The sequence below is a fragment of the Protomyctophum parallelum genome (assembly GCF_964188405.1).
Source record: "Protomyctophum parallelum genome assembly, chromosome: 14".
Taxonomy (NCBI): Eukaryota; Metazoa; Chordata; class Actinopteri; order Myctophiformes; family Myctophidae; genus Protomyctophum; species Protomyctophum parallelum.
The window spans coordinates 48,155,976-48,228,064 of NC_139709.1; the positions used below are offsets into that span (position 1 = coordinate 48,155,976).

General features: G+C 43.8%; 4 protein-coding genes across 5 annotated transcripts; 2 read left to right on the top strand and 2 right to left on the bottom strand.

Annotated features, from left to right (window-relative positions):
- The first annotated feature begins 1,165 nt into the window (after positions 1-1,165).
- wdr33 (WD repeat domain 33) lies at positions 1,166-30,160 on the top strand. Its single transcript, XM_083782847.1, has 22 exons — positions 1,166-1,367; positions 6,143-6,368; positions 6,609-6,677; positions 7,026-7,130; positions 7,465-7,560; positions 8,219-8,370; positions 11,699-11,796; positions 15,351-15,477; positions 17,311-17,465; positions 18,038-18,116; positions 19,002-19,112; positions 19,526-19,620; positions 20,255-20,341; positions 21,254-21,390; positions 21,858-22,016; positions 22,412-23,212; positions 23,809-23,866; positions 24,176-24,340; positions 24,563-24,629; positions 26,763-26,977; positions 27,621-27,824; positions 28,133-30,160. Exons 2-22 carry the CDS (start codon positions 6,165-6,167, stop codon positions 28,282-28,284), a joined length of 3,336 nt encoding a protein of 1,111 aa, XP_083638973.1. The 5' UTR covers positions 1,166-1,367; positions 6,143-6,164; the 3' UTR covers positions 28,285-30,160.
- Positions 30,161-34,300: 4,140 nt separating this feature from the next.
- On the bottom strand, positions 34,301-35,552 carry sft2d3 (SFT2 domain containing 3). The gene has a single exon (XM_083781575.1). The coding sequence runs from the start codon at positions 35,515-35,517 to the stop codon at positions 34,855-34,857; it is 663 nt and encodes a 220-aa protein (XP_083637701.1). The 5' UTR covers positions 35,518-35,552; the 3' UTR covers positions 34,301-34,854.
- A 2,078-nt stretch (positions 35,553-37,630) lies between these two features.
- On the top strand, positions 37,631-42,961 carry LOC310870383 (dual specificity protein phosphatase 18). Of its 2 annotated transcripts, none has more exons than XM_083781574.1 (2): positions 37,631-37,693; positions 40,369-42,961. In XM_083781574.1, the coding sequence occupies exon 2, from the start codon at positions 40,374-40,376 to the stop codon at positions 41,037-41,039; it is 666 nt and encodes a 221-aa protein (XP_083637700.1). In that variant the 5' UTR covers positions 37,631-37,693; positions 40,369-40,373; the 3' UTR covers positions 41,040-42,961. The 2 variants fall into 2 exon arrangements, with proteins under 2 accessions (XP_083637700.1, XP_083637699.1); XM_083781573.1 differs by lacking the exon at positions 37,631-37,693 and adding an exon at positions 38,808-38,909.
- Positions 42,962-46,794: 3,833 nt separating this feature from the next.
- Positions 46,795-67,830, bottom strand: LOC310870382 (erythroferrone). Its single transcript, XM_083781572.1, has 8 exons — positions 66,854-67,830; positions 65,846-65,962; positions 59,014-59,128; positions 56,360-56,487; positions 56,089-56,200; positions 51,002-51,083; positions 49,575-49,653; positions 46,795-47,218 (listed from the first exon to the last, which is right to left on the bottom strand). Exons 1-8 carry the CDS (start codon positions 67,007-67,009, stop codon positions 47,120-47,122), a joined length of 888 nt encoding a protein of 295 aa, XP_083637698.1. The 5' UTR covers positions 67,010-67,830; the 3' UTR covers positions 46,795-47,119.
- Between the last annotated feature and the right edge of the window lie 4,259 nt (positions 67,831-72,089).

The window sequence follows — 72,089 nt, forward strand, 5'->3', positions numbered from 1 at the left end:
AAAGCATATTGTTTTGAAGCCATTTTTGGACCAGATTGAAATCGGACTGTAGGAGGTGTTGGATTTGGTGGGTGTTTTTGTCAGAAACGTAGATAACAGTGTCATCGGCATAGAGTTGGACTTGACAGTGGGAACAGATATCAGGTAGGTCATTTATAAATATAGAGAAGAGGAGTGGTCCCAGTATAGACCCCTGTGGAACGCCTTTTTCCACAAGTGAAAAGTCTGATTTAGAGCCTTGAAGTGCTACACACTGACGCCTGTTGTGGAGATAGGAATTAAACCATAGGAGAGCGTTTCTATTTAAACCAACAGAGAAGAGTTTGTCAAGAAGGAGGTAGTGGTCAACCATGTCGAATGCTTTGGAAAGATCAATGAATATTGCACCAGTGAGATGGCTTTTGTCAAAGGACAGAAGTACGTCGCTTGTGAATTTTAAGGTAGCTGTGGTTGTGGAGAAGTGTGGTCTGAATCCCGATTGAAGGGGAGATAAAATGTTGCCACGGTTAATGTAAGCTGATAGCTGTTTGTAGATAAGTTTTTCGAGGACTTTCGAAATAGTGCTAGTATTTGAAGAAATACCAACCAGTTCATAAATACCTTTATGAACTGGTTGGTGTATAAGGCTATTTTTTGTTTATTATAGTTTATTTCTCATATTATTACTTAACATTATTTGTTGATGATTGTGATTGTTTTTATTTTTATTCGATGCAATTGTGAACAATAGCCAAGTAAGATACATATCCATTGGCCAATCATATGGTTCACTGGTTCACTATTCACTAACCCTTGTTATCTTTGTATGCTTAATATTTTTTCTTCATTGCAATAAATAAAGAAAACAATCTTCACGTAAGGCATGATGTCTGGCTTCCGCACATGACACTATGATTCTTTATCTGCTTCAAATGGTTCTCTACTTCTCTCTATACTCATGGTGTAGACTCTATACCTATCTATTGAGTTGTGCTTGAAATGTACTGTAATTCTCCAATATGTTAATAAATAAATACCGTACTGCAATAAATCAATCAAAACCCCTTAAGAAAACTACATTTCCTGTAGTTGGCGTCATGACGTCACGCTCTCTCACTGTTGCCAGACGTACGGTAAAAAAAAGAGCAAAAAACATAAAGTCCCATAATGCATTGCGCTTAGAAAAAGAAGCAGCATCGAGGAGGAAGCGTCGACATGGAGTCCGTAGCGTCGGGTGGCTAGAAGTGGCAAATAAATTATACACTGACTTTTATGGTTGTTCTTAAAAAAAACTATATATATATATATTCGAATGTTTGTTTAAAAAAAAGGACGTATCTCGCTAGTTATTAGCTTGATAGCTAAAACTCTGCATTGGAATATTGTTGGTGAGTTGTAATCTTAGCAGCGCGTTGTTGTTGTAAATGACACTTCTTCCACCGGGGCCGCCATTTAAACTGAACAAAAATACATCCATGGAACCGACCAGGGTTCTACAGGCCCGGGTTACTGCGGATTTAAGCGGCTCACACGGGGTCCCCGGTCCGTCCACGGTGTCGTTGGGTTCGGTTAAATGTGTTTCCCCCCCAATCCTGGATTAGCTTCATGCTAGTGCTAGCGTGCTAGCTACACACACACACACGGGGGGCTAAACATGTTAGCATCAGCGACAACATGGTGGTGAAGGAGAAACGTTAAATATAACTCCGAGACTGTACAAATGGAACATTTGGTATCATTTCTCACAGTCACGGACCAGTTGTATTTATGCCATGTAAACCATAGCCCTATGGGACACATTCGATTTACACGTATTTGGGTTCTGTTTATTTATTGAGCTGCAACCCGTAACGTTTACAACCTACATCTACACGGCATTCAAACTCCATGTGGAAAACCAAATTTGCAAGACGCATGAGCATTATGAGCTCCAGGTAGTACTAGTGTACGTGTCCGACTCCTATCAGAGTCTGGGCACCAGGGTTTGCATTGCTCAATGGAAGAGTATGGACACCACCTCCAAGTAACCACTGCAGAATAGATGTTCTAGTTATGATGTAATAACACACTTACTGCCATACAGATTGGCTGCAATAACGATGTATTCATTAAAACGCTACAGGTTGCAGCTTTAAATGCATTTAGGCCAAGGTGTTTAGATGCCACTTTTGTGCTGGAGCAAAAACAGCCAGACCGAACAGCCAAATGTTGCAGTGTCTGGGAACATACTGTAATACATACTGCACCGGTGTTGGCTTGAGGTAAATACTAGCCTAAATGACTGTCCACACCAAGCACAATTACTACAAATAATATCATTTTAAAGGTAATCCAAGTGCATGCAAACAGTGTTGAACAAAGTATTTATATTGCCAATGCTTGGAGTGGACAGCCCATTTTTCACTAGTCAACACACTGAACACAACACACAATGTAGTTTAGATATGGGAATTACTAGTTGGGTTACATTGATTACACAGCAACATTTAACACGAGTGGGTCCATTGAATTTTGTTAAATTCTTTCCCTTCCTAATCTGTTTAGGAAAGAATAATTTAACTTTTCCTGATATTGAAATTATATATTTAGTTTCCATCGTTTCTGGAACCAAGTGTTTCTCAAAGTCGTACTGTTTACTGCACCCTTTAAAGCGTGTCACTGTTTCATGTAACTGCTTTTTATGTCTTATTGCATTGTTGATTGAACTGTATGTTATGCTTTGTTGTGAAGGAATTGCCACTGTGTAATAATCAACAGTTCTTCTCTCAGGGGTGCTATGTGGCAGCTCAATACTTGGCATCAAAGACCACAGACTGCTACAGTAGAAATACTAGTAGTGCTTTATTTGGGGTGACGGCTTGCACTTTAACAGCTCGAACAAGTTAGTGCCAAGTTCAAGGGTAGCCAACAGTCAAATCCATTAAGCCAACTTTCAGTTTACCCCTTTTTACATTGTTGATAATTGTAAACAAGCAGCTATACTATGCAAAGTTGGATCCATGACATGAAAAGGTATCTCTCAGTCTCAACTTTACTTGTTTATAAAGATAGAAGTTGGTATACGTTTATCAGTATCACCACACATTTTCACAAATTTTACAAGCTGGTATTTATTAAATAAGTAAAATGGCCTCGAAGTATGTCTGACAACCTGCATAAGGAGCTCATCAGCCACAGTGAATGCAGGTGGCTGGTGGCTTCTGATTTCCCACCCTGGCGCCAACTACTGGTCCCACTCACCCTGACTTGTGGATTTAAAATATACATATTGAGTAAATATTATTTTGTATTACTTGAGACTGAGAGATCCTTATCATCGTCCCCAAATATTTAATCACATGTGATAACCTTTATGTTGGCTCACTTGGCTGTCACTTTTAACCGCTTAAGCCATTGAATATAGCTAGGTTTATAAGCTCGGCACAGTGTTCAGATGTGCCACATTGTGAACTTTTACTGTAGATGGGCTATTTTCACTTTTTAAAAGTTTTTTTCTTTTTTAGGCACCATCTTCCAAAATCACGATAGTGATTGAACAGATTCTAATTGAATTCGAGTCTTGCGTTTACTTTTTGTGAGGCAGTGTAACGTCTTACTGCACACTACAAACCTACTGGGCACATTTATGCTACAATGCTACAATTCTGATGTGTAAAAGTGGGTGGTTAAATGATAGGAACAAACACATCTCCATATTTTATTAGGACTAACAACAAAAATGTTTTCAAAGAAATCTATTCCATTTTATTTCTCCTTTTACAATACAGAATAGGATCGATTTGATAGTGTTTCAAACGGTACTTTTTAAGCACATTAATCGCGCCATCCCTATGATATTAAGTGATCAAGATATCTAAAGTACGTTTTGTAACTACAATGGTTTTATTTAGCATTCTAAATTAATCATGTACTTTAATCACTTACAACCTGGTGTAAAATTTGCGAATTAAATAGCAGATCTACAATCTTACTGTGCGTTACATAGTGGCACACATTGTGAGCTTGCAGAGCGGCTTTTCACTATTCATCGTACAATGAAGTATACTGTATAGGGCTTTTAACACAACATATTAATTAATTTGTTGTAACCTCGCCTGCTAAGTGTATGGGTCTTTTTAACGTGCTGTTCTTTTTACAAATCAAACATTGCTTCACATGGTCTCACCGACAAACGTGCACTATATCACTGCTGTTGAGCTTGTATCTCCCAATGTCAACTTTTTATTTTTATTCATGTTTTCTTCTGTAAATAATACTTCGTATGACAGTATCAAGCAAAAGTAGTGAATAGCCGATCTACAAGCTCCTGAAAAGTAAAATCCTTAGACATACAAGGTTTACACCTTACTGCGATAATGGTCTGGAACTAACATAAGCCCTGTTAAAAAATAATACAATTATCAAATGTCACACTGGCAGATACAAATATGCTTGTCAGGCATTTTCAACAGAAGCCAGTGAGATGATACAAAGAGACGTTTGTAGTACCTGCTACAAAAGCTACACAGCTACAAAAGAGCTTGTGTACTACTACTGTATCTTTTTTTTTAATTATGTGTGAACGCAACATTAATATTCATCTACAATGCCCAAAATAGAGGTACCAGGGTTAAATGCTCTCAAATTAGATGGCCTCCCTAAATAAAAATATGCTAAAAGTGGTACAGATGGTCAGTAAAGAAACCTTAGTTGAAATTCTGTTTCTGTATGAAAGGTGGTCTGATATAGTTTTAATCCCTATTGATGTAGTGTTAACGAATGCTCACAGGAGCCTGCTAAAAAGTACTTGCAAAATAGAATAGATCCAGATAAGAGTCTTCCATTACTAACCAATTACTAATCATCCAGAAATTGTATGTTTGGTCCAAATTTAAATGTGATTGTGTTTTTAATACTAAAGTAAGGCATCCCTCTAGGCTGATATGTTCCTTTTCATTTGTAGTTGTAGCTTTGATTTATGGATTTGCATTGTAGACTAGGTTATTTGAACCTCTCAAAAAGGAGCTGTCATATTTGTGATTAAAATAGGTAAAGCAGTACAGATGGTGACTCTTGCAATGTTGTTTAGCCTGTATATTTGATTCAGCTGATATCAAATGAAAGCAGTTCATTGTGGGTAATGTCATACTGTAAGCAGCCCCCATTTAGTACTGTGTGAAAACCGGATCTCTTGGCACAAACCTTTGTTTCGTAACAGTGTGTCTGCCATGCTAGGTTTCTCCTGAGAATTATTTGTTGGCCATATCGGTTCTGTGAACATCCTTTGAACAACACTAGGTGTGGCTCAGTTGATATCAGTGACAGTATCGGGCAGTACAAACAAGCATGTGAATATGGATGGCTGAACTTTAGCCTAAAACTTTGTTTACTATTTTATACACAGGAGGGGGGTTCTGTTAATAGTGATGTTGTGGAAGCAGAACAGTGAGCTTATCTTTTTCCCCTCTTAAACACAGTGGGACATTTGATACTTTGGGATAATTTGCAACAGTTTATAGGAAGACTTGGGTACTGCAAGGGTCCTGATGAAATCACATTTGACTCAATGTATTGAGGTTGCACTTTTTCAATGATTGTTTAATTTTTAACAAATTTTGTTCTAGAAGACCGAGGATGGGGATTTTATAACTTTACTATTGTCAGATCAATTCCCTCTGAGTTTGGGATTTTATTGTGATTTGTTTTGCATTTGTCGTCTTACATTCTCTAATTGTATGAATTGTTTGGAAATATGAATAGCAATAGCAAATAGTTTTATCATCGCAAAGCACTTTTTGGTTGTACCGTAAGGAAATTGAGTAAGTCAACCACTTTGTTTAAGCCTGTTCAGACCTTTTCGTAAGATGTTGACACGTGCCGATAATAGCCAATCTACAAGCTCACAACGCATCGTTTCAGCAGTTCCTTCTAAACTTGTAGGGTGTCTATTTTCGGCCTGTGACATCATATATGATGGAGCATAAATTAAGCATAGTCATCCTCTGGGACTTCTCAGCTTGAACTATTGATGTTGAACCAAAAAAAACAAGACAAATTTAACATTTGACTAGTCTTTGGACATATATACTTGTACTGCAGTGGACAAAATATTTCATTTTTATATCCCGTCCTATTATAATGTCACACTCTTTTCTAATCTAAATGGCTCTTCTGGTTGCCATAGGGGGATTCAGCAAGCGGTCACCATGGCGACAGACATCGGCTCCCCACCGCGGTTCTTCCACATGCCGCGGTTCCAGCACCAGGCTCCCCGGCAGCTCTTCTACAAGCGGCCTGACTTCGCTCAGCAGCAGGCCATGCAGCAGCTCACTTTCGATGGGAAACGCATGAGGAAGGCGGTCAACCGCAAGACCATTGACTACAACCCTTCTGTCCTCAGATACCTGCAGGTACTTTTCATGTGAAGTTTGCATTTGATAAATAAAACACTTGGACTTGACTTTTGAAAAATGTTTTACAATGAAACTTATTTTTAAATGGCTTATAAAATAAACCTGTACTTGACATTTTTGCAGCACAGTATAAGCAGGTTCAAATCAACGTCCAGTGGCCGTTGATTTAAACAGGCGTCAGCCAGGCATTCTGAACCCAGGTCTTGAGGTATTTGATTAATCCTTTGTACACCACAGAACCGGTTATGGCAGCGAGACCATCGAGATTTCCGTGCTATCCAGCCTGATGCAGCATGTTATAATGATGTGAGTACAGTGTTTGCATTACCGCAAACCAATATGAACTTTGTGCTGGTGGTCAATCTTTGAAAGGCATTCTATATTGCATCATTAGGGATTTAACACTAGCCTCATCCGAGTTCTGGTAATCAGCCACTGTGGTAGACTCCATAAACCTTTACTTTTCTCCTCTAGTATATCACATTCATGCTAGTTTGGGAAACTGGAAACAGTGGCAGAATAGCCTCAGAATTTGATTCGAGAAACCCTACTTACATTAAATGGAAAACACAAGATCCTAAAAAAATATGTTCTGGGAATTGTAGTCCTGTAGTGTTTGATGAAGCAGCCTAAAGTCTGTGTTTGTCCCTACAGTTGGTCCCGCCTGCTGGGATGCTCAACAACCCTATGAATGCCGTCACCACAAAGTTTGTCAGAACCTCCACCAACAAAGTCAAATGTCCTGTTTTTGTCATAAGGGTAGGTCTCTATATATTATGCTGATTGTTATGACTGTAATGGTGCTGTTGGCTTGAATCTAGACATCACCATCATTCAACTTGTTGACATGGCAAATAAATTATTGAATCTTGAATTGGGGAAATTGATCAGATTCCATATAGTAATTATCATTGACATCCTCTTTGTTACTCCTGCTCAAACTGCAAAGAGCCTGCAAAGTTATCTGGCCACGTGTCGTAGAGGCACACATTGCAGCGATCTGTAGGATTTACATCCCAAGGATCTGACCCTTCCAATCCCTATCTATTTTTTTTTCTTTTTCTCTGGTACCCTCCTCTTCATTCTCTCCCAGTGGACTCCCGAAGGTCGCCGTCTTGTCACTGGAGCGTCCAGTGGGGAGTTCACTCTATGGAACGGACTCACATTCAACTTTGAGACCATTTTACAGGTAAACATGCTGAAATTATAGGCTTCTTACATGGAACATTTGTGTAACATATTTGTGATTTAAATGAGTGATTGTTGTAGATTTCCGCTCTCATTTCAAACAGTCATATTAGTTCTTGAGAAGGCAAGTAGTGGCTCAATTGGTGTCCATTTTGCTATTATCGGCATGTAACAGGAGGACATATATAATATGTCCAGTATGCGAATCGGTATGCACATCGCATCATCTGGCAGAGAGCAGACATGCTTTATGCTGGTGGACGTTTTCAACTCCTGTTGAGGACAATCTCAGGGCACGGAATGCACTGGAATGTTCAATCAATGTGCAGTGTCTCTCCTCACAATGGAACCATATAAATTACGTTTCCTCTTTCTGAACATTAGTACCGGTAATGCACACCATTTGGATAATCTCAGAGTGGGGACTCTCGTTGACCGCTGAGGGGGGGGGGGGGGGTCTTGTAACTCTTGACAGTGTACAAATGGAACCAAAAGGACCCGTTAGGGTCCATTTGTATACTGTCAGAGTTAAGGAGGGTCCTTGTCATGTAAAGGTCCGAGAACCTAATGTCATTCCCTGATATTTGACGTGTACAGCTGGTACATGGTAGTGCAACTAGAACTCACTCTCTCTCCTCCTGTGCCCCTCTGTCCTCCAGGCCCATGACAGCCCCGTGCGGGCAATGACCTGGTCTCACAACGACACGTGGATGCTGACGGCAGACCACGGAGGATACGTCAAGTACTGGCAGTCCAACATGAACAACGTCAAGATGTTCCAGGCACACAAGGAAGCCATTAGAGAAGCCAGGTTTATACCCCATCTACCATTCTCTGTAGTTAAACCAAGTCTTATGTGGTTGTTATTATCACCCTCATTATTATTATTATTATTAATATTAATATTATTATTATTGCGCTCCTGCAGTGCCAAGGCCTAGCCACAGGGGGTCGTTGTTCTTGCGGTTCCTGTGGCTGTGTGTTCTTGTATTGCTGTTCATACTTGTGGCTGCTGAACCCGTTTGTCTCTTGATGAATTCTTTTTTCTCTACATAATTGCTGTGTACAGAAAAGGTTGATTTTCACGCTATTCTTGTTGAATAAAGTGATGTGTTCTTCCATTTCACATACGTTAAAAAATAACCACTGGTTTCCAGTTTTGTAGGCCCAGAGGCGTTGCAGTCTGACCAATAAAGTTGAGTGGAGGGGATGTGATATTGATCAATAAAGTATAGCCCAGAGTTTTTCTTAACACCCAATAAAGTTCAATAGAGTGATCTTTTAGCACCTACCAATAAAAATGGAGAGGATGGTTGCCACAATAAAGAAAAATAAAGTGAATATTACTGACTACTGAGGTATGGAAACGACTCCTCAGGGAGGCATTTTCCTTCACACATCCAGTAGAAACAGTTTGGAACATGTAGTAGTCACACTGTCTCAAAACAAACTATTCCTTTGGCCTCAATATTACATTCTGATATTCTACTGCTCCTAGACAGTAGACACCGGTTTTTAAATAAAGTTATCCTTTTTTTGTTCCTTTACAAAAAATGCTGAACATGTCTCTCGGTGTGAGAGCTGTTGGCTAGCTGACGTTGACAATCCGAAGTGTCGCACACAAACGTTTTGACCAGTCCTGTTCACACATTTCCGCTAACCCATTCCCCCACATGTTGTTTTTGGGGACACATATGGCCTTTATCGAATAATAAAAGTTGCCGTTGGTTTTGATTTCTGCCCTTCTTGAGGTGGTCATCTTTGGAGGGAATTTAGGGGTTGAATAAAGTTTGATTTAAGTTTATTAAAACACAAAACCACCCCAGTTAAGATCCTAATGTCCTCGCACACTGGCTCTCAATGACCCCACTCGCTTTGACTGTGACGAGATGCTTTACTTATTCATTAAACCTTCTTAAATTGCCATTTTATTAACCCCCCCCCCCCCCCCCCCCCCCCCCTCATAAGTGTAGAATAGATCATACCAGTAGATTATACATGTTTTGGCGTCCTAGTTATTCTGTGTGGGGTTGTTTGGAGAACTGTTGCTTTGATGCTGGTGAGAGGTTAGAATGTGCTTTGTATTGACTTCTGTTAGCGGTTCAGATGTAGCTTGTCTTTTACTCCGCATTGGATTTGTGCCGTCTTCGTGATCACCTGTCATTACGCTGAAAGGCCTGCAGATGGAGCCATCTGCCCTGCTGTTACTAATACAACTTCAGTCAAAAGTTATACTGCCCACTGTCATAATAAAATCATGTCATAAAGTTATAGTCGTTCAATCACATTCACAGTAGCCGTTACACCCTCTCGTTTCTCCAGGTTCACTGTGACCTTCAGTTTACCTGCCACAGTGGCTCCTTGTGGAACCACAGTCCAAACTGAATTGGATGTTTCTAGTAACAAACTGCCAGCATTATTTCTTGAGCAAACCTGTGCCATATATCACACGACTTTCATCCAACTGTGTTACACTACATAGAATCATAGATGGATAGTTGGAATACTGAACAAGTCTCTGTGCAGAATAGAGAACCGTGCTTTCAAGAGCTCTAGGGACCATGGCAAAATGTTACATCAACTGCTTTAAGCCCGATATAACTACGTTAGTCTGACGAATAGCAGAAAAATAATAGCAAATCTACAAGCTCACGTGTCACGGTGTGATGTGTAGCGAGCTTGCAGGTCTGTTCGCCAATTTTCTGATAATGTTGAAAAATTTATTTTATATTTGACATTTTATTCCTATAAATGATATGCCCAAGTTGGGGGATGCCAGGCCGAAAGTGATTTAATGCATGGGGAATGGTTAGAGTGCCATTCAAGTTATCACAACTTCACCAGTTCCTGTGTTGCTTTTGCATGACCTCTGCCGTTTGTCACTGTGCCATAAAATAGAAAAGTTGAATTATCCCACGTTGTGTAAATACCAGGTACATCTGTACTCTCAGCAAGCCGCCTTAAAATGAGATCATTATAAAGCTTTTCTGATAGTTCTTTGGTCTGTGTAGACTTTTATGTTGGTGTTGGCTTAATGGTTGATATCAGCGCTGTTGTGTGGAAACCTTGTATGTCCAAAGTGGTTACTTTTCAGGAAATGGAAAGAATACCCTGTGTTCAAATGGATCCAATATAGATATTATTTAGTCACACAAGCTCTTAATACTTTTAATTGGTTAAATATTAATAAAATCACATGCAGACGAGCACTTTCAAGTCCCTCCAATTTGGGCATATCGACTTTTTTCAACGATAGCTAAAATAGACAATTTCAAAGCTCATGCATCACATTGCGATGCGTTGTACGTTTGTAGATTAGTAATTACTTTTATGCCACACTCATGGCATTCATTTAGGAAAACAAACATGGAAGATGCAAGGTTTCTGCCCGACAGTGATGATATGAAATCTAAACGACGGTATTGTTATACCAGTGTTCTGTTGATGAACTCGCCACAGAGATTGTCTGTTGCTTTGCTACTTGGGTCAAGAATGGGTCTAGACTCGGGAGTTGCCAATTTTATACAAGCTCGCAGTATAGTTCAGTGTTATTTTTCGTAATGGCTGCAGCGGTGTGCCTTGTCTAGGACTGGACGACAGGAAAATGAGGAAATACATGGAGTGATGGTTGGGTGGTTTATTGAGCAACCTCAGTCGGTTTATATTTTGTATACCAAGAACTGTGAGTCAGGAATCTGCGATGGGACTTCCCTCCTCGCTCATATTCAAAGTTTTGGTAGAATCATTTCTTTATTTATGTCCGTCCATGAAGAATGATTTTGGTTAGTGTTTGGGATTTGTATTTTTGTGTTTTTTGGATGATATATTTTTGTGCGATTAAAAACTGTTTACAGACACATTTTTACCAATATTCATCAGAGTGGACAGAGCTCTGTAGTTAGGCTTTGATGAGTTCAGACCGGGCCGTGGACATGTGCCGAGAACAGCTGTAATTCCAGTTGTGACACGGGCTGGAAATCACAGCGTTGTTGAGCCAATAGGAGAGACAGCTGGCTGTGTGCGCTGGTGTCCTTGATGGTGGTCTTTACTAGCTCCAACTGTGGTCCCTGGGAGCCTGTCTACCTGTGTCTTCCTGCATTGTTTGACTGTCTGCCTTTCCCCCCTGCCTGTGTCTTCAGTTTCTCACCAACGGATAATAAATTTGCCACTTGCTCAGACGACGGCACCGTGCGCATCTGGGACTTCATGCGATGTCACGAGGAAAGAATCCTCCGAGGTATGTTTGTTTTTCTGTCTGTCCATCCATGGGACATGTGGCTGGTGTACAACTGCACCGCACTTCTCTGCACCGCACTCTCAGGCTCTCTCACACGCACACAGGTGTTCAGGGATGTGGAAACATATGGCCCTATTTTCATTGCCTTTTTTATAATTTTTTTAAAACATTTAAAATTGTACAACTAGCCGGTCTACAGCAGCACGTGAGCTTGTAGATCGGCTATTTGAACTATTCAAAAATGTGTTTCAAAATGATTTATTTTTATAGCACTTATTCAAAAACATGGCTAAAAGTGCTTCAAATTGCTTGATTGCCATACAAATGTTCCGAATAATAGAAAACAATGGTAGTCAATAAGTGAAATATCTAAAAGATACCAAAATTTAATTGAACGGTTTTAATGTGTTTTTGACAAATCGGTGACGTAACCTGTCAACAGCCACCTACACAAGGTGGCTGTTGACGTGTGGGAAAACCTCAAACACTCTTGGCCTTATTCTCAGGAAACGTTTGGGAATGGACCAAAATGCTATTGACCTGACAGCTTTTGGCCAGGCCAAGATGCCTTGGCAGCACAGCTGTGCACCTTATTACACTTGTACTCATTGGCAGTCAGGAAACTCTGCCAGAATAATACTTTGAGTCAGCAATATTAACTGATGTATGGCTGCACCAGTTAACCTAAAGCCGGGAACTCACTTTAAAAACAATCTCAAGATTCATTTTGACTTGACCAGCAAACTGCATGATTAGAATAGACTCAATTAAAGCGGCAATCTGTACGTTTTAACCTCAGTCAAGAAGCGTACCCAGTAGGCCTGGGGAGATGGGGAGCTTCGGGCAGTACTATTCAGAGCCGAAGAGTTTGATCAATCCTCAAGGGGGCCCGTCCCCCCCCCCCGCAGCCCCGCCTCCCCGCACCCCGTCCCCCCCGCCACAGCGCGGAAAAAAATAAGTTGTTTTCGCTGGTACTTTTAAAGCAGCTTCTATAGGCCTGGGCCAATGTCCAAGCCAAGGTGAGGACTTTCAGGACTATATTATTATTATTATGAGAGAGAGACAGAGAGAGAGAGAGAGAGAGAGAGAGGGAGATATAGAGAGATACGGAGGGAGAGAGAGAGAGAGATCATAGGCGGCGGGTGCGTTTTACCTTTGGGTAGGTAGGCTACAGAATTGCGTTGGGGGGGACTGTCGCGGCCGAGCGAAGCGAGGCCGCCGCCGCGTATTTATTTATTTCCCAAATGGTCTAAAAATGAGTTCTTTAGCATACTTTTACCAATGAATTAGCCTATACACAGACAGCGACTGATCAGCCTATTTTGGACGATATGGGTCTTTTCTCGAGTCAGTGTGTAGTCTCACTAGTCTGTGGTTAGGTCTCTTTGATCAGTGTTATTATGTCACGCCTCAAGATCAACTACAAAAGAAACCCGATTAGCACTTTTTAACACCTCTTGGACGGCCGGTGTCTCTCAAGACAGACTGTTGCCTGAGGAACAACAGGGGAGGCGCTGTTTTCCCGAATATTTGACGATGGGATTCTCAGATTGCCGGCGGAGAGGTCCAAAATGTTCGGAATTCCCAGAAAATATGTAATGTAAATGTAAAATGTCCACGAAAATCTTCATGGGGGCCGAAAGGGGCCCTAGGATTCTTCATGGGGGCCATGGCCCCGTGGCCCCCACAGACTCTACGTCGCTGGTACTATTGTATTAACAAACTCTACCATACAAATTGGTTACAATCACGTCTAATTCATTCAGAATTCAAATAAGTTTGAATCTCTTTCTGTTTTGTTTTAAGATTTGTTTTAGGCTTTTCTGCCTTTATTGATAGTTGAAGTGAAGATGCACAGGAAAGAGGAAGAGAGATAATGAGATAAACATGCCGCAAAGGTCGTCATGAACGGGACTCGAACGCGTGCTGTCAGGCCAGTGCCTATATGTGGCATGCACCTGGACTGCTAGGCCAGCGGGTGCCCCTTAAGTTTGCATCTTTAAATGCATTTACCAGCCACATACTAAACTGACCACCATGACAGCGGGTGTATAGGTGCAGGCTGCAGCATATAGGCATTTAGACTAGTAAAACTGCACTACAATAGTACTAGCTTAGATCTGATGTAAACCACCAGTAAAGCTTAGAACAAACGTACTTATTGTGTACAGTCGTACGGAAACCTTGTACTGTATGTCCATAACTGTTACTTTTCCGAAAATGGAAAAAATAACCTGTGGATAGCTGATCTACAAACTCACAATGTGACTCATTGCAAAAGGTGAGCTTGCAGATCAGCTTTTTTCGCTAGTTTTGTCAAAGTATAAAATGCGACATTAAGAAAAAAATATGGACATGCTATGTGAGTTGATGCCACCGTGACACTTTCCTTGATCGGTATATGATCAGGATCCAGCATTTTTATATTTAAAATTTGACCATGATGAAAGAATAAATGGTTGTTTGTTCACTTAGAATCCAGTATGTACATGATTCATTTCACAGCTCACTTGTTTTTCTGTTTACATCAATCCATAACATTTAAATTAAACTAATATGAACATCATTTCAGCAATACATGCAGTGCTGTTTGCACTGTATGTTATTAATTATAGTAATATCTATATCGTCTTTTCATCTCATATAGTGCTCTTTACTATGTTTCAATAATATAATAAATGTAATAGGCATTACAAATGTACTAAATACAGATTAGATTAAATAAATGGAACATGAAATAAAGACTAATTAATTGAAGTAATTGAAAAGATGACATGTATTCTGTTGATGAACACCTCATTCAACACCATTATGCTGTGTCCACACTGGCAGATACAAAGATACAGCCCACCATTATCTTTCAATGGAAACCAGCGACATTAAGATACACTTACAGTTTGTAGCTGCTACAAAAGCTGCAACAGCTACAAAGCTACAACAAAGCTAGGCAGCTTAGTATCTTTTTGCCATCCTAAACGCTATACTAAATAACAAACTCTACAGCACGGTTTCCCAAACCTTTTAGCTCGAGAGAAATTAGATGTCTCCCCGAGGCCCAAACAAAGTGAAAATAGCAGATATACAAGCTCACCACATGTTGTGATCTTGCAGATCTACTATTTCCACTACTTCTTACAATTCCATTGATTATTTAGAATGTAATAGTAATATTTTAGTTACTTTTATTTATTTTTTAAACTAAGAATAAATGGGGGTATCAATGGAACCAAATCAGGGGTCCATTTGGTTTCATATGTACACAGGTACAGACCCTTAAGGGTCCATGTGGTTCTTCACTATCAATTTTGCTGTAACCTCCTCAAGGACCCCTGGGGATGCCCAGAACCCAATAGTTGCCCATTGCCCACCAATAACCACTTTTCAACATTGTGTATGCACTATGCACTTTTTTTGGTTTTGATTCTACCTGACAAATCATAATGTACAGACACACATACATGACACACACACACACACACACACACACACACACACACACACACACACACACACACACACCAGTGTTGGCCTGCCTAAACGGTTTTCCTCTGCAGGACATGGAGCTGATGTGAAGTGCGTGGACTGGCACCCCACCAAGGCACTGGTGGTCTCTGGGAGCAAAGACAGCCAACAGCCCATCAAGTTCTGGGACCCAAAGACTGGACAGAGTCTGGCTACACTGTGAGTTCCTGTCACCAACACTGTCACTTTGATCCAGAGTGTCTTCCATTATGGAGCTGTCCAGTGGAAACCTTATATGTCCAAAAAACTGTTAATTTAGAGGAAATGGAATAAACATAGTCAGAACGAAAATACAATGCTTGGATGCACCTGGGACGTATCCTCAGTGATGTATCCCAAGGTCATCAGGGTTTTTGGGTCTCGCGAACATCATACACCTCACTCGGGTGACCCAGCCGGGAGTGATCAAGTCCTGACTTACGTCCTAGTAGCTACCCTCGATCAGACCCACTAGGGAAAGACCAGGGCCACACAATCTGTTGGATCCACTGCCGGCACTGGGAGGTACAATTCTGGCATGTGGAGGGACTAGGCTCTGTGGGTTGACTCCTGTCCGGGCCCCCCACCAGGGGTCCACTCCTGCTCTCACCAGGAGTACCGCGAGGACCTGTGCGTTGCACCAGACTCCCAGCACCAGACACTTCATTCAGGAGTGATGTTTTCTTGAGACGCAATGGTTCCGCAGGCTCCAACTGGGCAACGGTGGTACTGCAGGCTCCGCTTGCGGCTCGAATAGCCCTCCTAAAAGGCCTCATCGAAGGTTTTTGGGCTTCCTCCTCACGGAGGACACAGGCTGGGGCGCCAACCCATACTGCTCCCGGGGTGCCGTCTACATTCCGGCTGTCACCCGTCTCTCCAGTGGCCACCAGACTATACCTGGTTGTCACATATAGTCTATTCCTATGAGTCACTATAAATAGAATACCTAAATTGTACTTGACACAAAAGTTGAAATATGTGAGGTTTCTGCCTGACAACGTCTGTCTCCTCAGAATTGTTGAGGTCTGTAATGGTGCTACTTTCTACGACAAGTCTCTTAAAGGAGCACTTCGCACATTTCCAACGTTTATATGCTCACTTAATGCTCATTAGTATAAGATGGCACAATTTCTATGTGTGTGTGTGTGTGTGTGTCTCAGAGGTGGGTTGTGGACATTTTACAAACCCTGTTCACCGACGACATCAGTGTGCAGTCCCAGCTAATGGAAACTACAGCTTTTCTCTCCCAGGACAATTGGCATGCTGAGCCTGACATAGAAGCCTTTTCTTGCATCAATAAAATCGATACAGTACAATAAAAAGTGAGGACCCGTATATTAAGATGATGTTGAAAAAAGTTTAAATGTTCCTTCAACTGTCTGAACGAATCATACAGCACACTGAGTCATTAGATTACATTTCGGCTGTAAAACCAAAACAATTTAGAACACATAATTACATACAGCGCTGACTTGCTCTCACTAAGGTTCTAAAACAACCCATCGGCACTAGAGCAGTGATCCTCAAAGTGGGGTCTGTGACCCCCCAAAGGTCCTTGAGGGGGATCCAAGAGGTCCCCAGCAAAATGAGGAACGGAAGCCATGTGAGCTTGTGTATCGGCTATTTTTAAAAGCCTTTACAAAACTTCTTATGGTCACGAAATATTTTCAAATAACCCCCATTCTGACCGGGCACCCATTTTGGTGTTGGCATCATGTTATGCTTTAGATATTGAAAAATAGCAGATCTACAAGCTCATATCGCGCCACCGAGTGGCGCGATACGAGCTTGTAGGTCTGCTATTTTTTGAAAAATCGAAGAACGACTGACATTTCTAGAATCTGATCTCAGGTCAGAATGGGTTAATCAGACCAGTGTGTGTCCGGCGGAAACCTCGTATGAATCTGATCTCAGGTCAGAATGGGTTAAAGTTCCATGAGAACTCACTCTCTATATCTCTCTCTATACACCCGTCCTCTCTCTCTCTCTCTCTCTCTCTCTCTCTCTCTCCAGCCACGCTCACAAAAACACAGTGATGGAGGTGAAATGGAACCTGAACGGTAACTGGCTGCTGACTGCGTCGCGTGACCACCTGTGTAAACTGTTCGACATCCGCAACCTGAAGGAGGAGCTGCAGGTGTTCAGAGGGCACAAGAAGGAGGCCACAGGTCAGCCATCATTAATGCCGTGCTCTTATTTCTTCCTGCGCGACAACTATGGATTTGTTTTTATGTCTGGATAATACGCCGTCCGGGGACAGGCTTCAGACGCGGCGCCTCAGGAGACTTGGCTCAGATCTGAACCCATTTGGTTTCGTCTGGAAAAACGTCTGGTTTTCCGTCAGGACATCAGGGGGCTGTATAAGTTCTGAGACCGACCATCAGAAGTTGAAGAAGAATGAAATAAATTTGTAGTCATTTCACCTCCCTTTCCAAAGAAAGGTTTGGCTGTCGGACAGAGCATATATTGCCCTTGAGAGAGACTATTCAGATCTTAGGCTTCACTTTCTCCACTGGTTTTATAAGCAGGCGTAGGATTCAATGCTTAATCTAATAACAAAGGTCCTCTCTTAATGGGCGTACCTGGCACGAAATCACCACAAATGGTGGCACTGAATGTACTGTATATGGCTTAATCTATCAATTTGGGGTCCTTGATATGATATATTTTAAGCCAGGATATATTGGTAATAGTTCTATGTTGTGTTTATGTTTATGTTGTGTGGTCTTTCCTTCCCTAGCTGTAGCGTGGCATCCCATCCATGAAGGTCTGTTTGCTAGTGGAGGCTCTGATGGATCTCTACTCTTCTGGCACACAGGGTAACTACAGCAACATTATAACAAAGGTGTCATGAAATGTAGAGTTGTGAATGATGTTTCACAAACATGTTGCTACATTGTCAATTCAGCCCGGAATCCTACCGCAAGTCATGGTTACACTGGGACCTGAACTGGCTTAACAGAATATGACAAAAACAAAATGTAGAAATATGATTACACCAGATTAAATGAGTCCCTCACATCATGTCAGCTGAAACATGAACCCCCTTAGACCGTTTCAATGCAAAGTCTATGGAGACGAGCGGCCAACGCTTTTCCCACAGCGTTATGATGGAGGGACAGCAAAAAAGCCGTCAGGGTAGAGACGTCGTCATAGAGTGACAAACACACACAGTGCACACTGCTCTGGACTGTCTGAAGTAAGCGCAGTGTAGGCATAATACACTAACCCATTCTGACCTGAGATCAGATTCATACGAGGTTTCCACTGGACACACACTGGTCTGATGAACCCATTCTGACCTGAGATCAGATTCTAAAAATGTCAGTCGTTCTTCGATTTTTCAAAAATAGCAGACCTACAAGCTCATATCGCGCCACTCGGTGGCGCGATATGAGCTTGTAGATCTGCTATTTTTCAATAGCTAAAGCATAACATGATGCCAACACCAAAATGGGTGCCCGGTCAGAATGGGCTAAATGCCACAGAAAAAGACGTTTGAAAGTATTGAAAACAAAATATGATGCGTCGTAAGCGTGTAGATCTGCTATTTCTGCTTTTGCTTTAGATTTGAAAATGTGTGAAAACCTTTCAACATGGAAACGATTATGCAAAAATAATTGCGATTAGACGATTTTGTAATAATTGTGACAGGCCAACTTCGGGGGTGGAGGAGGTGATCTAATTGACTTTTCTCTCTTCAGGGTGGAGAAGGAGGTTGGTGGTATGGAGATGGCTCATGAGGGAATGATCTGGAGTTTAGCCTGGCATCCGTTGGGTCATATCCTGTGTTCCGGTTCCAACGACCACACCAGGTAGGGCAGCGTCCAACATGACACAGAACAACTGACCATCTAGTCTGGTCCAATCAAATGCCCCAAGACGTGGCAGTCTTGATTCAAATACGTATAAGACCAAGTCACTCTTGTAGAAGAGTAACAAAGTGGCAAGATTAAAATGCACCTACGGCTACGCGTTGCGGCACGACTGCCTACATCAGGTTGACTAAACTGCAATAACCACTTTATTAAAGACATTTAACTTTTCTGCAAGAGTGCCTTGGTCTCATCCTTTTTTGCGTCAATTCTGTCACGCAGTTCAGTTGTACCAAAGAACACCTAGATTTTTACTCCGGCCAAACCGATGCGCTCCTTTCTCTCTTTTCTTCTACATGGCAGTCTTGGCCTTACTTATGAACTCTCAACGGTATCTCAATTGTGTTTTGTAGTAAATTCTGGACAAGGAACCGTCCAGGAGACAAAATGAGGGACAGATACAACCTGAACCTTCTGCCGGGAATGTCAGAGGATGGTGTGGAATACGGTGAGTTCTCTTCAGTTGGTGTGGATAACTGGATATAGAGAGATGAGAATATAATATTAGTATAATTTAATACCACTATCATATGAGGATAATAAATTGTATTATTAAAGGTATATTCAGTGATTTCACTCAAAAAACCTTAGGTTTCGTTTTTGGCTGTGGGACCCAGCCTTTCGTCCAATCAGGATAGAGAGTCAAAAACGGAACCTAAGGTTTTTTTGACCCCCAGGGGTTAACTGGGGACAGGGAGGAACTCCTTATATGGCCAGCACACTCTATAGTAGGGAGGATTATCACAACAAAACAAAAAAAGAAGTGATATTTGAATTAAGTGAAATCACTGAATATACCTTTAATGCAAATATATAGTATTATGTTATCACTACTAGTATTGGTATGGCGAGTTCATCTCACTTGGGTGGCATACAGGCAAGCCCAAATTCATACTTACTTTTATAATAAACCAATATATGAGGCTATGTAACATGCATAACCTTCATTTGGTCATATACAAAGATGACAGACATTCACATGATATTGATGATGCTTCATTACTTACTTACTCATTGTTATAGTTATCTTTCTTGTCTATGTTTTTAAAACGGGAGTATATTTTGATGTCTGTGTGTTTTAGATGACATGGAGCCTAACAGCATGGCCTCCATCCCTGGTATGGGGATACCTGAGCAGCTCAAGGTGGCCATGGAACAAGAAGCCACAGGTGAGTCTTAACCCATTCTGACCTGAGATCAGATTCATACGAGGTTTCCACTGGACACACACTGGTCTGATTAACCCATTCTGACCTGAGATCAGATTGTAGAAATGTCAGTCGTTCTTCGATTCTTTCAAAAATAGCAGACCTACAAGCTCGTATCGCGCCACTCGGTGGCGCGATATGAGCTTGTAGATCTGCTATTTTTCAATAGCTAAAGCATAACATGATGCTGACACCAAAATGGGTTCCCGTTCAGAATGCGTTAACTGGACATATATGTATGTCAGACATTACTAACCCTACCCCTAACTTCAGTCTAAACCGGCACATATGGCGGACTCCGTCGGGGTCTAAAACGTTACTTTAGCCGCAAAAGAAAGTTGTTTGCGGTTGGCACAAAAATAGTGGCGCAAGCTCGATTGGATACCAGGAGGTGTGGGTTGGGAGCTTAGTGATTAGCGATGTAAGCCACTGAGGCCGGTGCTGAGATGGGGCATTCGGTCTGTATTAGAATATGACAACTCCCAACTCCTGTAAAAGGAAAGAAACCCCGCCAGAAGCCCCATCCAGTAGGGGAGAGGTAGGACACACACACGCACACACAGGTGCGCGCACACACACACACACACACACACACACGACACACACGGCACTGGTTACATGGCGTGATTCGGTCCTTCTAATGAGTTGTTTCTGTACTTTGCATTTGATTGAAGTCTATTTCAGCCGATGATTTGATCTGCTGTCCTCCTTTTTTTTTTCTTATTTCTTGTCAAACATAAAAACCTCTCTAAATGTTTTCCTTCATTAATTAAAGGATACCCTTAACATCCCATTGTTATTAGATTTAATCTAAATGATCTCATTGTTCCCACTGTGCATAAATAACTAAATAAATGATAATGATGTGTCCAGGTAAAGAGGAGGCTGACATAGAGATGTCCATCCCGGGCCTGGACTGGGGCATGGAGGAGGTCATGTCCAAAGACATGAAGAAGGTCCCTCAGAAGAAAGTCCCCTACGCCAAACCAATCCCTGCTCAGTTCCAACAGGTATACGATCACATGACACAGACCGAACCAATCCCTGCTCAGTTCCAACAGGTATACTATCACATGACACAGACCGAACCAATCCCTGCTCAGTTCCAACAGGTACGATCACATGACGCAGACCAAACCGCTCTCTCAAGGTTTTCATTCGCTGGGCTCCCCCAGTGGTCTGTTCTTGGCCCCGAGTACATAAGAGTACAATTATTTTGTTTGTATTCACCAAAATTGTAACGGCAAACAATTGCTACCAAGTACATATGATTTGTTCAGCATCACTCTAAACAGATTAATTTAATTGGATTTTTGGTCAGAGATGTATGCTGTTTTATGGAGAAAAAAAAATTAAGAGATTTGTTTCCTGGTAGCTCATCGGTAGAGCACTCACCTTTCGATTAAGAGTGTCTGCCAATTTAAATGCAGCTAAATTATAATTGTAAAGAAATGACTCGCTCTCTCCTTCATTCCAGGCCTGGGCTGAGAATAAGGTTCCTGTTATGCCCCCTGGTGGTGAGATGCCCAAAGAGCGTATTAAGGTGGAGCAGAAGGCGGATGGGAAGAAGAGGACGCAGGCGGAGATGGAGCAGGAGATGGCGTCTCTGCAGTACACCAACCCCATGCTGCTGGAGGTCAGCGCCGCTGCCCAACATAGTCAATTCAAGTCTTCTGAAAGAATATTATATTCAAAGATTTGTGCCGCATTTTTCCGAGTTTTCAGCAGACCCACAAGCTCGTAGCGCGCCACTCGGTGGTGCCCTATGAGCTTGTAGATCTGCTATTTTTCAATAGCTAAAGTATAACACAATGCTTAGTTAAAACACCAAAAGGGGTTCCCGTCCAGAATGACAACATATAAAATGACATGCCCAACATAGGGGTGTCATGTTGTTAGAAGCTCATTTAATTAATTGTCCACATCATGAACTGCAAAGTAGCAGAATATTTATTTACTAAAACACATATTTGCTAGTGGTTATATATTTTGACCTATTGGTAAATAATATATCTTGTTGTGTTCCTTCAGCAAATTAAGATGGAGCGTATGAACCAGATGAACCCAGACAATAATATGGGCGCTCCACCGGGTCAGGGGCCTATGCCTCCATTCCCGGGGCCCGGGGGCCCCATGCCCCCGCAGGGCTTCCCTCCAAACATGCCCCCCAACATGGGCGGACCTCCTATGGGCCCTGGCGGCATGCAGCCCCCCTTCATGCCACCGGGACAGATGGGCCCTCCGTCGGGTCCCCCGCCACCTCACCAAGGGCCCCTGCAGGGTATGATGGGCCCGCCAGACATGCACGGACCTCCCCAGGGAATGCAGAGACACCCTGGTCCTCAGAGGAACATGGGCCCTCACGGCATGGCCCCAGGACCCAGGGGAATGCAGGGGCCCGGTGGTATGATGGGGCCCCCGCCACGAGGAATGGGCCCCCGAGATCCTCAGGGGCCGCCTCCTCAGGGCGGCATGATGCCCCCACAAGGGAACATGATGGGCCCTCAGGGGCCAATGCAGGGAGGCATGATGGGACCCCCTCCCAGGACACATGGAAACATGCAGAACAACTATGGGATGGGAAACATGCAGGGGCCACCACCTGGAGGGATGCATGGGCCCCCAGGCAACATGCAAGGACCCCCGGGTAATATGCAGGGACCTCCAGGAAACATGCAGGGGCCCCCAGGAAACATGCAGGGACCCCCAGGAAACATGCAGGGGCCCCCAGGAAACATGCAGGGGCCACCAGGAAACATGCAGGGACCCCCAGGAAACATGCAGGGCCCTCCTGGTAATATGCAGGGGGGTCCTTCATACATGCACAATCAGGTGGGTTACATGCGTTGCAAAAATGAACAATCTGTTCAAGTATTGACACTTTATTTTATATTCAAAATATACTTAATATGTTATCTTCTATTTTAAGTGCTGTAAAACATTTTCTGTGTAAAACAGGATGCATAAAAATCACACAAATGCAAGTGCATTTGCACAGAAAGCTTTGTGCTGAAATACCCAGATTATTTTTAACCCATTCTGACCGGGCACCCATTTTGGTGTTGGCATCATGTTATGCTTTAGCTATTTTAAAATAGCAGATCTACAAGCTCATATCGCGCCACCGAGTGGCGCGATACGAGCTTGTAGGTCTGCTATTTTTGAAAAATCGAAGAGCGACTGACATTTTTAGAATCTGATCTCAGGTCAGAATGGGTTAATCAGACCAGTGTGTGTCCAGCGGAAACCTTGTATGAATCTGATCTCAGGTCAGAATGGGTTAATGTCAATTGACGTTTTTTTTCCCCCCCACCCCAGTATAAGATCATGAAGCAGTAAAGCACCTAATGTATATAACCGTGATGGTACAGAGTAGACTGGGACCAGGCAGGTGTATACTGTAGCTTATAGACTATTGTTTGTTGCAGGGCCAAAACTCTGGACCCATGATGCACGGTATGGGACAGCAGGGACCCAATGGAAAAGGTAAGGAAATGTGTTTCTGTTTGAAGTCAAATTCCTGTTCACGCAGCCATATGACGATGCATATTGTTACATAAAAACACGTGTTTGAAGGCTTGAATATGCTAAGAAACAGGCTCCCTGCTGTTGTTTAAATAAGTGTCACACTAACACACACTACACTACAACCATGTTGTAGTGTGTGGCTTGTGGGTTGACCCTTGGTGGTCTCACTCTCAACCCACAAGTTGAGAACCACTGTGATTAGAGGATAGGACGGTCTGCTGTCTTAACCTCATAATATATCCTCCTCCTCTCCATTTACCATCTCAGGAGATTCTCGAGGGCCTCCGCCCAATCACCACATGGGACCTGGAGGCGGGGGCCCCGGAGGACCCGGGGGCCCCGGAGGGGACCAGGGTTCGGGGCCCTACTGGGGAGACAACCAGCAGGGCAGACGCGGGCCCCAGGACTTTGACGGGGGCCAGGACTTCCATGGCGGAAGAGGAGGAGGAGGAGGAGGAGGAGGAGGAGCGGGCGGAGGAGGAGGAGGAGGAGCAGGAGGTGGAGGAGGAGGAGGAGAGGAGAACTGGAGGCAGGGGCCAGGTCAGGGCTACCAGGGAGGAGGAGGAGGACACAGAGGAGGTGGTGGTGGAGGAAGAGGAGGAGGAGGAGGAGGAGGAGGAGGTGGAGGAGGAGGAGGAGGTGGTGGAGGAGGAGGGAACTGGGGCTCTGAGGAGAGTTTCCCTCGTGACGGAGGAGATTTCCGAGGGCACAGGGATGATAGGTGAGCTGGTTTGTGACCCGTCAAGAGCACCGATATATTTTGCCCAGCTCTAGTATGTAGAATAGGGAACATGTTTACGGATTTCGCATTGTACAAAAATAACAACTTTCTCATCTTCTAAAGACATGCTTCAATTCATTTATACTTTTGTTGTACGATGGTGTCGCACAGTGAATATAGCCGATCAACAAGCTCACAATGCATCGCATACTCAGATGCTCACAATGCATCTGAGTAAGAGCCTCACATCCTTGTGTTATGCAGCTCACCTCACTACTTTGTTTATCGCATTTAACTTTTGCTCATTAATTCTTCCTGCTGCTTACTTCAACCTGCATGCTAACATCTTTTCTAGGTGTCTGGTTTAGCGACTGATTGATGAAACTCTGTCAAACAACATAACTGCTCTTTGCTTTCTGGCCAAGCTGCAAAAGCCACAACTCTTAAATTGACGTTGAACATTGCACCTTGTGTTACATAGCTACCAGGATATAATTCCAAAATATTGTACATCATCGTTATCTGTTGCTTCTGTGATTTGCAGGCTAAACAGAAGCTTACTGTAGAGCCAAACCTTAACTGACATAAAGACAAAAATCTGAAATCATTTCAGACTTTGCAGCTCGGTCCAAAAAGTAACAATCTGTAACTTTTCAACTTCTAAAACTTAAAATCCTTCTGGGGGGTGCGTGCGTGTGCGTGTGCGTGTGTGTGTGTGTGTGCATACGTACGTGTGACAGGTATGATTATGATAATTATGGAGGTCCAGGAGAGGAACACGACCACAGAGACAGACTTCCTCCGAGACATGGCCACGACTCTGATGACATGTGGGTGTCACAGTCACACACTCATAGGACAGTCAGCTTCGCTGCTAGGCCTTGGTGTCACTGTCCCAATTCCATATTACTAATTCTATCCATGTTTTGAGAATGTAGTAGTGCTTTCACACTATTTATAGTTGAAACTAAAACTGGTTTATTTTTCTTAAACAGCCATTTTAATTTTCTCCCAAATATGTCATTGCCATTTTCCCATATGGGCTGTGCCAACCCACCCCGCGCCTGGCCAAAGTGGCCATGTCAGAGTCACTGCTGCTGTGCCAACCCACCCCGCGCCTGGCCAAAGTGGCCATGTCAGAGTCACTGCTGCTAGGAATCAAACCCAAGACTGTTGTGGTGACAGACCTAAATCGCTAGATCATTAAAGCCCTCAAGTCCACTAGGCCCACGCCACACCGCCTACTTGTCCCACTGTTTCCACCTATGTTATATTACAAAGAGGGTACTTTATTATAATGGAAAGTGGAAACGGTAGACATTTTGGTGTGGTAAAGCCGCAGTCGAAATCCAGCATTAAAAGTGTAGAGAAATGGACAATATTGCCTTACTTCTTACAATGCGACACACAGCAGAAGGGAGGGTTGATTCACAGCTGGAACAGCGTGTCAGACTTGTCTCCTTCTTTTGCTTTTCTATTGGAATGGACTGCTTGGATATTTTGTTCTACTTCTTTTGTTGATTCCATGCGCACTATATCCGGTTTCCCCTGGGACCTGTGGGTTTTTATAGACAGCTATGTCTGTCCAAGCATGAAAATAGTGTTATAGCATCTGTTCACCACCAAGGGTCACTGTTGCACTAACACACGTACACAGACACACACAGGCCAGGGAGGAGGGCCAGTACAGTACAGTACAGTGCAGTATGTACAGTGCAGCACCACTCACTTCAGACGGGTCTGATTTTCTTTTTTTACTGCTTGTTTCCTTCCGCAGCACGCAAAGCAGCACTCGACAGTGTAAAGTATGGAATTGGGACATTAATGTCCTCAAGGCATGTCACCTCCTTTCACACTAGTGAGCTGCTAACTTACCGACTTGCATGACTTAATTAATAAAGTTACTAACTGCACCTCCTTTCAGAGGTTTCTCCTTAATTCAATCTCCAAAAGGCCAAAATCCACACCACTGCGGGTCTATTTGCTCCTTGAAATATAATATCTCCCCTGTCTCAAATATATAGTCATTGTACAAGTTATATATTATGTTTTTATCACATGTGTTTTATATATGGGGTAGTCCTGTCTATGTTTTTTTTTTTTTCACTGTTCACTGTCTCCTGACTGTCTCAGGTACCGAGGTGGCGGTCCTGGGCGTCCTGGGGGGAGAGGTTACAACAACGATGAGTACGGGGGCCAGGAGGAGAACTTTGACGGCTCTGACGACATGGGCCGGGGAGGGGGAGGAGGAGGAGGAGGAGGAGGAGGAGGAGGGGGATGGGACAACGGCGGACGGGGCCGAGGCCGTGGAGGAGGTCCCCCCAGAGGAGGTGGAGGTGGAGGAGGAGGTGAGACAAGAGGGAGGTGGTGTTTGCGACATAGACACGGAACAGCTTTGCATTGAAATGAGGTTGAACCTTGGGTTGAATAGTTAACCCGTTACCTGAAAACTCACCTCTTCAGACTTCACCTCAGCCCGTAGTGCTTGACCTAGTCGTGATTACCATACTGTCTCTCTAGCTTGGTTAAACAGGCTACTGTCTCTCTGCCTTCGATGTATGTATTTACCTTGCTTATTGTACGGCACTCTGAATGGCTAAATGTTCCACAAATCGTGTTTTAGGACTCATCCAAACATTTTCTGTTGTGATATTTAATTTAGCTTTTAACCCATTCTGAACGGGCACCCATTTTGGTGTCAGCATCATGTTATGCTTTAGCTATTGAAAAATAGCAGATCTACAAGCTCATATCGCGCCACCGAGTGGCGCGATACGAGCTTGTAGGTCTGCTATTTTTTGAAAAATCGAAGAACGACTGACATTTTTAGAATCTGATCTCAGGTCAGAATGGGTTCATCAGACCAGTGTGTGTCCGGCGGAAACCTCGTATGAATCTGATCTCAGGTCAGAATGGGTTAATCCATGTAAATGCCTATATTGTAGCCGCTGAGTCCCTGACGACCTGTGTATGTGTGTGTCTCTCATTCAGGCCTTGAGGGGTACAGAGACAACCAACCGATGCATGACGGTTCGTCCCCGGCCAGCCGGGAGCGCCCGTCGTCCCTGCAGGGCATGGACATGGCATCCCTGCCCCCTCGCAAACGCCCCTGGCATGAAGGACCCGGCACCGGAGGAGACCCCCGGGACAGAGAGTCCCCTGGAGCAGGATCTGACGGAGGAGGAGGAGGAGGAGGAGGTGGTGGAGGTGGAGGAGGAGGAGAAGGAAGAGGAGGAGGAGGAGGAGGAGAAGGGAGAGGAGGTGGAGGAGGTAACCCATTCTGAATGAGAGAGACACACACACACAGGTCGTCAGGGACTACAATTTAGGCATTTACATGGATTAAAGCTAAATAAAATATCACCGTTTCACATGTAAAAGTGCATTACCGGTATATATAATGTGTATTATTAGTATTCATTGTGTAGTAAATGGAGCACTAGATTCGGAAACTGCTATGGAATCGGAGATGTAAAACAAGTTCTCTCTCTCCATCTGTCCAGGTCGTCCACCACAGAGAGATGACGGGGGCTACGGCGGGCCCTCGGGCCGTGGAGGACGGGGGGGCTGGGGCCCGGGAGGGGGAGGACCCAGAGGAGGACCTCGAGGAGGATCTAGAGGCGGGCCCCCAAGGGGAGGGCGGGGGCGGCAATGATGAGGAAAGACTCTCTGCACTGTACCTCCTCCTCCTCCTCCTCATCCTGCCACCTTCCTCTCTCCTCTACGCCATCCCCGGACTCGGAGCATCAAACCACATGCTTCGTCAATGACGCCCAGGACCAACACAACCTTTCCAATGCCATGCCCCAGCGGGGCGCTGGGCCGTGCCAGACCATGACGTTGGGATTGAACATGATAGTAGGAAGGTTTGTGAAGAGGAGAGATATCATACTGTACACATTTGCCCTTCTGCAACAGAGGTTCTCTTTTTTTTTTTCCAAGGATCCCCATATCTCTGAAAGTGTACTAATTTGTAAACTCTAGGAGTTACAGACCTGTAAGAAGAACCCTGGAGCCGACTTTGAGAACCACCATTCTACAAACCTCCAGACAAACTGTTCCAATCACGTTTGTGTCTGAGCATGTCAATTCCCACCCACAGAACCCTGACTATTCCTGATTGGTCTCGATGGTTGGTGGGAGGGGGGGGGGGGGGTGTTTATGATTGACAGGGGAGATAACAAATTACCTATTGCTGTTAAGTGAGTTGAGTTTGTCACTAGTGGGGACTGGGGATGTAACTTTATACCATAAGAGGACAGTTCATCTCCAAATTCACCAGACAAGATCACAATTCTACTTAGAATAGGAAACCTAAACAAACAAGCTAGTTTGTGTACAGGCTGTAACTCTCCACACCTCATCTGTGACTTGCACAACTTTATCAGCTAATGAGATTTTTTTTTTATTGCAGTCCAAGTGAAACCACCGACTGACTATTGCTTCCATGTGAAAATGGCTGATAACGTAGGAGACAATTCAAACAAACCTCCCAGGCAAGAATCACATTTTTGAAGACGTCTGGTTAGAAACCTTATTTAGTCACTAGCCTTTGTGACACTTTTCAGTTCAAGAATTATAAAACCCACAGACAGAGTTAAGCACTTTCAAGCTTGATGTTTGGCATTACTTTTGTGACACAGTCAGTCATACGACAAAGTATAAAATAAGGCATTTACCGGTATTTGTAAAAGAATAATAATAATAATGATAAAAGATATAAAAAGATGAAATTTAGGTACAAGGTTTCTACCCGTCACAGATTGCTTGTGGTCATTTTTACTGGCTTCCACCACCGTATATAGAAATAGATCATGTACATTGCTACATTTAGGATTCCTCTGCAACGTCTGGGCTCAGCTGGGAAGGTTCAAAACAAGGTAATAAATACATAAATAAATTGGAATATTTCCCAAAGTTAGCAGTATTATTCTGGAAGAAACAAAAAAAACAAATCGGATCTTGTCTTAACTTGTTTACTTGCACTGACCGAAAATTGCTGATCTACAAGCCATGCATCGCAACGCATCGTGAGCTTTTTAGATCTGCCGTTTCCGGAGTGAAGAGCATTAGAGATGTCTATAGTGCTGCCGCTCCTTCAGTGGAATGAAATGGCTACGTTTATCTGTGAAACCTCAGACCTCAACTGATCACGGCACATTTGTTACTGGGGAAACCTTTCAAAGTGGTCCGGTATGGTTACAGAATGTACACTCCCCCATGTCCCAGAGTTCCCTTCAGTAAAGTACTGGCCATGTGTTTGGATCCTGGCGTCAACAAGGAAAAACAGAATGGGACTTTGAATTTGACACACACACACCCCCACACAAGTCCTCAGAGCTCCATTTAAGTTAATTTTAATGTCAAAATAATGGAGAGAAGCATCACTGTCTCATAGCGGGGTACCTCTCAGATTCAGGAGAGGCCTTTCCTTTTGTTTCTAGATGTACAGTTTGTCATGAGATTGTTGTTTTTTTTGTCAATTTCTTTTTGTATGAAACTATAATAGAATTTGTGCAAAGTTTACCAAAGCATTGTCTCTAGCTGTTCATTTTGTGTTTTTTATTGCCCGTTTCTATTGTTCAAAGCGTGTTAATATGCTCCGTTTCTTTAATTGGGTGAGAAGGATGGAAAACGGAGAGGGTGACTTAAGGTACCGTCATTACTAGTACATTAGAATTAGAACTAGTAATAATAATAATAATAATGGATTTTATTTATAATGCACTTTACATTCTATTGAACCTCAAAGTGCTACAATGAAATGAAAACAAAACAAAAATCAATAAAAGAAAAACATAACATATAGGCTAAGGCAGAGGGCAGTTAAAAACAAATTTATGAAAAAGCTTTACTAAAAAGGTGAGTTTTAAGTCCTCTCTTAAAAGTGTCCGTAGACTGTGGTGCTCTGAGTTGTTCCGGAAGAGCATTCCACAGGTCAGGGGCCACCGAACAAAAGGCCCGGTCGCCCATGGTTCGCAACTTGGTCATGACGGGTTTGAGGAGGTTGGTGTTCGAAGAGCGGAGGTTGCGTGATGATGACTGAAGGGATATGAGTTCTTTGAGGTAGGGGGGGGCGGTACCATGGATGCACTGATGTGTCAGCAGGGAAATCTTGTACTCGGTCCGGGATGCGATGGGGAGCCAGTGAAGTGATTTGAGGATGGGTGTGATGTGCTCTCTCTTACGCACCCTCATCAGGATCCTGGCAGCGCTGTTTTGTATGTATTGGAGCTTTCTGAGGCTCTTGCCAGGGATCCTGATGAGGAGTGCGTTGCAATAGTCCAGCCTGGAGGAGACAAAGGCATGGACGAGTTTTTCGGAGTCGGCAATGGTGAGTGAGGGGCGGAGTTTGGAGATGTTTCTGAGGTGGTAGAAGGAGGTTTTGTATATGTAGTTGATGTGGGATTCAAAGTTCAACTGAGGGTCCATTTTTACTCCGAGGTTTGTGACAGTTTGTGAGAGTGGGATGTCCTGTCCAGAGAAGCTGATGCTGGTTATGGGAGATGTGTGTAGCTGGTGGGGGGTGCCGATTTGGATGATGTCCGTTTTGTTGCTGTTGAGCTGCAGGAAGTTGGTTCTCATCCATGCATTGGTCTCCTCCAGGCAGGTTGTGAGGTTGGACAGGGGAGTTGGAGATGCTGCGGAGGGGCTGGTCTTGATGTAGAGCTGCGTGTCATCAGCATAGCAATGGAAGTTAATTCCATGCCTGCTGATGACACGGCCGAGGGGTAACAGGTAGAGAGTGAACAGGAGGGGGCCAAGGACGGATCCCTGGGGCACACCAGAGGTGACGGGTTGGGTTTGTGATTTACAGCCTCCCAGGGAGACATATTCTGACCGGTCAGAGATGTATGAAGTGAACCATTTGAGAGCAGTGTTATTGATACCGATGGAGTGGAGGCGGGTGAGAAGTATTTGATGGTCAATGGTGTCGAACGCAGCCGTGAGGTCCAGGAGGATCAGCAGAGAGGGGGAGCCTGCGTCTGCCGCCATCAGGAGGTCATTTGTGACCCTCACTAGTGCGGTTTCCGTGCTGTGGGCAGAACGGAAGCCTGATTGGAATTTTTCGCTGAGGTTATTGTGGTTAAGGTGGGTTTGGAGTTGGGTGGACACAATCTTCTCTAGAATCTTGGATAGGAATGGGAGGTTTGAGATGGGCCTGTAGTTGGACAGGTTGTCTGGGTCGAGGGAGGGTTTTTTAAGGAGAGGGGTGAGAATGGCGGTCTTTAGGGCTGATGGAATGTGGCCAGTTTGGAGGGAGAGGTTAATGATGTTGGTGATTAGAGGACTTATTGCACAGATGTTAGTTTTGACTAAGTTGGTGGGGAGGGGGTCCAGGGCGCAGGTAGAGGGCTTCATCCCCCTGACAGTGTCCTCGATCTCTTGCTGTGAGGTGTTGGTGAAGCAGGAGAGGGGGAGAGAGATCACAGGCAGTGGGGTGGCAACTGGGACAGGTGAAGTAGTGGGACTGGAGAGGAGAGAGCGGATGTTGTTTACCTTGGATCTGAAGAAATCCAGGTAGGTGTTGCACTGTTCCACTGTGGTGTTGCTGTGTTTGGATGTTTGGGGTTTCAGGAAGTGGTTTATGGTGGAGAAGAGTGTTTTAGAGTTGCCAGGGCTATTGTTGATGATGTTAGTAGAGTCCAATCCTAGCCCAGTATTACTTATTTTAAGGTACTGATGTGGACCAAAAACTGGAAAAATACACGTTGCTCCATAACATGTAATGTGCAAAATCACACTCAACCATGGACAATTCCAAGCACAGTCAAAATATGGTTTTGTCTTTTTTTTCGTTTTACTTTTGCACATTATATACTGTGGAGCAGCATGCCGTTGTGTGGATTTGAACTTACTCAGTTAATTTATTCAGTTGACGTGTTGAGCCAGCAACAGTGCAAATGGTATGTTCAGTCACGAGCAGATGCAAAGATACACACCATATTTGTCGCTTTGTATTTGTTCTGCTCACACGGTCGTTGACGTCATCAGGCATGTCGGAGGAAGCCAAGTTCCACAACCACAAGCTTTACTGAAGTGCCAATAATCATCGTAAAGCAAACCCCCCCGAGTGTAATATTGCAATTATACAACAGTTACCCTTAAAGAAAAAACATGTCAACTCAATGTCATTGTAACTAAGATATTATATTACCGGTATATACAATATAAATACATACATTTTTAATGCCAGATTTAGCCACTATGACCACAAATGTCCGACGCAAACTGCTAGACCTAGCCTAGACTCAGTCTGTTCTGCTCTGGATTGAAGCAAAAAATATATCCGACGCTTCGCTGCGTCATTGCAGCGACAGTTGTTGGTTTGCGCACTTTGCTGCATCATTGCAGCTACAGTTGTTGGTTTGCGCACTTTGCTGCATCATTGCAGCTACAGTTTTTTTTTTAAAGATTTGTATCTTTGCACCTGGAAGTTGAACCCAGCTCAACTTCAATTTGTAGCTTTGTATCTTGCAGCAGCTACAAATGTGGGATTTGCTTTGTTGCTTCATGTCAAGGGTTTCCATTGAAAATGAATGATCTGCCCTTGTGAATGCACTATTAGGGCAGATGTGCAGACTTCCTTGAATTACGGTTCAATCCTATCCCACAATGTAGGGTTCATCTCGGTAAAGTGTATTGTCACTTTTATGGTCACGTGAAGTTTTAGTATCTTAGCATTAGTCAGATTTACGTATAATGGTTTCTAGTTACAGAGACAGTTGGAAATGTTCAAATTGACAGCAAGAAAGCACCCTGCACTAAAACCATAAGCCAGAGAAAAACTACTGACCAAATTACCTTTTAACCATATTAACATTGTCACCATTCTGACCTGAGATCAGATTCATACGAAGGTTTCCACTGGACACACACTGGTCTGATTAACCCATTCTGACCTGAGATCAGATTCTAAAAATGTCAGTCGTTCTTCGATTTTTCAAAAATAGCAGACCTACAAGCTCGTATCGCGCCACTCGGTGGCGCGATACGAGCTTGTAGATCTGCTATTTTTCAATAGCTAAAGCAGAATGGGTTAAAGGGATATTTCACTTTCAAAAAAACTTTTTGTCATTTCAATGTCTGCTCAGGCTTATTTGAACACCCTGGGCAGTTCTCTTACGTTGCTTGATTCAATAATTAGATATTTGATATTCATTTTAACTGCACCGCCCCCTTCCTATACAAACCCATTATATCTTAAAACTCTATTTTAACCATGATAGATTCATCAAAAACACCTAAACTTTTTTGTTGACTGATAATGTCCTTCAAATACGTGAGGTGGCCATGGATTGTCATTTACTGTTTTCAGTTATTTTTGAATGACACAAAGCTTAAATGCCTAGTAAGCGGAATGCCGGAAATCAAGCATCCACCAGTATAAGGAGTTCAAGTGTCAGAAACGCTGCAGCTTTCAGTAGATTTATAACAAAACAAATTGTCCCTGGAATGTTCATAAAGTACACTTATAGTTTGAGATGGTGCATTCATCAAGTTGTAATATATGACCCACTTCACCTCATTCTCCACATAAGCCACATCCCCACAGCGTTTAGTGACAGTAGCCTCGGTACCAGGCTTTCATTTTTGTTGGTGCAAAAATTGAAAGTGACAGTTTAAGTGACAGTGACTCAACAACATTGCCACAACATTTATTGAAGACAGTCATTAGAGAAAAACAAAAGAAAAAATAGCTTCACATTTTATTTACAGACTGGAATTTAGTTATGTTTGTCAATGTTTGTTAAAAAAAAAAGGTTTGGTCCCTTTTCAGAATCAGAACAACAGAGCACTTTGGAAACGTCTTTTCACATTTAAGTCTCAAGTCCTTCACATCTCTAGATGGGTATCTGTCCCACCTACACAGAGTCATCATTGTTAAAGCTGCAATCCGTAAGTGTCATGTCCAACCCAGAATGCAAACCCTGACTGCCTCCTGCGTGGGAGCTTCTCCCCAGCTGGCCAGGGGAGATGTTGGGTGTCAGCTTCAGGCAGTACTACTTGTCGACCAGGTGGGGTCCTAGACTCCAGCAGGTAAGGAGGAAGACCATCTCCAAGAACACCGCTAGCAACCACTGCAGATCATGTGCTAGTTTGTAATAACATACTGATTGGTTAACGTGTCATTCATTAAAATAAGTTCTGGATTGCATCTTTTAATTAAATTGAGAGTGTACACATGGAACCAGAAGGACCTCACCCAGTCACCCAACAGTACTCAGATAGGCATAGTTTTCCCAGACACCGTCCTTTTGATGGCGGACGCCGCCAGTCCTCCCATGAACTTGATGCCGGCGCTCCCGCCGGGCAGCAGGGACACCACGTACCCGACGATGACCGCCACCTGCACGATGGCCCCCAGCGCGGTGAGCACGGTGCTGTGGAGGCTGAGCGCCGCGTACAGCGTGCCGCACAGGGAGCACGTGTACACGGCGGCGCCGGGCGTCGGGAAGCCGATCATCCGGCTGGGTCCGCGGAGCACCGCGGCCCCCACGATGGCGAACAGCGAGCCCAGGGACCACAGCAGGGCGAACTTGCGCGCGTAGAGCAGCAGCAGCGGCGCGTACAGCGCCGAGAGTCCGAAGCACAGCGCCGAGAAGGAGATGCACACGCCGAACGCCACCAGCCGCTGCCGGCGGCTCATCCCCGGCAGACACGGGTCCGGCTCCGCGGACCACGGCCAGGAAAAGCCGCTGCTCGACGAGCTCTGCGCCGCGGAGCCTCCTCCCCGACTCGACCACCTCCCGAACCAGCTGCCGGGCACCGGATTGCTGTCGCTCATGTCTATGGACATGCTGGAGCTGGACTGGGAGATGGTCTTGGCCCCGCCGCCTTTGGACTGGGCCAGGTATTCCTGGAGGTCTCGGTTCAAGTCCGCCATGGTGAGTAGAACCAGTACCAAGAAACCAGCTGGCGTTTGTTGACAAATCTGCTCTTCCGGTTGTTGTCGTGGGAGTACAGGGTATTTATTTGCCTTGGATTTCTTGGGAAGTGAATTTTTGTGAAAGTGAAGTAATGCATAATTATTAATATATTATTAATTAGAAATTCGATGTATAATCAATAGTAATACTAGTGGAGTAATATGGACACACAAAAAGGCATATTTCACCCACAAACTTTCAATATTGCATCTTCTGCTAGAGGCAAAACAGCACCCTATGCACGTTGGGACCTTTGCCCAGGCAGGATATGGATGTGATGTCATTCCTTTTAAACAGGATGTAAATGTGATGTCATTCATTTAAAGAAGAATGTGGATCTGATGTCAGACGTCATTAAAATTAATCATTAATTTTAATGACATAAATTCTCAATAATTATGCTAAGATAAGCATAGTCTCGTGTTACCACTTACCAGACTGTTGCAATCAGTATTACAAATGTTTATATAGCATTCAGAGATTGTGGAATAGTTATCTGGCTACGAGAGACTAGCTTGTGGTGGACATTTTTGTCAAAATTCCATTTTTGCCAACTTACAAAATGAGCAGACCAATATTACCACTTACCAGAAACGCATACTAAGGTAGCCCTGACTGACCATAACAGCAACGGCATTCTAGGTCTAATACTAAGGTAGACCTGACTGACCATAACAGGTCTGTAACTCTGAGAGTATACAAATGGAATTTGTGTTATCATGGCACTTACAAATAGAACGTTTGAGAACCACTATAGTGTATATAGTCCAATGAAACCTGGATTCTTGACATTCAGTAATTGGGTATTATCAAAATAAGACGCTCTGGATTAAGAGCGTCTGCTAAATGCCTAAATTGTAAGAACATGGTGTGTAAAATAGAAAATCTAAACTTTGCCACCGGCAAGGCCAAGTCCTTGCCACAGACACATTTGTGTGGGTGTATATATTATGTACATATTGTGGCCCCCATGGCACCTAATGCGGGCAAGCCAAGAACCTTTCTCCTCAAATATGTTGTGCTCTTTTCTTGTGTCTGTCTGCACTCAGCAGCTGGCAGATCGTGTGTGTGTGTGTGTGTGTGTGTGTGTGTCGTTCACATCTATCTACAAAGATTATCTCTCTCTGTCTCTCTCTTGTCTCTCTCTCTGTCTCATATATCAATGTTTCGCGATACCATTGCCGATTTTGCAATACTGATACTGTGCATGGTCGTACGTCGATAACGATATCTTGTGCAGCCCACCGGCAAGGCCAAGTCCTTGCCACAGACACATTTGTGTGGGTGTATATATTATGTACATATTGTGGCCCCCATGGCACCTAATGCGGGCAAGCCAAGAACCTTTCTCCTCAAATATGTTGTGCTCTTTTCTTGTGTCTGTCTGCACTCAGCAGCTGGCAGATCGTGTGTGTGTGTGTGTGTGTGTGTGTGTGTGTGTGTGTGTGTGTGTGTGTGTGTGTGTGTGTGTGTGTGTGTGTGTGTGTGTGTGTGTGTGTGTGTGTGTGTGTGTGTGTGTGTGTGTGTGTGTGTGTGTGTCGTTCACATCTATCTACAAAGATTATCTCTCTCTGTCTCTCTCTGTCTCTCTCTGTCTCATATATCAATGTTTCGCGATACCATTGCCGATTTTGCAATACTGATACTGTGCATGTTCGTACGTCGATAACGATATCTTGTGCAGCCTCACAGTATTGATCAAGTAAGGCATTCATTTACGAAAATAACACAAAAAGTTAATATATGGAGATGTGAGGTTTATGCCCGACAGCAAAGTTTTGCTTTTAACCATGGGGGGTTTTCTGACAGTGACTAGTGTTTGAACCAGCTGCTCTCCTGCCAGTCTAAAATTAATCAGTCCCTTCTATTGGCTGGCCAGCTCATTCAAGCACAACCTTTTTAGGTTATGTGTGTGTGTGTGTGTGTGTGTGTGTGTGTGTGTGTGTGTGTGTGTGTGTGTGTGTGTGTGTGTGTGTGTGTGTGTGTGTGTGTGTGTGTGTGTGTGTGTGTGTGTGTGTGTGTGTGTGTGTGTGTGTGTGTGTGTGTGTGTGTGTGTGTGTGTGTGCGTGTGCGTGCGTGCGAGAGACTACTCTCTAGTCTGGATGGGATCAAAGTGAAGGGACCAAAGACCAGGTAATCTCTCCGTCTCTCTCTCTGAAACAGTACAGTACCTGCATGTGTATAATCTAGGAACACATCACAGTGTGTTATCTATTTAAAATGGCCCACCTTTCATTGTGTTTTGAGTTTATATATAAAAAAGCATAACAATGCATGGTTTCTGCATAACTCGTGTTAAGTCTACTAAAAGCTATCAGTCTTAGTAGTTACATCCATGCAACTTGTGTTTATAACTGTTCAGTAGAACTATCTGGCGTTGCAGTGATTTAATGCACTCACTGCATTCTCATTCTGCACACCGCCTCAGTGTGCAGTGACTGAATGTATGTCGAGTGTAAAGTGATATGTGTGCGTGTGCGTGTGCGTGTGCGTGCGTGTGCGTGTGCGTGCGCGCGCTGTTACTGTATAACTAAGATGTTGATATTATGTACCAATTATATAAACAAAGCAATCCTCTGCATTTATGGTAAACCATAATTCATGATCACAACATGTACACTTATACAACAGCTTAATTTAGGTGGCATGCGTTGGATTGCATACACACAGAGACACGGAGCAGCATGAGTCATGATTTCACCAGTTGATAATGTATTGCAGATTGCACAATAACAACGTCTGACATTAGAAAGATGAGTAGCAGATAAACATGATTACTTTGCAAGTGACAACTATAACATTAACCACTGAATGGATGCAGTTATACAAAGCACACCCAAGTGGGGCATAACAAGGCTAAGGGCCGATTCATACTCCTATTTTACCGCTGTTTCGGCGCTGTAGTGCCGAAATGATTTCGGCTCGTCAGAAATTTTCAGTAGCACCGAAGAGCCGACTTTAGGACGGTACCCGCCCCCCCGAACCTCAAATGACGTCAAATTGTAGGCTCTTCAGCGCCGAACCGACTTTTATTCGGCTCTAAAATAGGAGTATGAATCGGCCCTTAATTGATCTACCTTCATCGGGACCTGCCTTGCAGTGTTAATTTTGTTGACTAAGACTAAAAGACTATTACTAAGACTAAACAATTTCAGATGAGGACTAAAACTAAATTGTGTGTTATTCAAAAGTCTAAGACTAAATCAATTAATAATAATAATAATAATAAAACTTTATTTGTATAGCACCTTTCATGACATCAAATGCAGCTCAAAGTGCTTTACAGAACAATGGAGAATAAAAGAAAAGCAAGGCAACGACATTAAAAAACAAGCAGTAATGCAATACAGTGAGGACATGAATAACAAAAAATATAAGATCACTTAAAAGCAATGTTGTAGAAGTGGGTCTTGAGCTGAACTTTAAAAATGTCTACAGAGGCTGCCTGACGATGGTACAGAGGGAGCTTGTTCCATGCCGATGGCCCGTAGAAGCAAAAAGCTGCTTCCCCGTATTTTTTAGTTGCCATATATATATATTTGTCAAATTTGAATGTCACAGACATGGTAACGCCCCGCCTGCCTCTGATTGGCCTGCCGACACTACCCGTCTTGCCAGACCGTCCTCCGAGACGCGAGGTTACTCCGTAGTGGGAAATAATACAAGTAGGCCTAGGCCTACAAGAGCACGCGCGACAGTAACTTGTAACTTTTATTTTTGTAGAAGAGGCTAACTAATAGTTTATGCCGTTTGCTTTGATTGAATGATTGATTGAACATGTATTTGTATGCTTTGATTCGGGTGTGTTCTAAATTAAAGTGTTAGTGTTGATGATCGTGTATTAATCTAATTATAGTAAACTAATACTATTATACTAAAAAATATAAAGATCAAGGGAAAATAGACCTTTTTACAGTACAATAATCAAGTTTACACTGTACACATGTAAAATAAACGGCATAAACAATATATTAGTTTGCCTCCTCTACAAAGCATAAAAGTTGCACGTGCCAAGCTGTCATTCTCTTGTATTATATCGTACTTGTAATTATTTATTTATTTCCCACCACGGAGTAACCTCTTGGCAGACAATCCAGCATGTATCCTCCACCCCGGAGGAAAGTCTGGTGCGGCCGCGGGAGTGTCGGTACACCAATCAGAGGCCGGCGGGGCGTTACCATGTCTATGCTCAGACGTAGAATACGATTACATTCGACTCTGCAAGGCACTTAAGACTAAATCAGAATTTGCTGTCAAAATGAACGCTGCTGTCTTGTGCTGCATGTTGTGCCTCGCCCCGTGTAAAGTCCATCTCCTTTAGCTCAGCTGTCACAGTTCGTCGGCAGGTTGTTTGAGGGCCGACCTTTCTTCCTTTTCCCCTGCGTTCCTGGGTCCACCACAAGCATATATAGTAACCTAATCTGCATAACTCTTTAGGACGGCTCGTCCCACTAAGAAATCAACCGCCTGAAGTCACTTTTCCACTGCATGGAACTTCCTCCGCTCGATTCAACTGGCTTTTAGGGCTTTGTAAACAAAAGTTAACAAAATGACCAATCACTTGAAAACAAAACAAACAAAGAAAAAGCTTTCACCAAGATAGGAGTGCTTTGTACAAAACTGAAAACTTTGGAAGCCAACCTTACCCAATCAGTATGGAATATGAGAAATCAAACAGTCCCGTCTTGATCACATGACAAAAATCGAAAATATCTGCAAAATAATTGCGATTATCTCAAATAATTGCGATTATGTAATAACTGTAACCGGTTGATCAGGGAGAATAATAATAAATGTGGTCTCCACAGCCTCCATGTCGCTGTCTCAGATCACCCCCACGCTGTTCCTGAGCGGCGCCGAGGCTCCTCTCAATCAGGACCTGGTCTCCAAGAAGGGCATCACCCTCATCATCAATGCCACGGTGAACCATGTGTGTCCCGTGTACCGTGGCGTGGAGTGCCTCCGCGTGCCCGTCTCCGACCGGCCCAGCGCGCGCCTTGGCGACCACTTTGACCGGGTGGCAGATCGCATCCACGGGAACCGCGACGGAGGGACATTGGTGCACTGTGCGGTAGGCATGAGCCGCTCCCCTGCCCTGGTGATGGCCTACCTGATTCGCTACCGCGGCGTGACGCTGCGCCGAGCCCACTCCTGGGTGCAGGAGAGCCGGCCCCACGTCAGGCTGAACGCGGGCTTCTGGGACCAGCTGCTCCAGTACGAGAGACGACTATATGGGAGAAACACGGTCAAAGTGGCGCCGCCGGAAGAGCCGTTGACTAGCGCACTTCTCCCGCCGCCCAGCACGCCGAGGTTGGGCAGCAGGTCAGCGTTTATACAGCAACAGGTGCCCAGAGCGGCGCCCATGTCACCGCTACTGGCCCCCCGCTCCCCGTTTCTGGCCAGGTCACAGATGTTGACCCAAGCCAAGAGGACGACAAGAGGGGCGAAGCATGCAAGTCTCAGATTTGGAATGATCTGAGGTTTACAGTTGTAACCAAAAATAGTCGTTTGTACGTGGTTTTATTGTTCTTCTTTTCATTGACATCAGCTTGACCCAATCCACCACCATCAGCACCGCAGTACCCCCAAGTACCATCTCCACGAATCCACTGGATCCAGAACCATCCTCTCCAAGTAACAATTGACAATTAACTGCCACCCACCATTATTCTCAATACCGGCATTCCACAGGCATTCTTCTGTCATTTTCTGAAAAAAGTCTGCAAGGACCTTTAAGGTGTTTGCACACTGGTGCATTGTTTTGCTGCGGTCTTTTCCACCGTTAAAAACAAAAAACTGTGATTTATTTATTTATTATTCAGGTCTGAAAATGCAGCAGTTTGCAAACAGTTACCAAATATCCAGTCTGAGGTGTGTATCTGTCAATCCATCAGTCTGTCTGGTTGTTTGACCCCTGTACTATAAGTGTACTGTAAATCATGCATTTTTGTTTAATTCTGTACTATTCTGCCTTATGTGTTTGTTACGTAAGCATCTGCACACTGGACAATAATGCCCTCCTTTAGGGCTAATAAACTATCTATTTATATATGATTTGACATATAATTCATTCATTATGTTGTTAATTTGGCCTGGCCTACAAAAAGTATATGTTGGTTGGAAACCTCATGTCCAAATTGAACAAAAATAGCAAAAGTATCAGATCTACAAGCTCAAAATGTGTCCCTTTTTGCAGTTTGCACAAATGTTGCACCACTTCAAGCTTGTGCTACTTCTGATACTTTTGTGTGACGTGTCACGTGTATGATCAAGTATGGTGTGTGTGTGTGTGTGTGTGTGTGTGTGTGTGTGTATGTGTGTATAAACGAACGACAATTTTTGCACTTTTGTTCCAAAATTTCCAAAACTTTCTAGCTATTTTCATTATAAATCGTATAACAAAGTATTTTGTATTTGTATTTGTTTTTTTATTGTCTACATTCATGTCGTAGTTGCTCTGCAGGTTCAGCACTTGTTTACCTGCGTCTGTTTCCCTCATGTTTTTGTCTCATGTAAAGGCAGTCTAATAGTGCAACTAGTCTCAACTCCTTGCAGCAGAACAGTTTTAAGGCCAGCCAGTCCACCTACGGACGGCTGCAATTCGAAACAGGCCCCCGTAAAATCGGAAACCCCCCCCCCCACCCCTTTTTCCCCTCACTGTATATGTTTCTTTTCCCTTTTTACCTCCTTTATGATGAATTCCTGTTCTGTTCTTTGGCTGTATAGAAGTGTCTGCTTGTACGTCTCTAAATGTTTTGATGAATTGAACAAGGTGGACCCTCTTGTAAACATGTGTAATGCTTTATTGGGTCCAATGGATCCAATGTAGTTATTATCTATAGTCACAAGCTCTTCGTAATACTTTTCATTGGTTGTCCAGAACCAGCGCAAAAGCCTCAGCCCAGGCTCTGGACAGGGTCCAAATTAGCCAGATAATTCTGTTGAGCTGGTCGAGTCATCATTGTGATGTCAGAACCTGCCAGTTCCATATATGGAGATCTATAGGGGTTTGTTAAGGTCAGAGTTGATTACTTCTTACACACACCACCTTTCACTGTCCGTTTGTACTCTGATGTCAACCTGATGATCAAGACACTGACCTCATCAAACCATACATGGAGAAGACTGGATCATCGCCTAGATCTGCTGTCATGATAAAAATGTATGTTCATTGCCAATTCATGTGAGAAAGGTTGCCCACCCCTGGCATATACTCATGTCATCATAGAACTCCATATATGGCCCGAAAAGGAATACAGACACACACATATTAATTCTACAAATGCCGGTGCATGCCCAACGGGCAGTGTTCTAGTTTTTATAAAACACACAGGCACAGATGGCCTGTTTGCCACTTAATAATAATATCTGGGACTTCTATAGCGCTTTTCTAATACACAAAGACGCTTTACATGTGTGGGGGCCGGGAGGGGGGGGGGGGGGGGGACAAGAGAAAAAGACAACTTTATTAGAAGAGCCTTGTAGATCGGCAATTTTTGCTACTTTTGTGTGACACCATAGTATACGAAGAAGGGCACTATTTTACCCTGACAGCGACGAATTGTGTTTATGTGATTCGTATGAGTTGCTCTTCAAACGGATACACTCATATGATCCTGTTCTCTCCAGCTCATGTGTCCTTGTAGACACCCAATTAATGCAGTCAAACACACACCCACATGTAAAACAAACTGCTTGCAGTGCTGGAGCTAAAATAACTGCTACAGTATGTAGGAGTTGTGTCACCACAAACTGGAGAGAAAAAAATAAACTGTTCTACTTCTACTCCAGGCTGACAACTTGGCACGCAATTATTACCTGACTACTGCTTGGAAACTATGACTGTGTGTGTGTGTGTGTGTGTGTGTGTGTGTGTGTGTGTGTGTGTGTGTGTGTGTGTGTGTGTGTGTGTGTGTGTGTGTGTGTGTGTGTGTGTGTGTGTGTGTGTTTGTGTGCGTGTGTGTGCCTGTGTTTACATAATGTGAGTGCTCCTAACTGTGTGTGCACGCATATGCATGTCATAATATAACATAATATGTTAGAAATTAGAATGTATCTGCATGTATGCTTATAACTATACTGTGTGTGTGTGTGTGTGTGTGTGTGTGTGTGTGTGTGTGTGTGTGTGTGTGTGTGTGTGTGTGTGTGTGTGTGTGTGTGTGTGTGTGTGTGTGTGTGTGTGTGTGTGTGTGTGTGTGTGTGTGTGTGTGTGTGTGTGTGCGTGCGTGCGTGCGCGTGTGTGTGTGTTTGTGTTTCCAGACTATCACGTGGTAAAGTCTGTGTGGTGAGATCTGTCATTATTCTGTCGGCACAAAGCTTGACAACGTACACACCTGACACCCCCAACCGCAGTGTGTGGGTGTGTGCGTGCGTGTGTGCGTGTGAGGAAATGTGCAGGGTTCTGCAAGTGTTTGTGTGTTTGATGATCATAGAAAAAGAGAAAGCAAGAGAGAACGTGCATGTTTCTGCAAATGTGCACACGTGTGTGTGTGTGTGTGCGCGCGTTTGTGGCTCGGCGCCAAGTGTGAGGCGCCACTTTACGACCACGATGATCTCACCTCAATCCTCAGAAGAACACTGTGTATATTCATGTGTGTGTGTGTGTGTGTGTGTGTGTGTGTGTGTGTGTGTGTGTGTGTGTGTGTGTGTGTGCATACATGTTGGATAATGGGGACAGATAGTGGATGACGGTGTGAATGTCTGTTTGGAAAAGAAAGTATGTAGGCCTACTGTAAGTCTAAGAGGGAAAGAGAGACATTATTCCATATCGCGCAGAAACCTTGTATCTCCATATTTAATTTCATTTTATTTTTAAATCTCCAGTCACAATGTGTCACGATTGCGACTCTTTCTGAACTTGTAGATTGGCTAGTATTTTCCCTATTCTTGAAACTCTTTGGGAAAAGTTTGTGGGTTTTATAAATATTGATAAATACACGAGCTTGTGACTAAACTATGGATCCATTGAAACACCCGTAATCTTTTTTCCATTTCTTGAAAAGTTTTGTACATGCCGACAAAGACAAATATATGCCATTCTGATTGGCTGTGACTGCTCATTCTTCTCCTTCTTATCAGCATCATAACGTACAATGTACTTCTAATCTAATTCATCAAAGTAGTCAAAATTTGTAATTAGCAACACCTGGTGACACAAACGTGATACTGCAGCTGGATGGATGGATGGATGGACAGATGGATGGATGAGAATGGAAATCGTTTCGAATGGAACATTGAATTATGGAGAAATTATAGGAGAAATCACAAGTTAAAGGGACACTTCACCCTTTTTGCAAAAAAATATATGTTAATGACGTTTAGAAGCTTTAGATCACTTTCCTGGGGGTATTTATGTGTGTAATATGTGGTTTTAGATATTTTAGATTGTAGCAGTGAGCCTGTTTGCTCTGATGTCATGGACACTGGTCTCACTACCTTCCTGGAATACAATTCCCATAATTCTTTGGTGCACTGCTCCTCCTTGTGGATAGGGGGAGAGCTGTCTTACTGAGACAACATGTAGTCCAGGAAGGAAGTGAGCCCAGTGTCCATGACATCAGAGCAAACAGGCTCACTGCTACAATCTAAAATATCTAAAACCACATATTACACACACAAAGATCTCCAGGAAAGTGTTCTAAAGCTTCTAAACGTCATTAACATATATTTTTTTGCAAAAAGGGTGAAGTGTCCCTTTAACAGCGGGATAATGCACTGTTTAGTACTGCATCTAGCTGTCCTTTTAATATGTCATTATGTTTTAGTCTTCTTTGGCACGCTAACAAGCAAAAAGAACGCACACCAATGTTGCTGACCACGCTGCAGAAGACTTTACTTACTTACGCCTGACACCCCTACTGGGGTATAGGCCGTCGACGAGGGTCCTCCAGAGTTCTGACACCTCTACTGGGGTATAGGCCGTCGACAAGGGTCCTCCAGAGTTCTGACACCCCTACTGGGGTATAGGCCGTCGACAAAGGGTCCTCCAGAGTTCTGACACCCCTACTGGGGTATAGGCCGTCGACAGGGGTCCTCCAGAGTTCTCGGTCACTGGCATTGGTCTCTATCTGCGACCAGGTGCATCCCAGCCTCTTGGTGTCTGCCTGGAGATCCCGCCGCCAGCTGTTTTTGGGCCGGCCTCTGCTTCTCTTTCCCTGAGGGTTCCAAGTCAGCGCCTGTCTGGTGGTGTTCGATACTGGTTTGCGCAGTGTGTGCCCGATCCATCTCCATCTTCTTTGTCCAATTTCTTCTGTTGCAGGGAGTTGTTTAGTTTTCATCCAGAGATCGTTGTTGCTTATTTTGTCCGGCCAGTGAATTTTTAGGATTCTCCTCAGACATTTGTTTATGAATGTTTGCACTTTGCTCATTGTGGTCTTTGTAGTTCTCCATGTCTCTGCCCCATAGAGCAGGACGGATTTAACATTGGAGTTGAATATTCTGATTTTAGTTTTTTGTTGTATCTCCCTAGAGCGCCAGATGTTCTTTAGAATTATAAAAGCTGTTCTTGCCTTGCCTATTCTTGCCTTTACATCTGCATTCGTACCACCCTGGTGGCTGATAGTACTTCCCAGGTAGGTGAAGGACTCTACCTCTCCTATCGTGGTGTCGCCATAGTGTGATTGGTTCGGCACTGGTCGTGTTTATCCTCATGTTCTTGGTTTTTCCTTGATGTATGTTAAGTGACGTCTTGCATCTGATGGTGGGTACAGCATGTGACAGTAGTGCCAGGTCGTCTGCAAAATCTAAGTCATCCAGCTGTGTCCATAATGTCCACCTGATTCCATTCTTCCATTCTGCAGAAGACTTTAAATGAAGAAAAAGGCTGCACTGCTAGTAGCCACGACGCAGAATATTATATTTTAATGAAAGACAACTGTTTTGTCAAGATAAGGTCCTCTTCCAGAAACATTGACGAAGACCTCTAAAAAGGTTGGTTGTCTTTCATTAGTGAAGCCTTTTCTTCTTTTTACCATGTGGCATTACATTATTGTAAATCAGAACTGGTTCATACCTAGTTAAATAAATATGTAATATAAACTAACTAACTAAATAAATAAAGTGAGTCAGTTGACTCAGTTCAGCGAAAATATATTATATATTCCAGGTTAGGGTTTCACACACACACACACACACACACACACACACGCACGGATGCACGCACACGCAACAGAAGGCAATTTGCTAGACATAAACTCATCAAATAATATAATAATAATACGTTAATACGCTCAAAGTAATAGAAATGTTTTATTACAAGCAAAAATATTCACAACTTCTCTTTTATTGCATACATATCACATACAAAGTGAATAAATAGGCTATTAATTGTATTGCATGACCTGTTTTTTTATGGAGAGTAGCGTGTGTGTGTGTGTGTGTGTGTGTGTGTGTGTGTGTGTGTGTGTGTGTGTGTGTGTGTGTGTGTGTGTGTGTGTGTGTGTGTGTGTGTGTGTGTGTGTGTGTGTGTGTGTGTGTGTGTGTGTGTGTGTGTGTGTGTGTGTGTGTGTGTGTGCGTGCGTGCGTGCGTGCGTGCGTGCGTGCGTGCGCGGTCTCTGTGTCTCACACTCCCAGCAGTATTCCAGAGAACAGGGAGTCTTGCAGAACACTGATGGCAGATCCTGTCCCATTGTCCACAAAGACAGACACATACTCCCCCGCCTGTACACACACAGAAATAACAAGACACAGTTAACTTTGCTGTTTTTCCCAAGCTGAGCCCTATTTTTGGATCATTCTGGCCACAAAAATGGGGCGGTACTGGCTCAGGAGGTAGAGCGGCCCCTTGGGAAATGGAAGGTTCCGAGTTCGACCCCAGAGTTAGCGTCGAAGTGTCCTTGAGCAAGACACTGACTGAACCCCTAATTACTTGATGAGCAGCACTTCACAGACAGGTTTTCTCATGGATATAATAGAACACTGTCACATTTGAGACGTTTAAGAAACATTCATTAAACAGTAAGCCATGAACATGAGTTACACTGAGGTATACACTGAGTTCGAACCAAGTTGTCCATCGACAACCATGATCCAAAATGACATTAGCTATAAAACAGAATGCCAGACTCCAGATGATTTCACATGTGCTGCATGAAGAGGAGGAGTAAGCACAACAAGCATAGAGGGAAGACTAGGTTTACCAACCGTCTCCGGAAATACGGTATCATCCCTTATTTGGAAACTAAAATACGTGCCTTTTATTGAAACGATAAGGGACACACTTACTGTTCCTTATTTTTGGGGAATCATCTTACGAGTTCAAACAGCTCATATACATAGGCTATACTACTATAATACTGGTTGTACAATACTTACAACTCAATAAACTAAACTAAACTAAACTCAATGGATGTTGTAAACTGGACCGGAGTTGTCTCTGTACTTGGATCACTTTTTCTGTCTTAGCCAAAGAATTGCCAATCTTTTGGCTAAAGTTCCTCTCAGAATATGTATGATTGGGTTCAAGTGGTTAAACTGTGAGATTATCCAGTCAGATTTGATCTTTTTCTGGGGATCCATTATTGTTCTTACAAAGGAACGCCTGGCCAGGGGTCCCTTTGTTGAATTTCAGGTAGTTGGCAACCGTAGGGACTCGGGAGAAGACTAATCTGTTAATATTGTTTGTTTCCCATATATAAAGGCAAATGCAGTCCATCATAATACCAGCAGCAGTGAATATTGTAGATGAGAAATGCTAGGGGCCAGCCACCCCCTCCTGTCAGTGTCAGGGGAAAGGGAAGTGAACCATCAACCTTTCCAATGGAAGAGAAGAAGGTGAACACAGAACAACTCTAGCTCCAAAGGTCACTGAACTAAATATTGGACCCAATCGCCACAAGCCACACAATATTCCCAAGATTTTTATACTAAAATGACAAATCAGGAGAAAAACTACTTTATTATCGACCTTTCTCTGTCCCAGCAACACTCTCTCGTGAGATCTAGCACCAGTAAACATATGACGTTTCCGAGATCAGACAGCGGCGCACCCACTTAGACCATTCGTAGGATTTGTGTACCATTTCGCCTCTAGTGGCTCCAATTGGAATGGTCTATCTTCATAAATATTAACATCATTGTTATTACCCAGGCAGCCTGTGTGTGCCTGCAAGGCCCTGCCTGCCACCCTGTCAGTCTGCACTCCACTCGTATTCCTGTCACTCTGCAGTCTTGTCACTCTGCACTCCACTCTTACTCCTGTCAGCAGGATGAGCCGGGCAGGCGGGTAATTATGTATAATGGTACAGAGATATGGACTGATCTCTGACGGAGCTGAAAGACAAGTATGTCTGATTGCACACTGCACGCGCGTGTCTTTGTGTGTGTGTGCATGTGCGTGTGTGTGTGTGTGCGTGTCCGTGTGCGCGTGTGCGTGTGTGTGTATGTGCGCGGGTTTTCGCCACATGTATATATTTGTGCGTATGCAGGTAATTATGTGTGCATGTCGTATACGGTGCGTGTGTATGTGTTTGTACCTGTTCCAGCCAAATGTAACCACTTTAACCCATTCTGAACGGGCACCCATTTTGGTGTTGGCATCATGTTATGCTTTAGCTATTTAAAAATAGCAGATCTACAAGCTCATATCGCGCCACCGAGTGGCGCGATACGAGCTTGTAGGTCTGCTATTTTTTGAAAAATCTAAGAACGACTGACATTTTTAGAATCTGATCTCAGGTCAGAATGGGTTAATCAGACCAGTGTGTGTCCAGTGGAAACCTCGTATGAATCTGATCTCAGGTCAGAATTGGTTAAAACCCTATATTTGGGTTGACTGGAGTCCCTCAGGGCTGTATACTAGTAACCTTTACTGTTTTCGCTCTACATTAAAAACAAAAAAAAACCTTGCTCAGAATAGTCGATCTACACACAACGCGTCACGCTTCAACGCGTTGTGAGCTTGTGGATCCGCTTTTGTGAACAAAAACTTGTGTTTGTGTGTGTGTGTGTGTGTGTGTGTGTGTGTGTGTGTGTGTGTGTGTGTGTGTGTGTGTGTGTGTGTGTGTGTGTGTTGTACCTGTAGATATAATGTTCCTGTCAGGAGAATACTGAAGACTCCTCCATTACTCCCAAGTCCTGTTACTGACTCTACTGACCTACAGACAGACAGGCAGACAGACTCGTCACTGTACAGACAGACAGACAGACACGTCACTGTACTGACAGACAGACAGACAGACAGACAGACAGACACGTCACTGTACTGACAGACAGACAGACAGACTCGTCACTGTACTGACAGACAGACAGACAGACAGACCAGTGTGTCTACAGAGACAGAGTACATATGTACATATGATGTGTATTAGAGCTGAACAATATATTGTTATTGTATCGTTATCGAGATATGGAAATGTGAGATAACATTGTTGCAAAGGTAAACCTCTATGGATGATATAATCCCACCAGTCAAGTGTTGCCAGATGTACAATAATTATCATTATTTGTATGATAATTTCACCCTCTGGACGATGTACAATCAATAATTATTATTTCTTTGCAAATGTACGATAATTTCGCCATATCACAAAAAAGGGTCGTGAACTTCCCTGGCTGCTGATTCGGGATCAGGTTTGACTTTCAAAATAAATCAGTAAATGAGTAAATCTGACCCTAGATCTGTACTTTCCAGTCTTTCGATTCCAGTTTAAGGCTTTTATTTGAGTAAGGTTCAAGAAGTAGACTACTTCCTGTTTTTGTCACAAAGGAGTCAAGGTTGTTTCGTGAAATTACACCTGTGATTTATTTTTTAGCTGTGCGTACGATTTATTTCAAATACAATAATGTTAAGCCTCTGGTACGATAATTTAACATTTTCCATCTGGAAACACTGCCACCAGATGTAATTAGAATTTAGTTGGAGCCCTCATTTTTGGCCAGGCAATATTTAGGACCTTTTCTCCCCAAACTGTTAAAGGTATATTCAGTGATTTCACTTAATTCAAATATCTTTTATTTTGTATTTATTTCTACTATAGAGTGTGTTGACCATATAGGGAGTTCCTCCCTGTCCCCAGTTAACCCCTGGGGCCAAAAAAACGAAGGTTTCGTTTTTGGCTAGGGTTAGCCAGCCTTCATCCAATCAGGATGAGAGGGGACTTCATCCAATCATGAGCAACTGGGTGCGGGCCTTGGTGCTGTTGGCCTGCTGTGTCCCCCCGCATGTTACCGGGGCAGACCAGGTTGTTTTTTCAAATCACCTACCGTAAATCACTGAATGCTTCTTTAAGTTTAGTTTTGTCGTTCATGAAACCTATTTGCTGTCAGAGTCAAAGCGAGGATGTGTGTGTGTGTGTGTGTGTGTGTGTGTGTGTGTGTGTGTGTGTGTGTGTGTGTGTGTGTGTGTGTGTGTGTGTGTGTGTGTGTGTGTGTGTGTGTGTGTGTGTGTGTGTGTGTGTGTGTGTGTGTGTGTGTGTGTGTGTGTGTGTGTGTGTGTGTACTCACACGTTGCCCTGACAGAGAGATTCGATGCAGATGGAAGCTCTCACACTGTCTCTCTGCCTTGTATGAACCCTGTCACCAGCCTCTACACACACACACACACACACACACACACACACACACACACACACACACACACACACGTACATACAGAAACAGTGAGTGCAACTTCTCTCTCTGTCTACTGTGCACTCATGCACACACACACGCATGGACGCATGCACACACCCCTCACATCTCCACCCTGCTTACCAACCAACTGTGCCTATCTCGGGTCTAACATCTGATAGGTCAAGCCCTCTCAACGGCCATGTCTGATTGGCTTAAGATGTTTGCCCCACCCCCAAACCCAAGAAACTGTTAAAGTAGGCTGGTGCTTCAAAGATCAAAGGGTGCTGAAGAAAAGGCGGTGATCCGAGCACTCCAAAAACTATTATAAAAAATACTTGCCCTGATGAAGACTCCTTTGTGAGTCGAAACATATTAATATTAATAAAGTACCTTGATTTTATATCCATCCTCATTTTCTTTTATACTTTTTTGAGTGCTCGGATCGCCGCCTTCCCAAGAAACTGTTATTGAAGGTCCATCTCAGCTGTAGACTAGGCAATTAAGCCAAAAGACCAGAACACTCTTAGGATTTAGAACAAGTGGTTTAGAACGGTGGATCTAAAAAATAGCAGTACAAGCAACAAGCTCGCAGCGTGTCACTTGCCGTGCCATGCTGCGAGTTTGTGCTATTTTTGAACATTTTTGGAAAATGTTTGGAAATCTTAGTGTGAATAGTTTATAATAATAATAATAAACTTTATTTGTATAGCACTTTTCATACATAAATGCAGCTCAAAGTGCTTCACAGGGCAGGACACAAAAATAAAATACAATAAAACACAAGTAGTTAAAATGATAGAACAATGGCAGAGAACAAAATTGAATATAAGAACATAAAATAAATAAAAACAAATAAAAAAATAAAAATGAAAATAAAACTCAACTAAAAGCAAGGGTGAAGAGGTGAGTCTTGAGTTGAGATTTAAAAATGTCTACAGAGGGTGTGTGTCTGAGCTTGAATGGAAGTTTATTCCAGGCTGTTGGGCCATAGAAGCAAAAAGCTGCCTCACCATACTTTTTTGTGCACATTCTTTTAGGCACTTCAAGTAGGCCAGCATTGGAGGACCTGAGGGGGCGGCTAGGGACATATCTAGGTAGGCAGTCACGGAGGTACGGAGGTGCGAGACCATTGAGAGCTTTATAGACAAGTAACAGAATTTTAAAGTCAATCCTAAAAACAACCGGAAGCCAGTGCAGTGATGCCAAAACTGGAGTAATATGTTCTCTCATCTTAGTTCTAGTTAAAACTCTAGCTGCTGCATTTTGGACAAGTTGTAATCTGTCAGTCGTTTTCTTAGGGAGTCCTGAAAAGAGTGCATTGCAGTAGTCAAGCCGAGAAAAAACAAAGGCGTGGATTAGCGTTTTTGCATCGTCCAAGGACAAATAGGCTCCGATTCGTGCAATATTTCTAAGGTGAAAAAAGGCAATCTTGGTAACATGATTAATGTGTGAATTAAAATTCAATTCAGAATCAATAATAACCCCCAGGTTCTTTACTGTACTGTTACTTTCTACAGTCAGGTTGCCAAGTCTGCTAATTATTGATTATTTTTGCTCGCTAGAACCGATTATGAGAACTTCTGTCTTATCCTCATTTAGCTTGAGAAAGTTCTCACTCATCCAACATTTGATGCTAGACAGACAGGTCAACAGCGGGTCTAAAGCACAGGGATCATCTGGGGCCACAGAAAGATATAGTTGGGTATCATCAGCATAGAAATGAAAATTGACTCCGTGATTGGTAATGAGTTCGCCCAATGGCAGAATGTACAAGGAGAACAGCAGAGGACCAAGAATCAAGCCTTGTGGAATACCAGAACTGATGTCGTGTTTGTCTGAGTCAAACTCGGCTAGATTGACAAAGTAACTTCTGTTTGATAGGTAGGAGGTGAACCAGGACAGGGCCGTACCAGACAGGCCTATCCAGTGCTCCAAACGCTGTATTAAAATTGAATGATCAATCGTGTCAAATGCAGCCGTTAAATCTAGAAGTAAGAGAACGGATACATGTTTCTTGTCAGCAGACACCCTAAGATCATTCATTACTTTTACAAGTGCTGTTTCTGTGCTGTGACTTTTCCTAAAGCCAGATTGGAATTTGTTGTGCACATTATTGTTCTGTAGAAATACATCCAATTGATGAGAGATGCATTTTTCTAAAACCTTGCCCAGAAATGGTAGATTTGAAATGGGTCGATAGTTACCCAAAACAGAGGGATCAAGATTGTGTTTCTTGAGTAGGGGCCTAACTACGGCAGTCTTCAGTGAGTCTGGGAAGACGCCTGATTGTAGAGAGCTGTTTACAATTTTTAGGATATCTCCAATCACACTGTCTAAGACCTCTTTGAGAAAGGTGGTGGGAATTGTATCCAATGAACAGGAGGAAGATGTCATCTGTGATATGGTTTTGCGGAGTTCGTCTTCATCAATTGCGCAAAACGATAATAGGCTCCCCCTGGAGAGATCTACCCTGGGACCATTAGCTGCTGTTTGAAGGTTTGCGCTAGCAACAGCACCATTCAAAATATCAGCTCTAATGTTAAAGATTTTGTTATCAAAAAAGCATGCAAACTCATTACACTTAGCTTTAGAGGCCGGGAATGACTGCTTGTAGGACTGGGGGGGGGTTTAAAAGTCGATCAATGGTAGAGAATAGGACTCTGGCATTTTTCTTGTTCTCGTTAATAATGCCAGAGAAATATGCCTGCCTTGCTAGACGCAGGGCTTTGTTATAGGCGACTGTTGACTTTTTAAGAATCTCTAGGTGGGTGGTGAGTTTATTTTTTCTCCAAGCTCGCTCAGCTCTATGACATTCTTGCTTCAGTGAGCGTGTATGCTCATTTAACCAGGGCGTCACTCTGGTGTTATGTTTCTTTTTTGTTTTCAAAGGAGCCACTATATCAAGAGCTGACTCTAGTTTAAGATTAAAATTTTGAACCATATCATTTACTGGGGGAGTATCGGGCAGATGACGAGGGAACTCGTCAGCTGCAGAGGAGCTAAAAAAACGCTTTGTTATTGTATATTCAGTGATGTTTTTCTCTAGTTCAGAGACAGTCATATTAAAACACAGCAAATAGTGGTCTGATAGCTCAGGCCTTTCAATAGTCCTTTCCACAGTGATGTTCATCCCTCTAGAAATCACCAGGTCCAGAGTGTGCCCATGTTTATGTGTAGGCCCAACAACATGTTGGATAAACTCAAAGGAGTGCAATAACTCTAAGAAACCCATAGCCACAGCATCTGTAACATCATCCAGGTGCAGATTAAGATCACCTGAGATAAGAGTTCTGTCATAGTTAGTGGAGCAGATAGATAAAAGTTCTGATATTTCTGTTATTATTAATAATAATTAATAATATTGCTTTACTGCATTTTGGCGGGCGATAAATGCTAATCATTGGCATAGAGGATTTACCAAGTAATATAGTGGCCTAATGTTTTCTTCTGGGGGTCCCTGCTGGCGCAGAACATTTTCAGATGGAGTTCTGCTGCCAAATGCAATCATTTTGGTGGTTTTTGGCATGAAATAGTTTGAGAACTGATTTAGGAGGCATTTGTAAAATCGGACTCAGGTCTTAACCCATTCTGACCTGAGATCAGATTCATACGAGGTTTCCACTGGACACACGCCGGTCTGACGAACCCATTCTGACCTGAGATCAGATTCTAAAAATGTTAGTCGTTCTTCGACCAAAATGGGTGCCCGGTCAGAATGGGTTAATGGATTACTCTTACTCATGTAGGTTCATCAGAAGGAGTTTTTAATTATTATTATGCATAAGTAATTATTATTATTATAAGTAAAATATATATATATTTTACTTATATATCAAGGAATTGACAGAAAACAATTAGGCCTATACATTTTTAACATTCGACTAAATCAACTGATTAACTGATTAACCACTTAACACCTGCATTATACTTTGCTGTACAATGGAGTGGTTAAATGAGTCCTGTCTGAATTCCAGGCACAATATGGTGGCTGTAATGCACGACATGAGAGTTCACGGGAGAAGTGCAGACAGTGGGGTGTGTGTTTGTGGCGGTTCTAAATCTGGGTTAAGTTGTGGGGTTTTCCTATGGCAGTGAGTGGACAAAGTACTTTCAACCCCAGTGCTTCAGTCAAACTATTATATCAGTATAGAGTAGACACTCCTAGTCAAATATTACCTCACTACGTGAAAGTTCCTCAAGTTTCCATTTGAGTTAAAGTACTGGAGTATACAATTTCAACAATAGTAAGGATGTTTTTATTTACGTTGGAATACTTTTTTTTTTTTTTTTTTTTTTCTAAATTTTTATCCCACGATTTTGTAACCCAGTTTTCTTTTCACCCAGTGCCAATTATTCCAAATATTTTCTTTAACCCATTAAGACATTAACCCATTCTGACCGGGCACCCATTTTGGTGTCGGCATCATGTTATGCTTTAGCTATTTAAAAATAGCAGATCTACAAGCTCATATCGCGCCACCGAGTGGCGCGATATGAGCTTGTAGGTCTGCTATTTTTGAAAAATCGACATTTTTAGAATCTGATCTCAGGTCAGAATGGGTTCATCAGACCCAGTGTTTGTCCGGCGGAAACCTCGTATGAATCTGATCTCAGGTCAGAATGGGTTAATGACTTTACAAATCGACACTGCTATGTAGTACCGTAGGTGTGTCATTTATTGTTTTGGTGTGACTGGCAGGTGCCAGGCCCACAGTGTTTGTGCCAAGTATGGTGCAGATTGGAGCAATACTGCACCAGTTTGAGTGTAACACAGTGTGGATGGTCACCAGTTTGAGTGTAACACAGTGTGGATGGTCACCAGTTTGAGTGTAACACAGTGTGAATGGTCACCAGTTTGGGTGTAACACAGTGTGGATGGTCACCAGTTTGAGTGTAACACAGTGTGGATGGTCACCAGTTTGAGTGTAACACAGTGTGGATGGTCACCAGTTTGAGTGTAACACAGTGTGGATGGTCACCTATGAGCAGACTGGCAGTGAGTTGGTAGAAGCCAGAGAGGGGTGCTGTGTAGCGTCCTGTGCTAGAGTTGAAACTCAGACCTCTCTGGAGCCGTTGCTCGGAGTCTGAGGGCTGCAGGGGTCAAAAGGTCACACAGAAAGAAGGGTCACATAAGTCACACTATAGTCTATATAAATGTCCCCTCAAGTTTAGCAAAATTTGACAAAGAGCCATTCTAAAAGTGTGTGTGTGTGTGTGTGTGCGTGCGTGTGTGTGTGCGCGCGCGTATACCTGGCTGTATGGCTGCAGCTCCAGCAGGCTGCGGCGGGGAACGGCCAGCGAACGCTGGAGGCGGCTGTGGAACACTGTGGATACCCGGGGAGATGTGTCACACAACGTGCACACACCTCCTGCTATCTCTGAGGAGGAGAGGGGAGGAGGAGGAGGAGGAGAGAGAGAAGAGGGTAGGGGAGAGGAGGAGAGCGGAGAGGATAGGGGAGAGGATGGGAGGGGAGGAGGAGATGGAGCGGGAGAGGAGAGGAGAGGAGAGAATGATGAATTGAACGAAGAGGAGAAAAGAAGAGAAGAAAAACAACTGAATAAGCAGTTTTGAACTGCGATTATTTTGCTAAAATGTTGGACACCTTGTTTATTCAACTGTGTGTGTGTGCGTGTGTGTGTGTGTGTGTGTGTGTGTGTGTGTGTGTGCGCGAATTGCATTGTGTATTTATGTGTATTTATTTGAGTGTCTGAGCATATGTTTTAGTTGTGCGTGTGCTGCTTGTACATGTGTAATACATGCAAGGAGAGTGTGTGTGTGTGTGTGTGTGTGTGTGGGTGTGTGTGTGTGTGTGTGTGTGTGTGTGTGTGTGTGTGTGTGTGTGTGTTTGCATGGCGCCACTCTGTTCTACAGTGTGAAAGACTCTTTATGTTGCAGCTCAAACAGCCTGCAGCTCTCAAAGACACAAACACACTGCTGTACTCACCTGGCCAGTGGCCAACACACACACACACACACACACACACACACACACACACACACACACACACACACACACACAAAGTAACAGACACACTAGCAGGTCTGAAGGAATCTGAAGAATTCTTCATCGGAGCCAAGTTACATCCATGCTCCGTAAAATTAGCCTTATTAAGGTCTCTTACACACACACGCAAGCATGCATGCACGCAGACACACACACACACACACACACACACACACACACACACACACACACACACACACACACACACACACACACACGGTAACAGCAATACACATGTGAGGGCTAACATTGACTTGCTAGTGACAGTGTTTATATAGCCTATAAACATTCAAATGTAGGCCGACACGCACAGGCTGCGTCCAGCAGCTCTGTCATGTGACAATGAACGGATCCCACTGGTTAATGTCAGGGAAGAGATGCTGAGATGCAATGTACGGTCGCATGCATGCCTGCATGCTACATGCCTATAAGTACGCATTGTTGCCTTGCATAATCCAGCACTAAAAAACCACAGGCCTTTATGAGTTTGTATGTCATTATCATTGCTTGTGACTTTAAGAATGTGTTTTCTTTCTGTGTTGATTCAGACTGTTAGACAGACTGGCTCCAAGGTTTGTCATTAAGACAGGCTGAGATGTAATGGGTCTTTAAAGACCAGAGTTATTATAGAGTTATTTTTCTAATCTTGATCTAATCTTTTAAACTATATAGAGTTATTTTTCTAATCTTTGTCTAATCTTTTAAACTACCAACCCCACTTTAAAAACAAATCAAAGCTAAACCAAAAACGAATGTAAAATGACAAACTATAATAACCAGAGGCAGGTCACCCCAAAATAAACGTTTATTTTCTTAATCTGTCATATCGATTCACCCAGATACTTGTGGTGTGATTTGCTGAGATATTTCTACTGTAGAGGCGTCTGCCATCACCTCAGTATACAATGGAGCTCAAAGGCATTTGGTTTGTGGTGGTTTGTGGCGCCACCATTACTGTCTAAGGCGTCTCGTCCATGAGCACTACTGGCACGCTTCCTTCTGTGTGGAGATATACAGCTGGCACTTTGGTAGCAAATAGTTCTCAGTGAGACTGTTCATGAGTGAGTAAGCGGGTCAGGGTTTCTTGGAAAAGGATGATCTTGCTTGTCATTTCTTCGGGACGGGGACCGCATGTAATTCCGACGGAGCATTAGTCCGACATGCGGACTTGTGGTTTGGTTAGGTTAGGGGATGAGGTGCGTTGTCATTTGTCGGACCAATGACTAGTCTGAACAACGTACTGCACCTTTTGGGACCTCTTGAGAAGCCCAATCAAACGCCATTGAGCTCCATTGTATTGGGGAGACAGAAGACATATCTATGGACAAAATCTCCAAGCCACAGAACATCCCACTGAAATCATCAGAATGGACAAACAGCACTCTGGATAAGTTTTATAGCATCTTAAACTCAGACTGGTTGACCAGAATCTGAATTATTTTATTCTGTATGTTTGCATTTGAAAATATTTACACTGCAGGTTAAAATCATGAACGTAAAGGATGAGAAACGATTAACAACATAGATGCTATTGATATGTGTAAAATAAATGTGTACACCCACCCCTTTTCCCCCTCACTGTATATGTTTCTTTCCCTTTTTACCTCCTTTATGATGAATTCCTGTTCTGTTCTTTGGCTATATAGAAGTGTATATTTGTACGTCTCTAAATGTTTTGATGAATTGGACAAGGTGGACCCTCTTGTAAACACGTGTAATGCTTTATTGGGTCTTTGTATTGAGTTGTGCTTGAAATGTACTGTAATTCTGCAAACTGTTAATAAATATTTCAATCAATCAATCAATCAATCAATAGAGCAGTACTACATGTATGGTAGAGACTGGTATACTGTGTTGGTTCTGGAAGAGGGGTACTGTGTGTGTGTGGTGGATCCTTACCTTTCAGCTTCAAATGGAGATCCTCTATGAGCTGCTGTTGTTGGGGCAGCAGCGGGGCCGGGGGCCCGGGGGGCCCCTGGGGGCCAGGGGGGCCTGGAGGTCCTGGCAGACCATGCTGTATAGAAACACAAACGGAAACATTATTCCCCCCAAAAGAACAAACGATAACAAAATCAATAAAATAATATTTCATTTAATATTTCACTTTAGCCCTGAAATTGGCAATACTGTAGTTGCCTGAGTTCAGATAATGATGGTTCCTATGGAAGATTTCTGAAGGCAGAGAACCGTAGCAGCATGGTCTTGGAGATTTATTTTAGAGATTTTAATGTATATCTGCCAGGATGCCGAGCTGGAGGTAGAAGCGACTAAAATGTTGAGGCTCTATCTGGGAATAACAAAGATGGATAGGATCAAAATGAGTAGTACATCCAAGGGACAGTGCATGTTTTGGAGATAAAGCCAGAGAGGCCACACTGAGATGTTTTGGACATGTACAGAGGAGGGATAGTGAGTATATCGGTAGAAGGATGCTACATGGAACTGCCAGACAGGAGGCCTGGAGGAAGACCAATTGAGAGAAGATGTGTTGATGTAGTGAAAGAGGACATGAAGTTATGAGTTATGACCTCACGAAGATGTGACAGATACATGGAAACGAGTTAGCTGGTGTGAGAGAAGAGGAGGACAGGATGAGATGGAGGCAGAGGACAGGATGAGATGGAGGCAGAGGACAGGATGAGATGGAGGCAGAGGACAGGATGAGATGGAGGCAGAGGACAGGATGAGATGGAGGTAGAGGACAGGATGAGGAGGAGGTAGAGGACAGGATGAGATGGAGGCAGAGGACAGGATGAGATGGAGGCAGAGGACAGGATGAGATGGAGGCAGAGGACATGATGAGATGGAGGTAGAGGACAGGATGAGATGGAGGCAGAGGACAGGATGAGATGGAGGTAGAGGACAGGATGAGATGGAGGTAGAGGACAGGATGAGATGGAGGTAGAGGACAGGATGAGATGGAGGTAGAGGACAGGATGAGATGGAGGCAGAGGACATGATGAGATGGAGGCAGAGGACATGATGAGGACAGGATGAGATGGAGGTAGAGGACAGGATGAGATGGAGGTAGAGGACAGGATGAGATGGAGGCAGAGGACAGGATGAGATGGAGGTAGAGGACAGGATGAGATGGAGGCAGAGGACAGGATGAGATGGAGGCAGAGGACAGGATGAGATGGAGGTAGAGGACAGGATGAGATGGAGGCAGAGGACATGATGAGATGGAGGCAGAGGACAGGATGAGATGGAGGCAGAGGACAGGAGGAGGTAGATGACAGGATGAGATGGAGGTAGATGACAGGATGAGATGGAGGTAGAGGACATGATGAGATGGAGGTAGAGGACAGGATGAGATGGAGGCAGAGGACATGATGAGATGGAGGCAGAGGACATGATGAGATGGAGGCAGAGGACAAGATGAGATGGAGGCAGAGGACATGATGAGATGGAGGCAGAGGACAGGATGAGATGGAGGCAGAGGACAGGATGAGATGGAGGTAGAGGACAGGATGAGATGGAGGCAGAGGACAGGATGAGATGGAGGTAGAGGACAGGAGGAGATGGAGGCAGAGGACAGGATGAGATGGAGGTAGAGGACAGGATGAGATGGAGGTAGAGGACAGGATGAGATGGAGGCAGAGGACATGATGAGATGGAGGCAGAGGACAGGATGAGATGGAGGCAGAGGACAGGATGAGATGGAGGTAGAGGACAGGAGGAGATGGAGGCAGAGGACATGATGAGATGGAGGTAGAGGACATGATGAGATGGAGGTAGAGGACAAGATGAGATGGAGGCAGAGGACATGATGAGATGGAGGCAGAGGACAGGATGAGATGGAGGCAGAGGACAGGATGAGATGGAGGTAGAGGACAGGAGGAGATGGAGGCAGAGGACATGATGAGATGGAGGCAGAGGACAGGAGGAGGTAGATGACAGGATGAGATGGAGGTAGAGGACAGGATGAGATGGAGGTAGAGGACAAGATGAGATGGAGGCAGAGGACATGATGAGATGGAGGCAGAGGACAGGATGAGATGGAGGCAGAGGACAGGATGAGATGGAGGTAGAGGACAGGAGGAGATGGAGGCAGAGGACATGATGAGATGGAGGCAGAGGACAGGAGGAGGTAGATGACAGGATGAGATGGAGGCAGAGGACAGGATGAGATGGAGGTAGAGGACAGGATGAGATGGAGGCAGAGGACATGATGAGATGGAGGTAGAGGACATGATGAGATGGAGGTAGAGGACAAGATGAGATGGAGGCAGAGGACATGATGAGATGGAGGCAGAGGACAGGATGAGATGGAGGCAGAGGACAGGATGAGATGGAGGTAGAGGACAGGAGGAGATGGAGGCAGAGGACATGATGAGATGGAGGCAGAGGACAGGAGGAGGTAGATGACAGGATGAGATGGAGGTAGAGGACAGGATGAGATGGAGGCAGAGGACATGATGAGATGGAGGCAGAGGACATGATGAGATGGAGGCAGAGGACAGGAGGAGGTAGATGACAGGATGAGATGGAGGTAGAGGACAGGAGGAGATGGAGGCAGAGGACAGGAGGAGGTAGATGACAGGATGAGATGGAGGTAGAGGACAGGAGGAGATGGAGGTAGAGGACAGGATGAGATGGAGGTAGAGGACAGGATGAGATGGAGGCAGAGGACATGATGAGATGGAGGCAGAGGACAGGATGAGATGGAGGTAGAGGACAGGATGAGGAGGAGGCAGAGGACAGGATGAGGAGGAGGCCGATGATTCACTGTGGCAACCCCTGAAGGGAACAGCCGGAAGGAAAAGAAGAATATTATGCAACTAGGCTAGCAAGGTTACTCTTGCTCTTGCTCTTGGCAAATATTTATAGTGAAATATGCTTATGGGTGGACAAATGTCCCATTTTGCTTCAAATTTACTCCCACACGCTGTGGCTCTGAACACCATCTACAATCTTATTTGGCTTATCATCATACTATAATTCTAACAATGTCTGTCTATCTGTCTGTCTGTCTGTCTGTCTGTCTGTCTGTCTGTCTGTCTGTGTGTGTGTCAGAAACACCGCCGTAGCTCCTCATTGCCTGCACCAATCGCTCCCACTTTTCACACAGGCATATGAATATGGAGGGCGTAACGAAGCCCTTTTTTGATTTGACACATTAATGATTATTAATGAATTTATTAGTGAATTAAAAACGCACCGGGCGCAGTACCCCCCACGGCCACAAGGGGGGGGGGGAATATCTCACAACGGGTAACGGCTAGTAACATAAATTAAGCATCTACTTCACAGATCACTCCCACCTGCAGGAAGCTGGTTATTCACTGCATGGTATTAACAGTTTCCGTGCCGCGAATGGATTACTCCAGGTTAATGTCGCTGCCGTATCGGACATACCCGCGTATGCTCTAAAGGTAATACAACAATCTCGGCAGTGAAGGGGGGTTGATTAAAATGCGGGTTAATCGTAAAAAACAGTCAAACTGTTAAACAGGGCAAGGTTCATCATCGACCCCCATGGGAGAAAGAACCAAACTGGCCACAACGCCTCGATGTGAGCTTGTAGATCTGCTATTTTCTAAATATTTATCTGTGAGAACTGAGTCAAACTAAATGTAACTCCGACAATTCCAAGTGCTTGTCAGGGTGGGGGTTCCCAGTTAAAATTAGATTGTTTTTGGGGGTTGTGGCCTGAAAAGCTTGAGAACCACTTGTCTAGACCACTGTTTCCCAAGCAGTCTGATGGAACCATAGACTGTAAAAAATATGGACAAAGCGTTCCCCGGGTCTAACATGGACGTAAAATGAAGCCTGTTATTCCTGCACTGTAAGTCGCCATCTTTCTAGATCCGTTTGGGCCCAGCTGGCCATTGGCTGGCTCCGTTTGGGCCCAGCTGGCCATTGGCTGCCCAGACAACGAGGCGGGACTTCCCCCCTTCTTCTCCGTTGGTTTTTATTTTGACTCGAGTGGGTGGGGACTCCCGATCATAGACTGTAACGGTAGCCACGCCCCTCAGAACATACGCAACTTTATGGTCATTTATTTTATAAATGGGACCATCATTTTCCAAAAAGAATATTATATGACATTAGAAATGAGACTTTAAACTAGTGACTGGAAGCAGAAAGTATTCATGACCATGTTTATTAAGGTAATACAGTCTAGGTGAAGTTGGGCCCAAATACATGGACTTCTATGGGGCTATGGGTTTTTTTGGGTCCAGTGACAGCGCCACAACAGGCCATTATATGAACTTTCAGGAGTTTCAGGCTTCACAAAATATCTGTCTGACTTCCCCCCTGGATGGAACCCGTTTGTGGGTCAAGGACCATTTTGTATGTGTCACTATTGAGAGAATCACACCCGTGTGAAGTGAGGGGCGCTAATATATTAACCCATTCTGACCTGAGATCAGATTCATACGAGGTTTCCGCCGGACACACACTGGTCCTGATTAACCCATTCTGACCTGAGATCAGATTCTAAAAATGTCAGTCGCTCTTCGATTTTTCAAAAATAGCAGACCTACAAGCTCGTATCGCGCCACTCGGTGGCGCGATATGAGCTTGTAGATCTGCTATTTTTCAATAGCTAAAGCATAACATGATGCTAACACCAAAATGGGTGCCCGTTCAGAATGGGTTAAAGTCTAACTCATGTTGATTAGGTGATGTAATGGTGATGTAAAACAAACGGTGCAAACACAAACATTAAACACCATTAAAAGGATCCCTGGCTAATAAGACAAATATGCCTTAAAATATTATACTTGCCCTCTAAAACTAAAATATTTAAAACACTTTAAATATTTTATTTCTTTCATAAATAAAGAATCTTTCAAGTTGATGATGTCATATGCCCATGTGTGGTCTAGCCCTATGGAATTATAGAATGCATATGCTAATAAAAAAACAACTTAATACTTCCTAAAGTTAATGAGCATCAACGCAATGTTTAAAATATTTTTTATTAGCACGTGCATTCCATAATTCCATAAGGCTGGACCACACATGAACATCAACTTGCGACAAGAGCAGTCCCTATTGAGTGAAAGATTCTCTATGTATGAAAGAAATAAAATATTTAAGGTGTTTTTATAATGGGAAAGTATAATGATTTAAGACATATTTGTCTCATTAGCCAGGGATCACAATAAAGAGACAATATGACGTAAATGACACGTAAATTTCCCCTTCATTGTCAATGCGTTTACAAAAGAAATAATTAAACTAAAGACAAACAAAACATATATATATATTTTGTACATTTAAAAATCACACTCGTGTGTAGGTGGGGGCGCTCTTATCATCATACATAACTTCATACACATCACATTCCGTGCTCAGCCAATCAAATCATCACAAAAGTCATTCCGGCCAATCACTTTCGGCGTCTTCACTTTTCTGTCCTGACTTTTTATCCTTTATTTGCTCAAGCCAATCAAATCAACACTATGGGGTGACCAGCCAATCAAATCATTGTGTTTGTGTTCACACAAACAGACAAAGCTGGACATAGGAGGAGCTATGTAAAACTCCCTAAATTAAAAATAATAGATAATGAAAGTGATAATATTTCATAGATAATAATATATAGATGCCTCATTGGTCGCTGCAGTTTGTTGGAGCGACCTGTAAGTCAAGCGGAAGTGCTGAAGGCACGCTTTTGTCGCTGCCACTCACGTGACTACTGGCCAATCGCAGCACGTCTTTTCCGGGACTTCCGTTTACATTGCCAAAGCAAGTGCCGCTGGGAAAGAGGGAGTCGCGCCTCTGATTGGCCTATTAAACGTCCCCTTCCGTTACGTACCAAGGAATCTCTGGAAAGCTTGCCTCCATGTTGCCTTCCCTCGAGATAGACACGTCTGCCTTTTATATGTCTATGCTTGATTCAGTATTCAGATATTTGATATTCATTATCAGACACGAAGTTACAAACCCATTGTAACTTCAAACTCAAATCGAAAATTCAAATATCTAAATACTGAATCAAGCAACTTAAAAGCTGTCCGCGGTGTTCATAAAAGCCTGAGTAGATAATAGATCATAAAATGAACCAGAGTTTTGTCGCGATAATAGATTATCTACATTCTACAAGCTCAGAGTGCGGTGCTGTAAGTGACATGTTCTGAGCTTGTAGATCTGTTGTTTTCACTAGTTTGGGTCCCCGGACAAACGTCTAGTTTGGGTCTGTTTGGGTCTTTAGCAAAAAGGTTTAGGGACCACTGGTCTGGACAACTCACTGCTGTAACAAAACAGGACTACGCAGTTGTGGCTCTGACTACGTGGAGCAGGAACATGAGCCCTGTCATCACCGACAATGTCCTCCTGGACCAGGCAATGACCAACCACCTCTAATGAGGTTGAAAGAAACAGTTGAAAGAAGCCAGTGACTTCTAATACATGTATGGGCTTTCATGGGCAAACTTAGAGTGAGGAAGGCTAAAAGTGAGGACTTGCGTTTAGTATTAGTTGCGAACGCAGTGAGCCACTTAGGCCTACTATGACAGCAAGGGCTGAATGTCTGTCTGTCTGTGTGTCTGTCCCGCTGTTACACCACGCGCCCGCCACCAGAGGGCGCAGCTGTAGCACACACACACACACACAGGGCGCAGCTGTAGCACACACACACACACACACACACACACACACACACGAGCTGCGTTCGCTTCACGCGTTTGCGCGTCTTACTTGTACTAGTAGTACGAGCAGTGGGAGTAGGAGTAGTATTAGTATTATGTATATTATAATAGTAATATAGTGCACTGACCTTGGATACTCTCTTGGAAGGTTTGCTCCTCTTGTTGTCTCCTTTGTTGGAGTTCTTTCTGAAGAACAGCCACGAGCTTTGAGGAGATACTCTGGATAGGTCCGGAGACACCGTCTCCTAGGAGACACCGTCCACAACCACAGAGACCAGGAGAAGCCATTGTTAAAAAACGTAACAGTCACAATGCAAGAAGGTTCTGTCAAAGCCCTGATTAATAAAACAGCCATTAATGTAACGTATTAAATTGATGGGTCATGGATACCTAAAGAGACAAGAGTAACCTTGTTCCCAGCCTTTTCTCGTTTCCCATTCACAAGGAGAAAAGCCTGGTAAAGAACTAGGCTATAGCACAAAGTGTTTATAGGGTGGCACTTCTGTTGTTGTTGTTGTTTTATTACTTGAAACTAAATTAATTTCATGCCCTGGGAATGTATACATACTGTATCCACACATGCAGCCTCAACTTAACTTTGGACAGTAACTTGTGTATGCTACTTCCGCTTTGACACTTTCACTAGCACTTCTTGCCCAGTGTCTTTAAGGAGGCTGCAGTGCCATCAATGTAGTACTTTTTCAGTTTTTATTTGTCTAAAAGGAATTTGCATTACTCCTCTAGACCTGAAAATGTGAGGATATCATGCCCACGAGTATGTTTTGTTTCATTGTGTAAGCTGAAAGCAACTCAAACAAATGGGTGAGTAAAAAGAAACTGGACTTATTACGTATCAGGACTCTCAGATGTACTTAATAATAATATACATAATCATATTAGGGGCATTAGAGTCATGACACCCCGGGCTGATTTTGTAGTTTATTTACAGCTCAGGTTAAAAACTAGACACAAAATGACATGTTTTGAGCTTGTAGATCTGCTACTTTTGCTGTTTTTTTAATTTGATTCTTGAAACTTTGAACCAATATATATCACAGTGTATCACACTAGCCAGTAGAACAATCTTCAAGTTCATGTACTGTTATGTATATCAGTTGAAGCATCACGGGACCTACCGGGCTCTCTGTACCAGCTGTGTTGCTCTCTTGGCTCTCTGTGGCGCCGGCCGTCTCCATCTCCAACACCATCACCAACCCCACCAGGACCGGCAGCCACAGCAGAGCTCTCAACCCACCCACACTGGCCCTTCCCTGGGCCAGGCCGGCCAGCATGCTGGGGGGGAGAGCCGGACACCAAGCTTACTATAGTCCTCCTTCAGAAACGTGTCAAGGTCTTTTTTTGGGGGGGGGGGGACGTCTCTAGGAGAACCTACAGTACAAGGTCACCATTCTGCTCCTTGGTAGGAGGTGACACCCTCTGGGTTCTGTAACTTTTGTCCTTTCTGATCCAAGCGGAGACGTTTAATAGGATCCTGGACGTGTCACTAGTGCCAGTGCCCTCTGCGGTGAAGATGTGACGGCCTTGGTGGAGGTGACGTGTCAGGTCGAAGATGGGGGGGGCTCGTCCGTTGTCCGTGGTGTGGTGGTGGGACGTGCTCCTGCAGAGGACATGGATGTCCTCGTTGTCCTTCCACTGTCTGTCACTCAAAAAGGGAACGTGTGTCGGTCACACTGGGATCCACAGCTCCTGGAATATCCTCTGTCTCCGTCTTTTCTGTGTCCAGTGTCCTTCAGTGAACTTCTTGTAACGTCTCCAGCCTGTCAGAGTCTTACTGTGGTGCATGCGTGCGTGTGTGAGTGAGTGAGTGTGTAAGGGCGTGCGCATGTGTGTGCTCGTATACACATGCGTGCACACTGTGGGTGGTATATGAGCACTGTGTTCCTTCTCTTCTCTCTGGCCAATTCTCCAACTTCTCTCACTCACGCTTTCCACTCGTGTGTGTGTGTGTGTGTGTGTGTGTGTGTGTGTGTGTGTGTGTGTGTGTGTGTGTGTGTGTGTCAGTCCTTTGATGTCTGTTGACTGCGATTCTCAGCCAAACTTTCTCTTCTCTTCTCCTTTTCTCTACCTTCCTGCCTCCTCTGCAGTTCTCTTTCCCTCAGCTCTTCTCTCTCTTCTCACCGCCTGTCATTTATATCTCCCCATTTCAAGACTCCTCCTTCCCCCAACTCCTCCCTGACCCCCCCTCCCCCCCCCCCTCTCTCTCTCTCTCTCTCTCTCTCTCTCTCTCTGTCTATCTGTCTCTCCATCTCATGCTGTCATTCTGTCTCTCCACACTTCACTTTAATGTCTCCCAACAGTCTATCTTCTTATCTCTCTTCCTCTATGCTTCTGTCTGCCCACCCTTTACTCAAGTCTTGTTGTCTCTCCCATTTCTCTCTCTCTCTCTCTCTCTCTCTCTCTCTCTCTCTCTCTCTCTCTCTCTCTCTCTCTCTCTCTCTCTCTCTCTGTGTGTTTCTCCTCAGGGTCCTAACACCTGCAGGTTCCTGCAGTCAAACTTAGGTGATCTGTTCACGCACGCATGCACGCAGGCGCACACACACACACACACACACACACACACACACACACACACACACACACACACACACACACACACACACACACACACACACACACACACACACACACACCGTGGAGATAAGACAGGGGGGTTGTGCGTCATTGTGTGTGAGTGACATGCTGATGACAGTGACATGTCTGATGAAATGTGAGTCTGATGTTAAGTGTGTCTTTAATGATGAAACAGAGCGTGTGAGTTGGGTGAGATTCTGTGGTAGTGTCACTGCCCTTTTTCACGCGAACCAAGGCTCCGTGGTCATGGCCGTGGTGACTGTGATAGCTCTTATCTGTCCTATTCAGTGCATGCTGGACAGTAACTGTGTGCAGTGTGGGACAAAAGTATTCACATTTCTTGCTTAAGTAAAAGTATCAATACTGTAATGTACTTTGTTTCAAGTAAAAGCCTGTCATTCAAAATGTACTTGAGTAAAAGTACAAAAGTATTGCTATCAAAATGTATCAAAAGTAAAAGTACTCAAATGTTTAAAAAAATATTTTGAAAATCTACAAGCCCACAATATTTGCCTCTGAGATGTAGTGGAGTAGGAGTAAAAGTATTTGGAAATTGGAAGTACTCAAGTAAAGTAGAAAATACCTCAAAATTGTACTGATGTACAGTACTTTATATGTACTTAGTTACTTTCCACCACTGGGAAAAAATACTGCAATACTGCAAAGTAAAAGTCTGGAATTCAAAATTTACTTGAGTAAAAGTACAAAACTATTGGTATGAAAATGTACTATCAAAAGTATGCCTATACCGAAAGTAGAAAGTAGCCTACTCGTTATGCAGAATGTCCCATTTCACATGTTTCAAAATGTTTTCTCAATAGAAGAGCAGGGAGACAAATACAACCACCCCAATTGTAAAGGTGATATTGTATTAACATACTCTATAGTCTACCATACAGACACAATTACATTAACCCATTTATTAGGACAGGAACCCCTTTTAGGGTTTTTACCTTTCAAGATGGGAACCTCCTTTTTCTGTTTTTTAATAACCATACACCTGTGCCTGTCGGGCACCGGCCTACTTGGGAATGATGCAATTTGGGAACAATGACAATGGGCCTGACCACTGACCAGAGCCATTTCTGGTACAAAAAATAGCACTACATCGTCTCAAATGACTACTTTGAGTGTTCGTCTTTTGATAGTTTGAAGCTAAAATAAAAACATGTCCCTTTTGTCACTAATTCATGAGTCATTTTTATCACAGCAGTCGCTCTGGCCAACAGTGTCCACCTCCAAGCTGTAATGATGTGGACGACCAATAGCTAAAGCCCACACTCTCAATTTCACTATTCCATCAAGTATGCCTCTAGTTTGCACCCTGCGTCCTAAACACAAATTAATTGCACTGGCTTTGCATAAGGCAAAGTACGTTTTTTTTTATAACAAGCTTATTTGTATACAGTAGCATGTATAAGCATGTATAAGCCCTTTAATCCTCAACATTTTCTTAAAATAAAGGCTGGTTTTGTGTAGAATCGGCCTCAGGCCTAAATGGGTTAAGACAGGCTGGCATATTCTTAAGGTAGGTTGGCTTTTTGTTAATGTGGCTGTTGAAACTCAGGTTCTGAATCCACAACTAACTGATTTCTGGCTTGGGTTGTGTTCTTTTAAAACATTTCTGGATTGAAGCTGCGCACTGAACATTGTGTCAACACAAACATTGAATGCCATTGACAATGAACACCCCTCACTTCACACAGGTGTGATTTTTACTATTTAAGAATGCCTTGATGTTGTTGTGCTTTCTTTGGCTGTATACATTCTGCATTTAATGCTTGTCGTCAGGGGTGTCACAGGGTATCTGAAGGGGTGTCACAGGGTATCTGAAGGGGTGTCACAGGGTATCTGAAGGGGTGTCACAGGGTATCTGAAGGGGTGTCACAGGGTATCTGAAGGGGTGTCACAGGGTATCTGAAGGGGTGTCACAGGGTATCTGAAGGGGTGTCACAGGGTATCTGAAGGGGTGTCACAGGGTATCTGAAGGGGTGTCACAGGGTATCTGAAGGGGTGTCACAGGGTATCTGAAGGGGTGTCACAGGGTATCTGAAGGGGTGTCACAGGGTATCTGAAGGGGTGTCACAGGGTATCTGAAGGGGTGTCACAGGGTATCTGAAGGGGTGTCACAGGGTATCTGAAGGGGTGTCACAGGGTATCTGAAGGGGTGTCACAGGGTATCTGAAGGGGTGTCACAGGGTATCTGAAGGGGTGTCACAGGGTATCTGAAGGGGTGTCACAGGGTATCTGAAGGGGTGTCACAGGGTATCTGAAGGGGTGTCACAGGGTATCTGAAGGGGTGTCACAGGGTATCTGAAGGGGTGTCACAGGGTATCTGAAGGGGTGTCACAGGGTATCTGAAGGGGTGTCACAGGGTATCTGAAGGGGTGTCACAGGGTATCTGAAGGGGTGTCACAGGGTATCTGAAGGGGTGTCACAGGGTATCTGAAGGGGTGTCACAGGGTATCTGAAGGGGTGTCACAGGGTATCTGAAGGGGTGTCACAGGGTATCTGAAGGGGTGTCACAGGGTATCTGAAGGGGTGTCACAGGGTATCTGAAGGGGTGTCACAGGGTATCTGAAGGGGTGTCACAGGGTATCTGAAGGGGTGTCACAGGGTATCTGAAGGGGTGTCACAGGGTATCTGAAGGGGTGTCACAGGGTATCTGAAGGGGTGTCACAGGGTATCTGAAGGGGTGTCACAGGGTATCTGAAGGGGTGTCACAGGGTATCTGAAGGGGTGTCACAGGGTATCTGAAGGGGTGTCACAGGGTATCTGAAGGGGTGTCACAGGGTATCTGAAGGGGTGTCACAGGGTATCTGAAGGGGTGTCACAGGGTATCTGAAGGGGTGTCACAGGGTATCTGAAGGGGTGTCACAGGGTATCTGAAGGGGTGTCACAGGGTATCTGAAGGGGTGTCACAGGGTATCTGAAGGGGTGTCACAGGGTATCTGAAGGGGTGTCACAGGGTATCTGAAGGGGTGTCACAGGGTATCTGAAGGGGTGTCACAGGGTATCTGAAGGGGTGTCACAGGGTATCTGAAGGGGTGTCGCAGGGTATCTGAAGGCGGGGGGGGTTGAGCGTGGGGAGGGGGGAATTTGGCGTTATATTTATTTATTTGATCAAAAGTGGGGGGGATGAAATCACCTATCTGTGGGGGTGTCGCGACGTACTCACAATGAATGGTGGTGACTCGCCTGCTTGTCGTTTTTGAGCGGTGATGCTGATCGCTCCAAGAGAAACAGCACAGCACAGCACAGCACATATAGTACAGCACAGCACAGCAAGGTGAAGGAAGCAGGATGTGTACCACTGAACCTGCTACAGATAAGTCTCTGTAAGAGGATCAGAGATGTCCAGACACACACACACACACACACAACTTTCTCTTGTGCACACACCGAGACGCTGATTCTTTGCTACAGAGTGTAATAACAGATTGGTGTGGTGGCATTTAATACTATGTTACAGCTCTGTGTTGCCCCTGCACAGGTCTAGAGGAGAACTTCATGGACATAATGGACATAATACAGTAGTATCACTACAACATCATGGACAGTGTTAGTGCAGAGTGGACCAGTGAATCCATGTGAACTATACCTGTGTGCTCCCGGTGTGAAGGTGAGAGCTGCTATACAATGAACATTTGCAACATGGAGTATATGGTTCTATCTCGAACATTTGTATTTTATTTATTTTTTATTTATTGCTCCATCATTAACCCATTCTGACCGGGCACCCATTTTGGTGTCGGCATCATGTTATGCTTTAGCTATTGG

Bases quoted from the DNA above. Each gene is read 5' to 3' on its own strand.
- wdr33 (XM_083782847.1), top strand. From the start codon at position 6,165: ATGGCGACAGACATCGGCTCCCCACCGCGGTTCTTCCACATGCCGCGG. The intron at 24,341-24,562 runs GCGGAAGAGGAG...GTGGAGGAGGAG, and splicing joins CGGGGGCCAGGACTTCCATG to GGAACTGGGGCTCTGAGGAG. The intron at 27,825-28,132 runs GAGGTGGTGGAG...CCATCTGTCCAG, and splicing joins CGGAGGAGGAGGAGGAGGAG to GTCGTCCACCACAGAGAGAT.
- sft2d3 (XM_083781575.1), bottom strand. From the start codon at position 35,517: ATGGCGGACTTGAACCGAGACCTCCAGGAATACCTGGCCCAGTCCAAA.
- LOC310870382 (XM_083781572.1), bottom strand. From the start codon at position 67,009: ATGCTGGCCGGCCTGGCCCAGGGAAGGGCCAGTGTGGGTGGGTTGAGA. The intron at 59,129-65,845 runs GTCAGTGCACTA...GTTTCTATACAG, and splicing joins CTTCCAAGAGAGTATCCAAG to CATGGTCTGCCAGGACCTCC. The intron at 49,654-51,001 runs GTGAGTACACAC...GTCTGTCTGTAG, and splicing joins TCTCTCTGTCAGGGCAACGT to GTCAGTAGAGTCAGTAACAG.